The sequence below is a fragment of the Globicephala melas genome, chromosome 14 (assembly GCF_963455315.2).
Source record: "Globicephala melas chromosome 14, mGloMel1.2, whole genome shotgun sequence".
NCBI lineage: Eukaryota > Metazoa > Chordata > Mammalia > Artiodactyla > Delphinidae > Globicephala > Globicephala melas.
In genome coordinates, this window is record NC_083327.1 from 49,415,499 (window position 1) to 49,487,587 (window position 72,089).

The window sequence follows — 72,089 nt, forward strand, 5'->3', positions numbered from 1 at the left end:
TTTCATTATAATGTATTTGCTCATGATCAGAGCATATTCTCCTAATTCCCATGAAGTTACTACAGCACCCATCATTTTGGTGATACCACACAAATGCTCTGAGCATATGATTAGGGAATTGAGGGTGGGGAGTGAGCTCTTCTAAGATTACAGTTTTATTTTGTAATCTGCCTGACTCTGCAAACCTTCAATCCACACAGTTGAGGCCATTTAATTCCTATCTGTAAATTCAACTCAACCTCTCAGACCGATTTCCCTGAAGTAGTAGGGATTTAGAAAAATTTGGCCAATAATAACCTATCAAGTTAGCATAGCTCTTTGTTCTCTGACTTTGTACAACAAATTAAATAGATAATCATTCTTGTGACCAGGTTAGTTCTAAGAACTAGTTCCTCTTATTTTATGACAACTGGTGTTGAACTCTGTTTGTACTCTGTTGTATCTTCGTTCCCCTAAATTTGGGAGGGGTATCTAACTTGGTCATTCAGGTCTTGCCCATTCACTCAGTTTGGTAGCTAAGATGATCTTTTTGACCTCTGTGACCTGACCTTGCCTTCAGGGAAGAGCAACTTGATTAATTGAGAGGGGTCTTTCAAAGTAGCAAAATGTATTTATCCTGTTGGAATCAATCAGTAACTCTCAAGGAAGGCTTTAGAATTGGTCTTGTTGAAATAAGCCAGACATTACCTCTTCACATCTAGGTCTTACATCGGAGAAAGTAATGAAACTGTATTCTTCACATTACTTCTGAGCTTCTAAGTACTGCTACAGAAAATTAAAACAGAACAAAACAAAACAAAACAAAAACACCAGGATGACTAATACTCATTAAACTCAAAGTAACCACTTCTACTGGCCCATGAACACTGATGGGCAAATTTTCCCTATTTCCTGAGCAAATTTGTCCTTCCACTCTTCATTATGGTAATTTCAAACCTAATTAATTCCCCTCAAACATCTGACTCTAGCCACTTTTTTCCTCCACTTCTCACTTCATTTTCTGCAGTGGATCCTAATAGAGAAAATAGATGCCATTAGACAGAGACTCTCTCAATGTTCCAGCATTACATCTACACAGCACTACGCTCCCCCCACCTTTCTTTCCTCCTTCCTACAGTTTTAATGGGAAAGATCTGCCTCTTTCTCCCCTGCACGGGGCCTGAAAATTATCCTCCCTTCTTTTCTGTCTCCAACTTCTTCCATTTTTCTTGCTCTGTTTTGCTCACTGGATTCAAGTGCATGATATTAACCAAAAAAACGAAAAGGTGAACAGGAAAAAGACAAGTACATCAAACTCTCCCTGGATCTCACATCTCTTTAGCTACTGACCTCTCTCATGCTTTTTACAGCCCAAATGCTTGAACAACTTACCCATAGTTTTGTCTCTGCTTCCTAACCTCCTGCTGGTTTCTCAAGAGGCATAATCTGCTTCTTGCTCTACCACAGCCTGAAATTGCTTTCATTAAGATCACAAATGACATTTACATCCTTAGATCTGCCCCTTGTCTTGATCCCTCTAAAGAATTTGACACCTTTGATCACTTCCTCCTTTCAAAAAATACCCTCTCTTACTGGTTTTTAAGAAAACACACTCTTGTGATCTTCTCTAATTTCCGGGGGCACTTTTTTTCAGTCCTCTTTGTTGGCTCTCCTCTATCTATTCACACAGAAAGGGTGGTTTCCCTCACAGCTATGGCTTTGGTCTCCTTCAATGGAGACTTCAGAGTCTATCCATTGTCCCTAAATCATCCCTAGCTGCTATCATTATTGCTATTCTAAAACTAACCCCTCCTCCCCTCCCCCCGAACCCCCACCTCACCAAATCTCTAGTTCCAATCTCTCTCCTGACCTCTGGACCTATAAACCTAACAGAAGACTTTACACATCCATTTTGCTGGTTTGCAAGGCACTACAAATCCAACTTGTCCAAATCTGAATTTATCAAGTTCTGTTCCCAACCTCCACAAAAAAATTCTCTTCCTATGTTTCCTATCACCTTACACACTGACTTGCTCAAAACGATGACATAAAATATCTTTCTTGACTACTTCTACGTATCCCCAGCCTCCATCATGTTAATCTTAAGGAGATATCTAACTTGACCAATCAAGTCTTGTCCCTTCCCCCATTTTGGTAGTTGAGACCTTATTCCTTGGAGCAGAACTTCTGTGACCTGCCTTCCAGGAGAAGTAATGTGATTAAATCCAGATAAGTCTTTAAAAGCAATAAAACTGGGCTTGCCTGGTGGCGCAGTGGTTGAGAGTCCGCCTGCCGATGCAAGGGACACGGGTTCGTGCCCTGGCCCGGGAAGATCCCACATGCCGCGGAGCGGTTGGACCCGTGAGCCATGGCCGCTGAGCCTGCGCATCCCGAGCCTGTACTCCGCAGCGGGAGAGGCCACAACAGTGAGAGGCCCACGTACCGCAAAAAAAAAAAAAAAAAAAAAAAAGCAAGAAAACTGTTTGCATCCTGTTGGAATAATCAGTTATTTATGAGCATGGCTTTAGAATTGGTCTTGTTGAAACAAGCCAGACATTCCCTCTTCACACTGAGGTCTTAGTTCAAAGAAAGTAACAAACCTGCATTTTTCACATTTCTCTCTGAGCTCCAAGCCCTGCTTCAGAAATTTAAAACAATTCTTCTTTTTTTAAAAGATTGAAGTATAGGTGCTTTAAAATATTATATTAGTTTCAGGTGTACAACATAGTGATTCAATATTTTTATAGATTATACTTCACTTAAAGTTATTATAAAACATTGGGTATATTCCCTGTGCTGTACAATTAAACTTAAAACAATTCTTAAACCTCTTAAGACAATGGAAGAGGCAAAATTGCCAGAAGTTTCTTTCTGTGCCATTGCCACCGCCTTCATTCCTGCCACTTCCTCAGTTCCAAAGGTAGTACGTCTCTCTACCTTTTTGCTTTGATTTATAATTTCCAATGTAGGTGTCTGTTTTATTCCACTAGTCTGTGAGCTCCTTTGGTTAGAAAGTGCAATTTATATATTTTTTGTATTTCTAGCTAGTTGTCTATTTCAGTGCCTGAAGCTCAGAAGGGAGTGAATAAACAAACAAGTAAATGACTCCTCTAATAGGTAGCCACCTGCCTGCCCTGAACTGAACCTCCTGCTTGTCATTTGGAAGACCTTGGACTTCCTGTTCTCCTCATCTCTAGGCCCCAGGTGGACTTGTTCTAGGTTATCTGGATGCAAACTAGGAAACTGGGATTGACAGTTATACAGATTATATTAAATCTCATCTCAAGTTTTTCAACAGGTACCTTTTGTACTTCCGAACTTTCAAACTGGGTGCCCATAACCTATGTCACTGTGTATGGGAAGCTACAGGGCATATATCTTCTTGGAATATCAGTTTTGGTCACTTAGTTCTTTGAGACATAATATTTATATTAAAATAGGAACATATTATGCAGCCAGATGCAAAATTTACAGTAACTTAAAAAATAAAATATAAGATTTCAAGACATGAAACTTCAAAGAAATTTTGTGATAGGGTGGACCAGTGTCTCTTAAACTCTCATATCCTGGGGATATGCCTTTTTTTCTTCTCTTTTAGGATACTGAACTTCAAAAGTTAAGTTAGGGGCTTCCCTGGTGGCGCAGTGGTTGAGAGTCCGCCTGCCGATGCAGGGGACACGGGTTCGTGCCCCTGTCCGGGAAGATCCCACATGCCGCGGAGCGGCTGGGCCCGTGAGCCATGGCCACTGAGCCTGCGCGTCTGGAGCCTGTGCTCCGCAACGGGAGAGGTCACAGCAGTGAGAGGCCCGCGTACCGCAAGAAAAAAAAAAAAAGTTAAGTTAGAAGCATTGTAAGCATGTGGTGTGTAAATGTGTGTGTTTGGGGGGGCGGGGGGGGGGAAGAAGCTTTGTCCATGAAGATTCTACAGAAAGAATTTTTGATGCAAAAAAAAAAAAGTCATATTAAACAAAACTTGAAATCTCTTCAAAGTTTAGTATACCAGGGCTAGCATGGAACAGCCTAGTTTACATTTGAATTCCAAGCTTTCTAATACCAAGATCTAGCAGTTTTTTAATAAAGGAAGATGAAGTTCCTTAAATTGTTCTTCCCCGCAGCCAGTGTGCAGTCAAATGCCTCACTGCTTTACTTATTGAATTGCTTGTAACGGGAATATGAGAGTAATCTGTCACACATGGAGCTAGAAATTTCTCTTGGTATGTCTAGATTTAACAATAGGATTTGAATGTTATTGTATTAACAAACAAGTAAAACCATTAGAGCATCACAAAATTAGCATTAGTAATTTGGCTTAAGGAATTTTCATGAGGGTTTAAAAATCCCCTTAGAGTCGCTAAAAGACATGCTTCTGTGTTTTCTGTCATGGCTAACCACAGCAAAGATGGCATGTGTTTCTTAATTTTTACCAAAAGGAGCAGATGGAGATCTGGACTTTGAAGGCTTTGCTTTTTAAGGAGTCTCTACTAGGCAAATGATTTAGATACACATGTATTAAAAGTAATAATTTTTCTTCCATGTAAAACTAACTTACCATGAATTAAGCTGCTCTTTCAATTCTGGGACAGAAAAGTCTTTTAGGTCTATTCAGGTTTTTTTAAGGAAGAGGTCTGTGAGGAGTCAGTAGAGTCCAGAGAACACTGATTCGCTGAGTGATTTTGGAAAACACCTTTGATCTATCTGTGGTTTCTGTGTCCATAAAAGAAGGAGGCTATGTACAAATCTCCAAGCCCTTTCTTCCTTGAATAGGCTGTGATATTATTGTAATAAACAAGAGTCTGGCCTGAAGCTCTCCAAATGCAGGTCAGGGAAACAGGTAACATCTCTTGCTTCTAGATTTGTTAGGCAAAGTTTATAGTATATATTTTACGTAAACCTGTCTGATGAGAACATATCAGTGTAAGACAATTTGGGCCAAGCTCTGCACTTTTTTGGTAGTTTCTCTTTTAAAAAATATTTATTCATAGAATGGAAAGATAGAAGAGAAAATATAAAATGCATATGGTCCTTATATCCTAGATTCCTTCAGTGACACAGAGCAAAATTATTAGGAAAATCTTTCTGCTCACTGTTGGCTAACATGAGATGGTGATTTACTTGAAGTAAGCCTTGTGTTCTTATTTTGTTGTGTCTAGACAGTCAAATTCTTTGCTGCAATTCAAAGAATGTGCAGCCAGTGTTGATGACACAGTAAAGGAAGAAAAACAAATGTAATAAATTTCCAAATTATGCTATTTAAACTCATTGAAAAATGAAGCAAAGAATAATTTTCATTAATAGTACATGCACTCCTTCAGCAATATGTCCAAAGTATTTTAAGGTACAAAAACAATTGTGAGCTACAATCTGAAAGCTTTGAAGGATTTTATTTTACGTAATTTTGAAATGAATGTGTGCACAGAAAATATTTCTGTGATTGAATAATGACATTAAAACAGTGATATTATAGCACTGGCAATGGGCTCAGATGGTTGACTTGAATTTTGTGGATTAAACCAGAGATTCTTGGTAAGAAACATCAGTGTATTATAAATAGCAAGATGGAAATAGAAAACCATTAGCTCAGCAGGACCTGTATATTTGGGAGAGAAGAGAGAAGATTTGAAGCTGCATAAACACAACAGATGTCATTAAAAATCTAGCTTATTTAAGAAGAAAACTGTTACTGAAAAAATGTTATTTGAAAATTTTTATGGTATACATGGGACATTTTTTTGCAATGATCCATTAGGTATATTACCCATCACGTACATCAAATAGAACAAGGCAATTTGAGTGCCCTGCAATGAGAAGACCTTAGTTCAACCTCTGAGAAAGCTGCCCATTAAATTAACTTTTATGTTGATAAAACTCTTTCTGATAAATCAGGGTCTTTACATAGTAGTCTACACAAAGTGACATATGACTTTTTTGCCTCAAGTCATTGTTCACACAGGAAGTCACTAAAGGATGTTCATTCTTCCTTAACCTTAATAAGGGATAAGGACATTTATTTCTTCTGCATATTTTGTAAGGTTCCTTGAGCCCACAGTGGAGAACAGGGTTGAGGTCAGTGATGAGTAGGGCCATGGCAAGTATTAAAATAATGGTAAGGAGGGACTTCTCTGGTGGTGCAGTTATTAAGGCTCCGTGCTCCCAATGCAGAGGGCCTGGGTTCGATCCCTGGTCAGAGAACTAGATCCCACATGCATCCCGCAACTAAGGAGCCCTCTGACGGCAACTGAGACCTGGCACAATCAAATAAATAAATGACAGTTTAAAAAACTAAATAAAATAAAATAGTGGTAGGGAATTCCCTGGCGGTCCAGTGGTAAGGACTCTGCTCTTCCATTGCTGAGGGCGTGGGTTCAATTCCTGGTAGGGGAACTAAGATCCCACAAGCTGAAAAAAACAAAACACAACAAAAAAAACCGTAGCTGTAGTAACCAGCAATCCTTCCCAAATCCTAGAATATCTCCCAATAAATGACAACATTTCAGTAATCCTCATAGTAAAACTTGAAGTATTGTTGAAAATTATTTGTATGGAATGGTTCATTGAATTTTTCTTTTCAGCTACATGTTGAGTCCCAAAGATTAAGAATTTGTGTTTCTACTGAAAATGTCTCCTTCTCCCCCAAAGGGAGCAGCTTGGGGACTAATAGAGGTAGGCACAAGCATAGAGACAAATATAAGAGTAAAGATTATGGTCACATAATTTAAAATATAAACTGACATACACTGATGGTAGCTTTAAGGAACAGATAGCCAGCAAAACTTTGCCTATTTCATTTTAAAAATACTAACAAAACGTCAGCATGCCACATAGAATCTTTTTATAACTTTTTATTATGAAATTTTCAAACCCATACAAACACCAAAAATAGTATAAGGAGGGGCTTCCCTGGTGGCGCAGTGGTTGAGAGTCCGCCTGCCGATGCAGGGGACACGGGTTCGTGCCCCGGTCCGGGAAGATCCCACGTGCCGCGGAGATGCTGGGCCCATGAGCCATGGCCGCTGAGCCTGCGCGTCCGGAGCCTGTGCTCTGCAACAGTGAGAGGCCCGCATACCACACACACACACACACACACACACACACACAGTAGTATAAGGAGTACCCATGTAATCATCCTCCAGCTTCAACCACTACCTCAGACATTTTACCATTTTCTCAGTAAATATTTCAATCTGCAGCTCCAAAATATGACTCTTTAAAAAATAACCCTTGTCGCACTGAAAACTTTAAAAATAATTGAAATGGAAATACATGAAGTGTCTTAACTTTAGGTACTTCATTTGGCATGGAGAAATTATATCTATAATTTAGAGAAAAACATGAACCTGTTCTCTCAGTTCTTTCCAGAGGTTCAGCTCAATTGCACAGAGAAGCAAACCTGGTCATCCCAGCTAAACAGTCATTTTGTTTTCTGTTTTTTTATAGGGCTGCAGGTATATGAGTGCAGAAGTTGAAGAGTCAAAATGCTAGAGTTTATTCATTATTTGGATTTTTCTCAGATCAAGCATGTTGATCCTTCACACTTTTCTGGAGGGGTGAATGTTGGCACACAGCTCCGGAAAGTGAAACTAAGGGGATTGTGGTGAACGGTGAAAGGAAGTCACCTTTAGCAGCAAACTCTACCAAAGCCTTGACCATTTCAAATCGTATTACAAATTCCAATGATCATTTTAGGAAAATAGAACAGAATATGGAATATATTTCTATAGTGAGAAACTTTGTATGTCTATTTGATCAGTGAAAATGATGACATTCCTAGAAAGGACATCTTTAAAGTTGCTGAGTGCAAGCCGGGAGGTGATCTAACACCAATGGGAAGATACCATCATCTGATACTAGTGTCCCTCACTTTAGGGGACAATGAGGATTTTAGTGGCTAATTTTAACTGTCAGCATGGCCTGGCTTCAGTATCCAGAAGTTTGATCAAACACCAGTTTTCGATGTGACTAATATTTAAATCACTAGAATTTGAGTAAACACAGTTATCCTCCATAATGTGAATAGGTCTGATCCAATCGGTTGAAGCCCTTAAGAGAAAAAAAGACTGAGATTGCCTGAGAAAGAAGCGATTCTGCCCCTATATTGCCTTCAGATTCAGTACTGCAACATCACCACCCTCCTGGATCTCCTGCCTGCCAGCCTGGCCTGCAGATTGGGGACTTGCTGGCCAATGTGCATCAATTCCTTGAAATAACTTTATCTCTTTCTCTATCTCTATCATCTGTATCTATACACACACACACACACACACACACACACACACACACATACACATTTTGTTTCTCTGGACAACTCTAACATAGAGATAAAAGAACTCTTTTGTGATGTAGAGAAACAACTGTATTTAAACTATGTTATATATTTCAACTGGCTCTCAGCAAATCTGAAATCGTAAGATCTTAGAATTGGAAAAGAACTCTCAGAGCTAATTTATTCAAAAATTTCACCTATATATTGTTAAAATTATAATAATAAAGGCCAAATGATTCACATGTATTATGTATACTCTTCACAGCATTCCAAGTTAATATCATTTTATTTTTTGCTTTTTGGTTTTTTAAAAAATTAATTAATTAATTTTTGGCTGCGTTGGGTCTTCATTGCTGCACATGGGCTTTCTCTAGTTGCGGTGAGCAGGGGCTACTCTTCATTGCGCTGGCTTCTCTTGTTGCAGAGCACAGGCTCTAGGCGCATGGGCTTCAGCGGTTGTGGCTTGCAGGCTCAGTAGTTGTTGCTCACGGGCTTAGTTGCTCTGCGGCATGTGGGATCTTCCCAGACCAGGGCTCGAACCCATGTCCCCTGCATTGGCAAGCAGATTCTTAACCACCATGCCACCAGGGAAGTCCCAATATCCAGTTTTATACATGAGAAGATGAGGCTCAGAGAAGTAAGAAACTTCTCCAAGATGACCTGGGTGGCAGTGACTAAGCCGGTATTTGAATTCAATACTATTTGAATCCAAAGTCCGTTGTCTTTCTGTTAGGTTTGGTGGCTTTTCTTCAATGTGGCTCCTAAATGCTCGGACATTTTTGGTGATGTATAGAATTTCGGTGATGCAAAGCCCATTATATGGCAACTGTATATATTTTTTAACATCTTTCTTAGAAACGTCTTTCATATTTTGAGTCAGATCTTGCTATGCGTTTTGCCCTCTATGACTACATTTCCACATGTCAGCTTTTCAAATACTTGAAGCTAGCCATTTGATCCAAAGTATTTCCTTTTTACATTTTTTTAAAACTTTAATTTAATTTAATTTAATTTTTGGCTGTGTTGGGTCTTCATTGTTGTGCGGGGTTTTTCTCTAGTTGCCACAAGCGGGGGCTACTCTTCATTGAGGTGCACGGGCTTCTCATTGCAGTGGCTTCTCTTGTTGTGGAGCACGGGTTCTAAGCACATGGGCTTCAGTAGTTGTGGAGCGCAGGCTCAGTAGTTCTGGCTTGTGGACTCTAGAGCGCAGGCTCAGTAGTTGTGGAGCAAAGGCTTAGTTGCTCCGCTGCATGTAGGATCTTCCGGGACCATGGCTCGAACCCGTGTCCCCTGCATTGGCAGGCGGATTCTTAACCACTGCGCCACCAGGGAAGCCCCTCCTTTAAAAAAAATTTTTTTTTTAAACAAACTCTTTTTTAAAAAATAATTTACTTATTTATTTATTTTTGGCTGTGTTGGGTCTTCGCTGCACGCGGGCTTTCTCTAGTTGGGGCGAGAGGGGCTACTCTTCGTTGCGGTGCGCAGGCTTCTCATTGCAGTGGCTTCTCTTGTTGTGGAGCATGGGCTCTAGGCACGCAGGCTTCAGTAGTTGTGACTCGCGAGCTCTAGAGCGCAGGCTCAGTAGTTGTGGCACATGGGCTTAGTCGCTCCGCGGCATGTGGGATCTTCCCAGACCAGGGCTCGAACCCGTGTCCCCTGCCTTGGCAGGCGGATTCTTAACCACTGTGCCACCAGGGAAGTCTCTAAAATTTTAGAAAGTGTTTGTCATAGGAAACAATTTCCAGATTCCCTCCCTCGTGATTGTTTTTACTGATGTTCTTTGGCTAGCTCTCCCTTGGTAGGCTCCAGCAACTATTTCAAAAGTTGGACTCTAGTATTATCTACTCAAAGAACAATGGAATGTTTTTCCCTCTTGTTTTAGATTCTATGCTATCTTAATGCAGTCTAAGATTTACCAGCTTTTTTATAAAACAATTTAAGTATAGTGATTTATGATATTGTGTTAGTTTCAGGTGTAAGATTTACTAGCTCTCTAATGTAGTTTCATGTCTCTTTTTACAGATTCCTTTATAAGAACTGGTCTCTCATCTTTGTATCTGTGTGGTCAATTTTTGCAGGACTTCGAATTTTCCACATTAAAATTCATATTATTAGTTTCAACCTAATGGTCAAGTCTACAAAGGTATTTAATATTGTATATTCTATCTTTTTCAATTGACAATTTTGGCTAACTTGAATAAAGAGTTTAGTTTTAGACATATTGAATATAAAATATTAGGAGTGAATATATTGCTATGAGAAAGATTATAAAGAATGAGATTATCAAAGATTGATCTTTGGGAAGCAATTTAACCTTTAAACGTGGGAAAGCCCACTTCAAGTAGGGAAGGAAAAGAACAAATTCTTGAAAATGTTTGAGATTAGGAATCAGCCTTGTTCTGAAACATGATAGGGGTGAAATAAACATTTTTAGTAGAACCAGTGCAAGAGGCAAAGAAAGATAGGCAAGAGAGCAAGGAAAAGGCAAAAAAAGAAAGAAAGAAATAGTACAGCCTTGAGAAAGAGTGCATTTGACACTGTCAAAACTGCAGACAAATCAAAGAGAATAAGTGAGAAGAGACTTCTAGATTTGGCAGTTGTAAAAATGGTTACCGGAGATAGCAGAAGTGCAGTTCCAGCCAAATGTATGGGATAGAAGTCAGATTGTGAGGTGTGAAGGAGTGGATTGGTGATGAGGATGCAGAGGTTGAAACTTTTCCCAGAAGTTTAGTGCTTTTAGAGAACTACAGGCTGGTGGCTCTACTGAGCAGGTAGAACCAAGTATTTTTGGAGTTAGGGAAGATGCCTTGACAGAGAGATTGATGATGCTAGAGAGAGAGGGGATAGTGAAAGGTATACCATCTTGGGAAAAAGCCTCCAGGATTGGATGAAGAGCTGAGCTGAATTTGTGAGTTTTGTGGTGAAGGATGAACATGTTTTCCGAAGAATGAGTCCCCAGGAAGGCAGGCAAGCTGGGTTATGATTCTGTGTAACCAAGATGAAGACTAGGTGCTTAACAGGTGGAAAGGAACAAAAATAACTCAGCTCTGGTCAGGAGGACTTCAGTAGCTCAATAATGAAGCAACAACGATGAGAAAGTAGTCATGGTTGTCTCAAGATATATTGAAATTGCACGGGGGAGTGTATTAGTTTGCTAGGGCGGCCATAACCAAATACCACAGACTAGATGGCCTAAACAACAAAATTTATTTTCTCATAGCCTGGAAGTCAGATCAAGGAGTTACCAGGGTTGGTTTCTTCTGACGTCTCTCTCCTTGCCTTGTAAATGGCTGTCTTCTCTCTCTGTCTTCACATGGTTTGTATTTTTCCTCTCTATGCATGTCTGTATCCTGGTCTACTTTTCTTGTAAGGACACCAGTCTTATTGGATTAGGACCCTCCCCAACACAGGAAGAATTCAGTCAACAACGGACAAATAAAAGAATTCCACTTCTTTCTTTTTTTGCAGATGAGTATGTTGTAGAGAGTAGAGCTCAACATTTAGTGAGTGTGGCAAGCAGAATAATGGCCCCCAAAGATGTCCACATCCTAACCCCCGAAACTGATGCTATGCTACTTTATATGGCAAAAAGGACCTTCAAATGTGATTTAGTTAAGGAGTTTGAAATGGCAAAATTATCCTAGATAATCTGAGTGAATCCAGTCTAATCGCATTGGTCCTTAAAAGTGGGGAAGTTTTCCCTATGAGTTCAGGGTTAGAGGGAGATGTGATTTGGAAGAATGGCCAGGGGGATGTAACACTGCTAATATAACACTGGAGGAAGGGAACCAGGAGGTAAGGAAAGCAGGCAGCTTCTAGAAGCAAGAAGAGGTAAGGAAATAGATTCTCGCCTAGAGCCTCGGAACTCACCCTTGTCAACATCTTGCTTTTAGCTCAGTGAGAACTGTGTTACACTTCTGACCTGCACAACTGTAACACAATAAATTTAAGTCACTAATTTGTGCTAATCCATTACAGCAGAAATAAAGAAGTAACGTGGTATGCATAGGAATCACCTAGAGATCTATTTAAAATCCTGATTCTGGTTCAGTAGGTGTGGGGTGGAGCCTAAAAGTCTGCATTTCTAACCGGATCCCAGGTGATGCCAGTGCTGCTGAACTGGGTACCACACTTTGAGTAGCAAGGCTGGAGAGACCATGCATGCAAATCTCCTTACATTATAGGTAAAGGACTTACGGATACAGGCAGAGCTGTCTTTGACTCCCTGCTTTTCTCACTGTACATTGCACTACTACTAAAAAAAGAAAAGACAAGACAAGAAAAAAAAAGGAGTCCATTAGAGAATAGCAGGCAAGGAAAGGTGCCAATGTTTGGAACATTTGGCTCCAGAGCCTCTGTGTGTTTATGGTGCCTGCGAGGTGTGCTGGCTGACACTGAGCTGACACCAACTGTTAATTACCCACACTTCAGTAAACTAACAGCTGTTTGCTATGCGCAGCAGGCTGAGGGCCCTCTTGGTTCCCAGGGGTTTCTAACTTCCTAGGTGTCAGCAAGTTCAAGAGAGAAATTTCAGGGCAAAAGAGCCTTTTGTTGTGACAATTTCGTAGGGTAATTTCCAGGAAGAGCCTCAGAAGCTGTAGATCATCTGTAAACTCAGAGCTGTAAACACAGGAGGGAGTGTTTCCGATGACCTGAAGGATATGTTCTATGTTTATCTTGTTGCCCGAGGCACTCTGTAATTATGGGAGAGCAGAATGTCAGCTCATCTCTTTGTGGGTGGCACTGGCCAAAGGGTTTGAGGAAAACTACCGGGTTTATTAAAGAGGATAAAGAGCTCCCACGTTGGATGTAACAAAAATCCAAGGTGAAAATCAGAGAGGAATGGATTCTAAGAATGTGGCAGGGACTTGGGAGGAGAGCTGGTGAGCAAAAGATTATAAAGAGGAATGAGGAGAGACTGCGCAGCCGAGGCTACATGGAAACCTCCCACTCTACAGAACAGTAAGGAAGATTCACAGGCACCAGGATGAGGGTCCTCAAACAATAGTACCCGAGGATCACATGAGGAGCCTGCTAGAATGTGCTTTCCTCAGTTCCTACACCAGATGTTCCTTTTAACTTTTTCTTATGGAAAATTCCAAACATACGAAAGTAGAGAGCATGACATACTGAACTCCCACACACCCATCCCAGACTCAATAACGATCACCTCATAGCCGGTCTTCATTCATCTATTCCACCTGCTTCATGCCTCCCTCTCATCTTTCCTTCTCCACTGGGCTATACAGAAGCACAGCCAAATCATCACTGAAAAAGCATTTCATGCGGAGAGAAAAGTAAGCACACACCCCCCAGGACAGAGCGCATCTAGTGAAGAGGTCTATGGAGGTGGAATGGAGAGAATGAGGGGGAGGTTGGCAGGGGATGAGATCCGAGAGGTCACAGGGCAAATAGGCGTAACAGACACACTGTGTAGGTCTTCGCGGCTTGTTGCAACAGCTTTGGCTTTTACTCCAAGTAAGGACTTTAGAGCAGGAGGGACTATCAGTTGTGGGAAGCTAAAATTGAAAAGGCAAAGGGGGTAAAATATTATTACTGGAGCCCCATAGAAGAGGAGCTGCCTGGTAGGAGCTGTTGTCAGAGTCAAGAATGAAACTATGGCCAAGAACTTTGCTCCAAACTCAGGAGGGAGTAAGAGAATGATCACCTCAATTCCCATGGAAATAGGAATCAGTCTCCTGATGAATGGAGTAAACTCCATCTCTGTCTCTTGGTCCAGGGGTAGGAGAAGTCTGAATTGTCAGAGGGCAGTCTCAGCTTCCAGCTAAATGGAACATGGCTGTGTTCCTCATTGGAAGCATTTCCTCCTTTAGTATCTAGGACTTTCAAATCACCAAGCCTGAGCCTGTGGAGACAGACACTTAAAGTTCAGTGGATGATATAATAGTGAGAGGGATCCTTTCCACCCCTACCTGCTGGTTCCTGGATTTATGTAATTTGGTGATGGAGGAAGTGGTACTACTTAGTCCCAATTTCACCAGTGAGATAAGGCACTCATTCTTCCTTGGTTTCTATTCTATAGGTCTGGGCAGAAATTTGTGTGTGTATGTGTGGGGAAGGAGAATAGAAAATGGTTCTTGATTTTGTTCCCATGACTTTTTGGGCTTATTACTCACCCTGTGTTAACTACACATATGATTGTTTTCCTTGAGAGAGGAGACTAGAAAATTTCAGGGCAATCCTGCTCCCATCTTCATGAGGCTACTCCTTGAAAAGTACCACTTTCCCTGTATACAGTTTACCCTTGAACGGTGTGTGGCTTAGGGATGCTGACCCTCAAGCAACGGAAACTTTCGCAAGTGAAGCCTCAAGCATCCTTCACTAGGTACATAGTTCTTTCAGTACATTAGCTGAAATTAATCACATCAATCCAGCTCACACTTCACATGTGCCCTCTTTGTACAGAATCTAAGAGTTAGTAGAATCCATAAGTCTATCACAGTCCCAGACCCACACCCATAGACATCAGCAACTCTCTAATATCCAACAAATGGTAAAAATAAAGATTCATGTTATTATCACCACCCAAGGACCCCAGGGACACAAGTACTAGTTTCTAAGTGGAAGCAAGTCTATCAGAAACTGAAAATCTTCTCAGTTTCATTCTCAGCAGCATCCTGGTTGGTTTCTGCCTATTGTCCAAAATCTTCAACTGTAACTTGAAATTTGATGGGGAAACATCTCCCATGAAGATGTTAACTATGGCATTATATTTATCTTGGGGAAACAATCCCTGATCCACTGCCTCCTTTTTTTTTAGAATGGCATGTAAGAAAAGTTAGACTCAGTTAGGAAACTGGGTGCTACTGTGATCTACCAGATGATTATCTGAGTTTCCTTCTTCCTCATTTTGCTTATTCAAAAATCATTTCCAGTTTTTCTTTTGAACCCTGTGTGCCTAACCTTCCTGAATTGAAGAGTCAACTGTTTAGTGGCACAATCTCCACACTGTCTTTGGAGGAGGTTGCCGCCCTTCATTTGTAGCACATTTCATAATGTCATTCTCTACCTCACACTCCCTTCTAGTTGCTGTGTGTCTGAGTGCCATCTGCTGCCATCACCACTTCCTCTGGAAATCCTGACTCTTTCGTGCTGCATGCTTTCCCAGAACAGCTTCCTTGCAGCCCAGGCCAACACACGAAGTGTTTGTGTCTCTGAGGTGCCAAACACACCCCTGCATTTTTTTTCTGAGTTTTTTTCCTCTTAAATTTCGACATTTGATATTTTTGCAGAAACTTCATCTTATATTTGTTCTTAATGCATGAATGTTATTAGATTACTTTTTGGAGTATTTCTGATAGCCAAAAAACTTTGGAAACCTTAGCTTATGACTTTTCTAATTTTTTTTTTTTTTGGTCTTTAGCATAGGTGATACATTCTGACAAGCCTTTGATATTGAAATCTTATTTTGCTGGCTTAGAACCTCCATGAAAATTTGCAACTTGTCAAGACTTGAATTTCTCCATTACTGTGTTCTCTCAGCTCTGTCCCCTGAGATACTTGCAGATACACAGTTTAAAGCTACAAGCTAGGAACAAGAAATTGATGTTGGTTGGGGAGAAGTTCTGAATGTCAGATTAAATTTGTAGCAGGAATTTATTGGCATTAACCCTTGCCACGCACTTGTTATAGGAGAGATGCAAATAAGAAAGGGTCAAGAGTGACATTTATTGTAGGAATAATATTTTAGGAACAATATTGTCTTGCTGTTTTGGCATATTTATGTAAATGGAAGAAGGATAGAAGTTAAATTAAGAGAAATAGAGACTTGTATAGTGATTTAAATACCACCCAAGTTATTTTAGCATCATGTTGAAAACTGATGCTTCTGTTTATTCAACAACTTCTTGACTCGTCTAAATATCTATTCTATTTTGGGGAAATGTTTACTGCTAAGATAATAGGCCGTGGGTAATCCACTGAGGATGAGATCGTTTTTTAGTGCATTCTTTAAGGAGTGGACTTGGTCATCTTTATTTGTCCTTCTCTTTTAGTGGAATACATGTTACCATTTGCTTAAAATTCTCACTCCGGTAACTATATATAAAAGCTGCTTCTGCCTTGGTATACTTAGGTATACTGATATGTATTTTAACAAAATAAAAAGGAGAACAGTTTTTGTTGTAGAACTCAAGAGGAGAGAAGATGTTTGCTTGTAGCTCTCAGAGAACAAACACATCTTGTAGCTTTGGTTCTTGGTGTGGCGTGGGGAGGATAAAGGAGAGAAGGACCAATGCTTTCTCAGGTAGGCTGGTTTTGGTTGGAAGTATCTGAGTATCAATCTGACTAAACAGTAAAGGATTTTATTGGCTCACATAACTATAAATCCAGAAGTAGGATTTAAGCACAGTTTAATTAGGATTCTAACAATATTTCTCTGCTTTTCTCTCAGCTTTGCATGGTCAACATCATATTTGTCTGCAGGCTCTCATGCCTCATCCTCTCAAGATGGCTGCCAATTGCCAGTGGAGCCATGTGCTTCAAATTCACATTCTGTAGGAGGAAGAGAGAACAGTTTTCCATTACTGCCTTTAAGAGTAAAGAGGGTTATTTTCCAGAAGTGTCCATCAACCTCCACATATCCAAATGATTAGAATCAGACCATTCTGAACCAGTCACCTGCAAGAGAAATGGGATTATCCTTAGCTGGAGTAAACCCATCTCTCTCTCTCTCTCTTTTTTTAAAAAATAAATTTATTTATTTATTTTTGGCTGTGTTGGGTCTTCGTTACTACTTGCAGGCTTTCTCTAGTTGGGGCGAGTGGGAGCTACCCTTCATTGCAGTGCGCGGGCTTCTCATTGCACTGGCTTCTCTTGTTGCGGAGCACAGGCTCTAGGCACATGGGCTTCAATAGTTGTGGCACACAGGCTTAGTTGTTCCTCGGCATGTGGGATCTTCCTGCACCAGGGTTTGAACCAGTGTCCCCTGCATTGACAGGCAGATTCTTAACCACTGCACCATCAGTGAAGCCCCTTGACCCATCTCTTGAATTAACAACAATTCCCCAAGTGAATGACTGCTACTCAGTGGGGAATTGAGAAATGGATGTTAGGGAGTCAATCGTAATACTTATTAAAAATGTGAATTATGTCACAGAAATCTAAAAGGACTAATTTTTAACCCAGGAAGAATCATCATTGAAAAAAGAAACTTCTTCCTTATGTCAATAGAAGAGAAGTACTGGCTCAGAGTCAATGCACTCCTGTTAGTAATTTCAGTTTTCTGGTCTCCAGGGGAATGGTATTCCATCTTAGATTATATCCACGATGCTTAACATTTTGACTACTATACCCAAAGTTTCTGAAAGCTTTGTCAGCTGATTTAGTTGCGCATTCTAGGTATTAATGATGTATTTTCCCTTTTTATTTAATTATTTAATTATTTTGGCTGCACTGTGCAGCACGTGGGATCTCAGTTCCCCAACAAGGCATCGAACCTGCACCCCCTGCAGTGGAAGAGCAGAATCTTAACCACTGGACCACCAGGGAAGTCCCGTATTTTCCTTTTTTAAAGTAATGAAATGCATGTATAACTTTCAATCAGCATAAGATAAATTGTGCTTTCATAATAAATATTATTCTTGCCAAAGGATGCATTTTTTTTTGCCTAAGCTACTTAATATATTTTACAACTAAATATATTACAACTAAATATATATTTTCTTTTTTTTGAATTTTTGAATTTTATTTTATTTATTTTTTATACAGCAAGTTCTTATTAGTTATCTATTTTATACATATTAGTGTGTAAATATATATTTTCTGAGTCTTAATATATAGAAAATAACTAAACCCCTTAGATCCCCTAATGAAGTCTAAAAATGTCTCTTTTCTAACACATTCTATTTTGTATTATAGTTTCTTTTTCTTTTCCCTAATTTTAAGTACATGATCCGATAAATGGTTTAGTTTAAATGTAAGGACAGTTAAATTGCTACCATTCTAGGATTTAGTTGAGTAGAGACATTTTTAGCTTTATCTAACAAAACAAGGAGAAATTGAATTCTTTCAGGAAAATAGGAAAAGAAACAACACAATTTATAAACTAATTATACCAGAACACACACACACACATACCACTGCACATCCAAAATTTTGTTAATGGGTCTTCCACTGACCTTGTCCTACAGTTATGTTTTGAGACTCTCTTATACAAAAACATCTTTTTTTAAACAATGTTTTTAAAAAAGAATTAAGTGGAGAGAAAAATAGCCTATGAAAACTAATTCTAAATGAGATATGAACTAAGACTTTTGATTAGGGTTTGCTAGAAGCTGCCATACCTGCTCCAACATCAGGCAATGGGAGAGTACCAAAGCCTTGTGGCTGGGCTCTGGAGATTAGAGGAATGACCACCAATGAATATATGATTTATAATTTAAGTAAATTTTAAATATTTTCTTTTTATTATTGAGGCAATTATCAGTATAGATAATTTAAATGCCCTTTTATCATAAGCAAAGGATATTTTACAGAAGGTTCCAACTCATTTTATTTATATATATTTAGATAGTAAAATATTTAAAATGCTGTAGATGCTGATCAAACTCATTATCTCATTTTGTTTTGTCCCAACTACTCTAATACATAAAAATGTGGGTTTGTGTTTGATCTACACATGGCAAGGGTGAAAGACGGGGAATGGTGGAGAAACAGCTATAGGGAAGTAATTCTATTAAATTTTGCTTTAATGAACCGGGCAATATTTCAAAAAATCCTGATAGTAAATATCTTTACCACTGTAAATTTATGTCTCTATTTTTCTTAGTGACATTTTAAGTGTCTAACATCTGTACACTGAGTTTTATTACAAAGAGTAACGTTTAGACAAATTAAACCTAACTAAAATCGACATTTATATGACTATATCCAGTCTCAAAAATAGCAAACAAGTTGGAAGTACTAGTGAGATGATATTCGAGATCTTATTACATCACTATTCATACATGTGGATGTAGAGGAAGTGGCTGAGTCATTTTGATGGTCAAATGTTAGATGTGTTTATACTCAGCTAGATAGTGATTTTCCAATGGGGTACAGATTATAAAAAAACAGCATATAATTATCTAAAGGGGTTCAGCATTTAGTGAAGGCAAGGAGAAGCTAGTCTTGAATGAGAATGAGGGAAACATATGTGTTTTGTTTTTAGTAAAGTCATATATTTTTTAAAATATTTTATTTATTTATTTATTCTTGGCTGTGTTGGGTCTTCGTTGCTATGCGCAGACTTTCTCTAGTTGCGGCGAGCAGGGCCTATGCTTCGTTGCGGTGCGTGGACTTCTCATTGTGGTGGCTTCTCTTGTTGCAGAGCACGGGCTCTAGGCGCGTGGGCTTCAGTAGTTGTGGCACGTGGGCTCAGTAGTTGCTCCACGGCATGTGGGATCTTCCCAGACTAGGGCTTGAACCTGTGTCCCCTGCATTGGCAGGCAGATTCTTCACGGCACCGTCAGGGAAGTCCTAGTAAAGTCATATTAATTAATATTTAGTATGACTATGAATTAACTTCTTACCAAACAGGGCTCGTGGACTAGCAGGGTGCTTGTGGTTCTGGACAGAGACGGGGATTTACAAAGTTTTTGCTGAAAGTGGAGCTAGAGTGGACCCTGAGACTCTGAAGATCTGATTAATATAGTATTTAGGAGGGAATCTGGAGTTGAAAGTCAAGCAATTATTCCAGCTAAAGGATCAATCTGGAGAAACTGGGCACAGACAGAGAAACTGGACGTGAGGCAAATGGAGTGACTCAAAGGCATGTAGACCAAACAAGGGGTTCCTGGCAATATTCCATGAGACTTAAGTGCTGGTGTTTTATAACCTGTGACTCCTCTATAGGTGATGAGGAAGCCAGTTGTTAAGGTGCTGTGATGGCTCATTATAAACCAGAGGATGTGAAATATCATGTTTTGTTTGATGGATATAATACCTACTCACAGAGTGACTTAAAAGAAATTTGCATTGGTTTCCAGCATTTAAAGATAAATTGTATTAGTTGCCAGCATTTAAAGATAAAAGCACTAAAGATATTTTACCTCTCAATTTACAGCTTTTCTGAAAACACCAGAAGATCTGTTATCACTGACCTTGCTGTCATACTTGGTACTGATAGTTTTAGGCTGTCACACTCTGGCCTCTTGCAATGGGCATGCACTCTCTTGTCTGCCACAGTCCCCGCCAATCCCCACCATCCCTGACTCCATGGACAGGAGACAGCTGCCTTTTACCATCATACACATTTTGTTGTTTTGCTTGTGATAGAATTAAGGCAAAACTGAGATATTTCTTAAATCCATTTTTTAAAAAAAAGACTTTTATTATGAAACATTTCAAACATATAGAAAAGTAGATAGAATAGTTAAATAATTCCCCATGACCCTATTTCATGGTTTAACTGTCATTACTCAAGTGTAATCTTGTTTCATCTATACCCACACCCACTTCCTTCCATTATATTATTTAAAAGAAAATCCCTGGCATCCTATCATTTTATCTGTAAATATTTTAGCATGTAACAATAAAAGATGGGGACCCTTTTATAAATCATATAGCTATAATAACACAATCACACCTAAGCATTAGCAATAAGTATTTAATATCATCCAATACCAAATTTCCAATTGTCTCATAAATACAGTTTAAATCTGGATTAAAATAAGGTCTACACAAGGTAATTGATTGATATATCTTTTAAATCTCTTCTCATTTATAGCATCTCTTAGTCTCTTCGTCTCTGTCTCTGTCTCTCCCTCTCCTTCTCTTCTTTTCTCTCTCTCCCTTCACTCTCCCCCACCCTACTCATCTCTTTCTTCTGGCTATTTATTTGTTTAAAAAAACCTGGTTGATTGTTTTGTAGAATTTCTCACAGTCCAAAATTTGCTGATTGCCTGTCCAGGGTAAAATCTAGCATGCCCCTCTATCATCTGTATTTCCTTTAAATTGGCTTGAAGTTTTTGGAAATAGTATTTCATAGGTGATGGTATATTCTGTCTATCAGGAGGCACATAATGTTAGGGTCTCTGTCTTTCTCTCACTAGCAGTTGTTAGTGCTCAATGCCTAGATCCATCAATTCATTAAATGTTGCAAAATGTTGACAGTCTAATAAATAGTCTAATAAATGCTTGATTCTCTCCCTCTGTTTACAAGTTTCTCAAAATAATTAACATCCTCCATCTGAGACTATTTTTTTTTTGTATTACAACTCATGTGTTCAAACATATTTATGATGTTTCAGTCCGTTGCAGTTATTATCCATATTGATGCTCATAGTTTTTGATTTTTGCTTAGTTTGGCTCTTGAGTATTTTTGACATAACCCTAGCAAACTTTGAAAATGTCTTTGTTATCTGCTGGACAAAATGTTCTAAGGTCATATTGTATGTTTTCAGTCCAGATATGGAGCCAGCCATTTCAGGAATCTTGACTCCTTTGAGTGGGAATTGGTATTTCAAGAACATAATCTGAGTGTTGGGAGCAATTCTCTATCAAAGTAAGAAAATGAAAGATAGCTCAGAGGACCTTGTGTTAATTTTCCTTTTTCTTAAACCAGATCTCACCACTTGTAGCTACATCATCTGAAACAGGTGACATGTCAGGAGTCAGCAGAAGGAGAAGAGAGACTGTGAAGAACTCACACACACAATTGCATGTCCAGAATTGGAAATTACACATATCTCTTCAGCTCACAGCCCACTGGCCAGAATTAGTCAAATAGCTCCATCTAACTATAAGGGAGATAAGAAATGTAATTCTCTCATACTTGGACCGGAAAGGCCAAAACAACTGCGTAGGATCTTCTGGGATCAGTTTCCCTGAAAACAAACTCTGAGGTGGAGATTTTTATGCATGAAGTTTATTGGGAAGTGTTCTTAGAAACATCTATAAGAGAGTGAAGGAAGCGAGTTTGGACAGAGGGAAAGTGTGAACTGTGCTACCTTGCAGCAGAGACCAGAGGTGATGTTTTTGGGGGAGCTCTGGAGTTGAGTTGGCCCTTCAGAGTTGTCTGAATTAAGACAAGGTGATTGGGCCTTGGTACCCTAGCATCCAGTCATTGGATGCAAACTGCCTTTAGCTTCAAGTTTAACAGGGATGTGTTTTGTTCCCTGATGGATTACTATCTGTAAAACCCATCAAATAGGTTAAATCATATTAATCTTAATATATCATACTAATCTAATCTATTTCAAGATTGATATTTGTTTTCTCATTTAGTGAGAAATTTGGGGACTCTAATCATAGTTGCTTTAAGTCACTAAGGACTTACAGGACAAAAATTTTTTCATTAAAATTTTACTATTATGTATGTTGCAGAAGAGACTTTTTATTTTTGTGATTATTAAGCTTTCAGTTAATAGTCTCATCCTGTAGGGAAAGATTGATGGTTTATTTCTAATCTTAGAAATTCCATCTTTGCCAGAAAACCACTAGTCTCAAAACAACAGAGAAATTCTGTCATCTGCCTGCAGTGTCAGTATTTGTATTTCTATTTTTATTTCTAGGGTGTGCAGTGATATTAGTAATGAGAAGTATATTATCACACCAGAGGTTTTAAAGAGAAAAATGATGAAAATGCTGGAAAAATGCCACAACCTGGTAAAATATTTCTTAAAGTTTGGAAGAAAGGTTTCTCTTTATATGCACTATTTTGTATATAACTATGGAAAAGTAAAGAAGAGTATGGAGAGGCAAGAATTGTAGTTTTAAAAAAATGTTATTTATAGGTTCTTATTCTATAGTTACCTATCAAATGGATTATTTCCTACCTCCAAGAATAAGCAGAAGAAACTTATTAGAATATAATATATATTTTTTCAATATATATATTGAAATATATACAACTTTAAAAATAAGACAAATACCCAATTTTATTTTATTTTATTAAACAATTTTTTTATTTTAAATTTATTTTAAATTTTTTGTCTGCGTTGGGTCTTAGCTGTGGTACGTGGGATCTTTCGTTGTGGCGTGAGGGCTTAGTTGCCCCGCTGCATGTGGGATCTTAGTTCCCCGACCAGGGATTGAACCCATGTCCCCTGAATTGGAAGGCGGATTCTTAACCACTGGACCACCAGGGAAGTCCCTATATACAACTTTTAAGTAAACATCTTTTTGGCCAAGACCTACTATTAAGTGGTCATAATTTATTACATCATAATTCTCCTATGAAATTACTTTTATCTCTATATTTGCTTTATGCAGCTGCTTAAAATGAGTTTACAAACATGGTAGCAAAGTGTATTCACTAGTAGTGCTAGTAGAGTAGCCAATAGTGACATGTAGCTATTTATCGTGTGAAATGTTGTTAATCTGGATTGAAATGTATTGTAAGTGGGAAATACTAGATTTTAAAGTCTTACTATGAAAAAAAAATCTCATTAATAATTTTTTATTGCTTACATGTTGAAAATAATATTTGAATACATTGGGTTAAATAAATATACTATTAACATTAATTTTACCTGTTTCTTTTATTCTTTTTAATGTGGCTACTAAAAATTTTTAAATTATACATGTGACTCAAAGTTATGTTTCTCATTACATTTCTATTAAACAGCGTGATCTAGATGCTTTAATTTTTTTCTTTCCTATTTTATTGTGAAAGTTTTCAAACAAATAGAAAGTTGAAACAATTATACAGTGAACATCCATATCCTGTACCATCAACATCTTACTATATTGGTTTTGTCATGTGTCTAACCATCTATCCATTTTTTCTATTCATCCACCCATCCATGTCACTTTTTTTTTTTTTTTTTTTTTTGCCTTGCAGCATGGCTTGCAGGGTCCTAGACTAGGGATTGAACCCAGGTCATGACAGTGAAAGACTGAGTCTTAACCACTGGACTGCCAGGGAACTCTCCCATGTCACTTTTTGATGTATTTCAAAGTATGTTGTAGACATCGCTATATGTTCCTCCAGTTTCTTCAGCATGTAGAAGTTTTAGTTTTGGACTCTATTAAAAATTAATAATCCCTTGAGTCATGTTTCTGCTTCTTTAGATTTGATTGTGTTAATGTTCAGAGACATAAACAGACTAAATGTATCAAATTGGATTTACTAAATCTTCTGACTAGAAGGAACATTTAATCTCTGTTGACATTAAAGTACAGATCTAGATTATTCAACAAATATTTTGAAACCTTATAACATTAAATACTGATTAGGAAAAAAATTCTACCGTTTTCTGAGCATAAGGTCCAGTCTGTGTTCCATGTTAATTGTGTGACCACAGATGGTCCTATAACCTCTTCGAGCCTCTGCTCTCAAAGTAGTGCTTATTTCACAAGATTACAGAGATTAAAGGAAATAATATGTGTAATTGATTTGCTGGAGGTTTTGGCATATACTAACTTTTAAAAGAAAGCTTAATGGAAAGAAATGTAAAATATTAGGAGTATTTTGTCCAGCAGATGGATCAAGAGATCCCTTGACAGTTTAGGAAGTGTGGGAATATCTCAAATAGAAAACTGAACGTTCTTATAGACTGTTCATCATTTATAAATATACTCAGAAAGGCAAATGTTATGTAAAACCCTCAAAAGAAATGTATATTAAATTCTTCCTAATTTTACTTATAAATATCTTATAGAAATATTCTAAGACTTCTGTCAACATTTACCAGATTGAACTTCCTAAACAATTTGGACTTGTGCCTGTGTTGGGTTTGGGGACTTGAAGAGAAAATGTGTTTACAAAATTTTTGGTGATTCACTAACAGATGATGTGCTGGTTAAAAGGCTAGCACAGTCAAAAAACTGATAGAAAATAGAAGATTTAGCAGTGCTGTTCTCTACTTTCTGTGTATAGCTAAATGGTCAAACTACATTAAATATCCTTTTAAATTCTAATTATTTTGATTTTTTTTACCTTTATCAAAGTAACACATACACATAATTTTAAAAAGGCTTAACAAACAAATAAAACCAAAGGTTCCTTCTTTTCATAGATTCCTTGACTTTTACTACTCATTAAGGCAACCATTTTCAACTTTTAAACAATTTTGTAGTTTTTACTTACATATTCCTAAACAATGTTAAAGTATTGATAGTTCTTGGTTCATTCAGTTTAGAGATTTCATACTTACTTTCTCAAGGTAGGTAGGGATTTTAGTTCTTTTACATTCTCTTTATTATTTCCACATCTGCTCAATATATTTATAACTCAATTTGTAAAATCCATAGTTACAATTATTGTTATGACTATGCAATTTTTTTCATTGCTTAGCTAAATGGTATGAGTTCTTTTATTACATTTAAAAATTTTTCCTGGAGTTAATCATTGCTTCATATTTTTTCATTTATTTGGTTTCTTTGAACCAGGAGTTAAGTTTTCTACCCCTTCCAACAGTTCTCCAAAACGTTTCTAAGTAGATTTTCGGCAATAAAACTTGTCAAATAATCTTTCATTTACTTTTTTTTTTTTTTTTTTTTTGCGGTACGCGGGCCTCTCACTGTTGTGGCCTCTCCCATTGCAGAGCACAGGCTCCGGACACGCAGGCTCAGTGGCCATGGCTCACGGGCCCAGCCGCTCCGCGGCATGTGGGATCTTCCCGGACTGGGGCACGGACCTGTGTCCCCTGCATCAGCAGGCGGACTCTCAACCACTGCACCACCAGGGAAGCCCCCATTTACTTTTTATAGTGAAAGACTTTTCTCTTGAAACCATCCATCCTTTCACTCTAGTCTGGACCAATAGTTATATAGGCTTCCCTTTGAATTCCCTTTGGAATTTCCTTCATATATATCTAATGTTTGACTTCAATTTCCCAGGACTCATGTTTTCTTCTTCTTTGTTTAATCACACATTTTAGATTTTTGTTTTTGTTTTTTCTTGGACATGCTGTGTGGCATGCAGGATCTTACTTTCTTAGCTCCCCAACCAGGGATTGAACCCATGCCCCCTGCAGTGGGAGCATGGAGTCCTAACTGCCAGGGAATTCGATCATACATTTTAGAACAGAAATTTTTCTAATAGCTTCCTGAAAAAACATAAAAGAGAAATACATTTTTTGAATTTTTGAGTATTTGAAAAAGTCTTTATTTTTACCTTACATTTGATTAATATTTTGGTTGGCTATAGAATTTAGGATTAAATATCATTTTCAAAGAATTCTGAAGGCATAGCTTTGTCTTTTAGCATCTACTGTTATAGAAGAGAAACCCATTCCCAGTCCTTTCATGTAATTTTATTTTTTAAAAAATTTAGAAGCTGTTAAGATCTTCTTTTCAACTTCTTCTTCTTTTTTTCTTTAGATATTATAATAAAATGCACTGTTATAAGTCCCCCTGCTAATCTTTAATTTTATTGAACAGTTTGTCCTTTTTATATAGAGATTATTTTATTTCATTCTGGGAAATAGTTCTCTCTTTGATTTTGGGGGGGAATAATTTTCTCCACACTCTCTTTTTTTTAGTTATTTTCGGGATAGGTACTTGTTGAATGTGGGCATCTTGGATCAATTGTCCAGTTTTCTTCTTTTGCTTTTCTATTTACTATTATGTTTGTTTTTTGTTATTTTTATAAGGATTTTTAAATTATTATTATTATTTTTTATAAAACAGGTTCTTATTAGTCATCGATTTTACACACATCAGTGTGTACATGTCAATCCCAATTGCCCAATTCATCACACCCCCACCCCCACCGCCCCACGGCTTTCCCCCTTTGGTGTCCATACATTTTTCTCTACATCTGTGTCTCAATTTATGCCCTGCAAACCAGTTCATCTGTACCATTTTTCTAGGTTCCACATATATGCATTAACATACGATATTTGTTTTTCTTTTTCTGACTTACTTCACTTTGTATGACAGTCTCAAAATCCATCCACGTCTAACAAATGACCCAATGTCGTTCCTTTTTATGGCTGAGTAATATTCCATTGTATATATGTACCACATCTTCTTTATCCATTCATCTGTAGATGGGCATTTAGGTTGCTTCCATGGCCTGGCTATTGTAAATAGTGCTGCAATGGCCATTGGGGTGTATGTGTCTTTTTGAATTATGGTTTTCTCTGGGTATATGCCCAGTAGTGGGATTGCTGAATCATATGTTAATTCTATTTTTAGTTTTTTAAGAAACTTCCATACTGTTCTCCTTAGTGGCTGTATCAATTTACATTCCCACCAACAGTGCAAGAGGGTTCCCTTTTCTCCACACCGTCTTCAGCATTTATTGTTTGTAAATTTTCTGATGATGCCTATTCTAACTGGTGTGAGGTGATACCTCATTGTAGTTTTGATTTGCATTTCTCTAATAATTAGTGATGGTGAGCAGCTTTCCATGTGCTTCTTGACCACCTGTATGTCTTCTTTGGAGAAATGTCTATTTAGGTCTTCTGCCCATTTTTGGATTGGGTTGTTTGTTTCTTTTAATATTGAGCTGCATGAGCTGTTTATATATTTCGGAGATTAATCCTTTGTCAGTTGATTCATTTGCAAATATTTTCTCCTATTCTGAGGGTTGTCTTTTCATCTTGTTTATGGTTTCCTATGCTGTGCAAAAGCTCTTAGGTTTCATTAGGTCCCATTTGTTTATTTTTGTTTTTATTTCCATAGCCCTAAGAGGTGGATCAAAAAAGATCTTGCTGTGATTTCAAAGAGTGTTCTTCCTATGTTTTCCTCTAAGAGTTTTATAGTGTTTGGTCCTACATTTAGGTGTCGAATCCATTTTGAGTTTATTTTTGTGTATGGTGTTAGGGAGTGTTCTAATTTCATTCTTTTACATGTAGCTGTCCAGTTTTCCCAGCACCACTTATTGAAGAGACTGTCTTTTCTCCATTGTATATCCTTGCCTCCTTTGTCATAGATTAGCTGACCATAGATGCATGGGTTTACCTCTGGGCTTTCTATCTTGTTCCATTGATCTATGTTTCTGTTTTTGTGCCAATAGCATATTGTCTTGATTACTGTAGCTTTGTAGTATAGTCTGAAGTCAGGGAGTCTGATTCCTCCAGCTCCGTTTATTTCCCTCAAGACTGTTTTGGCTATTCAGGGTCTTTTCTGTCTCCATACAACTTTTAAGATATTTTGTTCTAGTTCCATAAAAAAATGTCATTGGTAATTTGATAGGGATTGCATTGATAATGTAGATTGCTTTGGGTAGTATAGTCATTTTCACAATATTGTTTCTTCCAATCCAAGAACATGGTATATCTTTCCATCTGTTGGTATCATCTTTAATTTCTTTCATCAGTGTTTTATAGTTTTCTGCAAGGTTTCTGTAAGGTTAGATAGGTTTCTGCATAGGTTTCTGTAAGGTTAGATTATTTATTTGAGATTTTTGTTGTTTCTTGAGGTACGCTTGTATAGCTATAAACGTCCCTCTTAGAACAGCTTTTGCTGCATCCCATAGGTTTTGGATCATCGTTTTTCCATTGTCATTTGTCTCTAGGTATTTTTTGATTTCTCCAGTGATCTCTTGGTTATTTAGTAATGTATTGTTTAGCCTCCAGGTGTTCGTTTTTTTTACATTTTTTTCCCTGTAATTGATTTCTAATCTCATAGCATTGTGGTCAGAGAAGATGCTTGATATTATTTCAATTTTATTAAATTTACTGAGGCTTGATTTGTAACCCAAGATGTGACCTATCCTGGAGAATATTCCATGTGCACTTGAGAAGAAAGTGTAATCTGCTGTTTTTGGATGGAATGTCCTATAAATATCAACTAAATCTATCTGGTCTATTGTGTCATTTAAAGCTTCTGTTTCCTTATTAGTTTTCTGTTTGGATGATCTGTCCATTGGTGTAAGTGAGGTGTTAAAGTCCTCCATTATTATTGTGTTATTGTCAATTTCCTCTTTTATAGCTGTTAGCATTTGCCTTTGGTATTGAGGTGCTCCTATGTTGGGTGCATATATATTTATAATTGTTATATCTTTTTCTTGGATTGATCCCTTGATCATTATGTAGTGTCCTTCCTTATCTTTTGTGACATTCTTTATTTTAAAGTCTATTTTATCTGATATGAGTATTGCTGCTCCAGCTTTCTTTTGATTACCATTTGCATGGAATATCTTTTTCCATCCCCTCACTTTCAGTCCTATGTGTCCCTAGGTCTGAAGTGGGTCTCTTGTAGAGAGCATATATATGGGTCTTGATTTTGTATCCATTCAGCAAGCCTGTGTCTTTTAGTTGGAGCATTTAACCCATTCACATTTAAGGTAATTATTGATATGTATGTTCCTCTGACGATTTTATCAATTGTTTTGGGTTTGTTTTTGTAGATCCTTTTCTTCTCTTGTGTTTCTCACTTAGAAAACTTCCTTTAGCATTTGTTGTAGAGCTGGTTAGGTGGTGCTGAATTCTTTTAGCTTGTGCTTGTCAGTAAACCTTTTGATTTCTCCATTGAATCTGAATGAGATCCTTACAGGGTAGAGTAATCTTGGTTGTAGGTTCTTCCCTTTTGTCACTTTAAGTATATCATGCCACTCCCTTCTGGCTTGTAGAGTTTCTACTGAGAAATCAGCTGTTAACCTTATGGGAGTTCCTTGTATGTTATTTGTCATTTTTCCCTTGCTGCTTTCAGTAATTTTTCTTTGTCTCTAATTTTTGCCAATTTGATTAGTATGTGTCTCTGCATGTTTCTCCCTGGGTTTATCCTGTATGGTACTCTCTGTGCTTCCTGGACTTGGATGGCTATATCCTTTCCCATGTTAGGGAAGTTTTTGACTATAATCTCCTCAAATATTTTCTCTGGTCTTTTCTCTCTCTCTTCTCCTTCTGGGACCCCTATAATGTGAATGTTGTTGTGTTTAATGTTGTCCCAGACGTCTCTTAGACTGTCTTCATTTCTTTTCATTCTTTTTTCTTTATTCTGTTCCACAGCAGTGAATTCCACCATTCTGTCCTCCAGGTTACTTGTCCGTTCTTCTGCCTCAGTTATTCTGTTATTGATTCCTTCTAGTGTAATTTTCTTTTCAGTTATTGTATTGTTCATCTCTGTTTGTTTGTTCTTTAATTCTTCTATGTCTTTGTTAAACATTTCTTGTATCTTCTCAGTCTTTGCCTCCATTCTTTTTCCAAGGTCCTGGATCATCTTCACTATCATTAATCTGAATTCTCTTTCTGAAAAGTTGCCCATCTCCACTTCATTTAGTTGTTTTTCTGTGGTTTTATCTTGTTCCTTCATCTGGTACATAGTCCTCTGCCTTTTCATCTTGTGTATCTTTCTGTGAATGTGTTTTTGTTCCACAGGCTGCAGGATTGTAGTGCTTCTTGCTTGTGCTGTCTGTCCTCTCGTTTTTGGTTTGTAATTCTATTTTTTCTAGGAGATTTTCTTGACTTTTTGCTCTAACTCATTTATTGACTATTTATTTGGGTATAATTTTTAATGTCCAAGACCACTTTTTTTGTTGTTTTATTATTATTCCTATTTTCATGGAATCCTAATCTTCTTTCACAAAAGTACAATAACTCATCTTTTGAGAATATTAATATAGTTTCTTCAAAATTTTCTCCTTTCATTTCCTAAATCATTTTAACTTTCTCTGTAGTAAACTTCACAGTTAGTTTTGGTATTGTCTTTTGTGTTTCAGATTGTCTTTTAACATTCTCTGATAATCAATAAATATTCAAGAGTGAAGCACCAATTGAGGGCTTATAAGCTCTTTGTGTTGGGACAGATTTGTCGTTTGGACTGATAGACCTATGGGATTTTTTTAGGCTGTGTTTAGTGTTTCCAGGGAAACATTCTCCAGAATCCTTCTCTGAGGTTGTAAATCTGACAGCCAGCATTTGGGGCAGGGTAGGTCCCAGAGCTGTTTAGCTCACAGTAAAGTATGTAGAGTTTTACTAAATTCCATCTTACCTTACTAATTTCTTACTCCAAAATTGCTTTGGGTTTTGTTTTCCAACTTTGAAACAATTCAGATTCAATTTTCCTTAGGGAAAAAAAAAAATTCATTTCCTGCAGTGTGCCTAAGGGGTAATTACCTAATAGCACAGAGAGGAGGTAAATGGAGTCTTATTGGTCTTTTTAAAGTTTCATAGATATTTCTGTCATCTTCAAATCCCTGACATGCCTACCTTTAGAAATACCTGATACCTCTAATTATTGAGACTTTGGGGGTATCTGAATAAAAACTGCATCAGGATTCCATCAGGATTCTTTGTCCTAAGCACTTGGCTTTGAACTCTCTCCCTGCTGCTAAGGCATATTCCATTTCTTTATCTGTGTTCTAAGTTTATAACCTATTGTGGATGGGATTACAGATGTCTCCTGTCTCCTACTTATATGAAAGAGAGAATTTGTGCTTCTGTTTCTTTTCATTTTTTGCGTTTTGGAGGGTATTTTTAAGACAAGAAATAAGAGGAGTTTACTTAACCACCCAATTTTATTTATTTATGTATTTTTTATAAATGTATTTTTTTAGTTTTCATTGCTGTTCATGGTCTTTCTCTAGTTGTGACGAGCAGGGCTACTCTGTTTTGGTGCTCAGGCTTTTTTTTTTTTTTTGTATGGCAGGCACAGAGTTTACTAGAAGACAGTATGTGTGGGAGAGCACACAAAGAAGCAGTTTATTTAGGGTGGAAGTGAAAGTTACTCACTCGGAGAAGAAGAGTGTGGGCGTCTTTGTGAGGAAGGGGTGTCTGCTCGGGCTTCTCATTGCTATGGCTTCTCTTGTTGCTAAGCATGGGCTCTAGGCACGTGGGTTTCAGTAGTTGTGTCATGTGGGCTCAGTAATTGTGGCTTGTGGTCTCTAGAGTGCAGGATCAGTAGTTGTGGTGCACGGGCTTAGTTGCTCCGTGGCATGTGGGATCTTCCCGGACCAGGGATCGTACCCATGTCCCCTGCATTGGAATGTAGATTCTTAACCACTGCACCACCAGGGAAGTCCTAACCACCCAATTTTAAATACTTACTTTCTTCTTCATCTTTGTTTTTTAATTCTCTCTTTATGTCATCTTTTTCTTAGTCTTCTCTTTTTTCTTACCATAAAGGATACATTACTTTTAAGTATTTCACCGGTTTGTTGACTAAATAATTATTGTCTCCATATATGGTTATTGCTCACTGCTAAGTAAATGCTTTTTTCACAGAGAGGTGGTCTTAACTTGATTTTCACTTTCTCCTGGAACCTTTGCTCAAAACTTTAAAACTAGGATAGATTCTATTTTTATGTAACTTTAATACCATCATAACATTTACTATATTATATTGAAATTACCTGTTTCCTTGTCTTTCTGAATCTTCACTAAGTGTAGGGACTGCATCTTGTTCATTACTGTATCCCCAATGCTTAGCTCACTTACCTCAAATATAGTAGGCATTTGGGAGATTTTGTTGAATTAATGAATGTTAAAATGCATAGATAACTTGTATTAGTGTAAGGCAGTTAAACATTTTAGTACATTAGACTTACTATTATTATTATTTAGATCATTATAGGAAACGGTGAAAACTAAAAATTTTAAAGATCATCTCTTGTACTAATAATCTTTTTACTCTTTTACTGTAATTAGTGAAAATGAAACTTCTTGAATATTTCAAGGAATGCTTTTAAACAATTTCATTAATACTTCTTTATAGTTTTCATTGTAGTTTTGTTAGCCCAACTTGTTTTAACTTCTATAACTTTGCTTTTCAGCTCTTAATTCTAGTGTGTGTTTAGAATTTCGATATATTGCATGCTTTTCTCCTCACTGGGAAGAATTTCATGAGAGAAAGGAGGCAGGCATTGTAGTATATACTTCATACTGGGATAAAAAGAACAAAAAAAAACTGTGAGTGGTAAGATTTACATGCATGAAGTATTTATGGTAGAATGAAAAATCCTTCACACTATCACATATAATTATGATTATCTCTCTCAGATTATTTCTTGGCTTACAAAACAAAATGCTTTCCCAGGCTAAACTTCAAAGCAGGTAGTGACTTCAAAGACATAGAAATTTAGCACAGACAAAAAAAAAAAAAAAAAGAGAAAAAAAAAAGCAAAACAAAAAGAGAGGAAGAAATATGGTTCAGAGGTAAGAGAAATAACAAAAATTGTGGTTATCCTAAAACTAGCTTTTACAAGTTTTACTAAGAAAACTTTGAAAGTCAATTAAAATAATGTAACTTAATAATACATTGGAAAGGAGCATCAGATAATAATCACTCATGTTATGTTAATACTTTGTGATTTTCTCAAGAAACACAGCTAGCTTTATGTTCTTTTAATTTAACAGTATGTAGAATTTAATGTTTACTTGGATTCTGAAATGGAGATGAAAGCATAATACAGTGCACCACACTTAATAAACAACTATAAACATGGCCCAGATAAAGTAGTTTTGTATTGTCACTGGTAGAAATACCTTTTGAGATGTCCAAAAGGATTTTTAAATGCATTAATTTAAGCAACTGAAATATTCATTTTTGATGTTAGCACTGTGAGCAGGTTGTCTCTTAAACATACTTGATTAAAAAACAGTTTGGCTTAGCTCAGTGTTTTGCTCTTCAAAGGGATAAAACATTACTGGAGAGTTTCATGAAAAATCTTTTTAAATACCAAGAATACAGTTAGCTATGTCCCTAAAGTAATGTTTCCCAGTTCCCTTTATACTTATGTGCATATACAATAACAGTAAAATAAAAGGAAGCCTGGGATATATTTAGATTTAGAATACAATAAAAGGAAAGGGGACAGGATACATTTTACAAAATTAACCCCTAAAGATTATCTTTATTTTACATGAATACATGCTCATTAAGGAACGTTTATCAAAAATAAACAAACAGGTCTTCCCTGGTGGCACAGTGGTTAAGAATCAGCCTGCCAGTGCAGGGGACACAGGTTCAATCCCTGGTCCAGGAAGATCCCACATGCTACGGAGCAACTAAGCACATGCGCCACAACTACTGAAGCCAGCTCACCTAGAGCCCACGCTCTGCAACAAGAGAACTCACCGCAATAAGAAGCCTGTGCACTGCGACGAAGAGTAACGCCTGCTCACCACAATTAGAGAAATCCCGCGCACAGCAACGAAGACCCAACACAGCCAAAATAAAAATAAATAAATAAATAAATAAAACAAACAAGAAGGAAAAAACCCCAAAATGCTCAGAGTTGCCATTTATATCCGCACAACTACTGTTAACATTTTAGCAGATTTTCTTCAAATCATTCTTTTGTATACATTTATTGTTGATGTTATTTATTTTAAACTTCTGTTGTTGGTTATAAATAACAATCTTTTAAGTAAGATAAAGAAAAACAAGAGAAGAAAAAATAGAGGAAGAAATCATGAAGAAATGGGTCTAGAAAGGGAAGAGAAAAAATTTGCTTCAGGTACTTTCCAAATAATGAACATTGTTTTCTAACAACAGTCTGAAAAATGTACAATCAATATACAGAAGCTGCGAAACTACTGAACAATAAAGTCTGCACAATTTAAATGCAGCACAATGTTATTTGGGCTTCTTTTCCACAGGAATAAAATAAAATAAAACAAAATTAAATTAAATTAAATGTGCCTCTTAAAATAAAATACACATTTGAAAAACAATTGACTGATTCTACCTTATGTACAAGATGTCATACAGACATCATTTCAAAGTCCATAAATATTTATTAATCCACACAACCTGGCCCAAAGTAGACTCTAAAAATATTTTTTTGAGGAAATAAATAATATTTTTAACTGCAATAGATTGTGAAAATAATATAATAGTTGATCTGTATTCAAAAAGACCTTATAATATTGTTGGGAAGATAAATCAACACATGAAAATGTGAAAATGAGAATATAGAGTAGTTCAGAGAAGGTAATGGCCACCAAGGCATGGAGCTGTAAGAAACAAGTTATGGAGAAAGAAGGGTTAAGAAGGATTAAGAGAGACTTAAAGCTAAGTAACATTTATATTTTTTAGCTTCCTGACTTGAAGAGGTAGAGATATCAGTATGGGAACAATAGCAGGAGCAAAATTTGAGAGAAGATATGGGACATGACGTGTCCAGAAAATAGTATGAAATTAGAAGACTAATGTAGAAATGATGCGCTGAATGCTTAGGTCAAGGGATAAAGCTACAAGACAGCTCTCATGAGATAAGCAGACATCAAATAAATACTTATAATGGTGATGAAATTTACAAAGCTGAACTTGTGTGCCAGGTTTCTAGGAGTGCAATTGGCACATTGAGCACACAGGACAAATGCATGTACAGACAATGTACCTTTAGGTTGTCTCCTATTACCCCTTTAATGTGGTGGAAAGTGATCTTCTCCTGTTCATATGAAAACACTGGTAGTGTCATTTTTCTCTTATGGTCACTTTATTTATTTATTTATTTTTCGTTTAATTAATTAATTTATTTATTTTTGGCTGCATTGGGTCTTTGCTGCTGTGTGCAGGCCCTCTCTAGCTGCGGTGAGCGGGGGCCACTCTTCGCTGTGGTGCGCAGGCTTCTCATTGCAGTGGCTTCTTTTGTTGTAGAGCATGGGTTCTAGGAGCGTGGGCCTCAGCAGGTGTGGCATGCGGGCTCAGTAATTGCAGCCCGTGGTCTCTAAAGAGCAGGCTCAGCAGTTGTGGCGCACGGGCTCAATTGCTCTGCGGCATGTGGGATCTTCCCAGACCAGGGATCGAACCCATGACTCCTGCATTGGCAGGCGGACTCTTAACCACTGTGCCACCAGAGAAGCCCTTATGGTCACTTTAAATTGCAAATACTTTCCAAATCAGAGAGTTTGTCCCTTGTAATAATCAAAGTTTCCAAGTCCATTCAATGTACAAGCTATTCCCCTCCCCCATTTAGAATCTCTGCAGGGGGAGCAGCCTCTTTGTTTTCTTTTCTCTTTGTCATTCAACTCCTTATCCTTTTACTCGTTCTTGCTTCTGACTCTTCTGAGGAAGGAAGGAGAGGGCAGCGGAACAGAAAAATCCTTATTTGACTGAGACTATCCTAACCTGACTTCTTGGTTTCTGGGTCTGGCCCATCTCTAAAGCTGATTCCATAGAGGATGTTTTTGTGTGCTCTTAGTAGGGTCTCTCACTGGTGCTTTCCTTGCATGAGATGATATATTCTCCTCTTGCAAGTTGCATACACCTTCCTCATACCCTAAGTATGTCAGGATTCCTTTAGCTTCTCTCCGCTGAGGCCTTCTATCCGACCCCTGCCTCTAGATGACCTTGTGAGGCAAGACCTAAGTCAACTCCACATCTATTTTCTGTTGTGAATGTCTCACAGCTGATATTGAGGACCTTTACACAGGCTTTGCCTTTATAGATTCTGGGAGTGCAGGCTGCCACCAAAGCAGCCTCTTCTCCTTCATCTCATCTCTTAGCATATAGACCATCTCTTATCCCCTTTGTACTTTCTAGACAGCATGTAAGACACCAGTCTTCTATGCCTCCTTAACTGTAGGCAACAAATAGTGAGTCATTTAAAAGGTCTCCTTGAAGCCTCTCACACTAGGTTTGAGATTTATGAAGAGACCTTCCCCATTGATGGACACTGGTCTCACTGCCCAGCTATTCCCAAGAAGTCATCTTCAAAAATTCTTTCTCTTAATATGAGTGAGAGCCTGAAGAGTCACAAAACAGATATTGATATTTTTTTTTCTAAAAGTTTCCATCTTGGCTTGGAACCTCACTTTGGTATATTTTTAGGGATTCGGCTAAAACTTCCATGTTAAATCCTCTTCCAGAAGCATATAACAGGGGACCTAACATAGTCTGTGGGACCAGGCAGAATCCTCCTGAGGAAATGAAAACAGCAATTTCATAGAATTCAATAAAAGAGCATTTCAAGAACAGAAGATTGCTCCACAGTGCTAGAGGCTTCCAGGAAGGTAAACGAAAGAAGCACTGAAAAGTACCCATTTTCTCTAGTAGCAAAAATGTTCCTGTGAAGAAATGGAGGGAAAAATCTAATTCTATGAGGTTGAAGAAAGAGGAGGGGTAAGGAAATGGAGACCCCAAGTGTAAGGAAATGGAGACCACAAAATTTGAAACTTCAGAAATCTTGAAGTGAAGAGAGGAAAGAGCTGGGAATTCTTTGCAAATGGGAGAAGCAGAAGACATTTAAGGAGTCAGTAAATAAAAGATACCAGAGAGAGAAGTGATCATCTAAAGAAAGACGGCTGAATGGGCTAAAATCTAGAGTTGAGGTAATGATTAGCCTTGGGGAGAAGAAATGCCTCTTAAGCAAGTACCAGGAGGAAAGACTCAATGCAGATTTAGGGCAAATTTGAAGGTTTGGCATTTGAAAGCTGAAGGATTTATTGCATGATTGCTTCTACTTTCTCTGCTTAATAGCCAAGTCATGGAATAGAGGACTTTTGGGGGGAATTGAGAAAAATAAAGAGAACTTGAATAACAGAAGATCTTAAATATATTTTTATATCTGGATTTCACATTGTAGGAGAGACGCAATTCAGAGGAAAATGATAAAACATAGAAATATGAGGTTATTTTGATTAATAATTTTAATTAGTGCGTACTCTGCACAAGAATCTGTGCTAAGCACTTTACCAACATACATCCAATTTCCATCGCTACTCCTAGACTACAGCTGGCTTGCCATCCACTTTTGCTCCTATAAATTATTCTCTATACAACAGCCAAGATGGGGCTTTTCAAAATACAAACCATGTCATGCCCCACTTAGGACCTAGCATGGCTTCTACGTGCCTAAAGAAAAGTCCTGCATTTTCTAGATCCTTCCCCACCTTCAACCTCACCTTTTCCTTTGTTGTGTGTGACATTGATTTGAAATTACTGTCAATAGATCTATTTTCATTTCATTTAAGTTTTCTAACAGGTTTTTTACAGGAATATGAAAAAGCTATTGATTTTTATTTTAGACAGTCTACAAATAAGTAATATTTCAAAACATCACTTAGGTTAAAAATTTTTTTGCAATACGCATATAGAAGGAATGAACCAAAACAAACCAACTCTGCCTCAAACCCTGAATTCCTTTGTCATATAGCTTGAAATTTTATTTTGGTTTCAGTAAGAAAAAGAAACTTTATAGAGTGCAATATTCTCCCTTCTACATAGGAATAGAAGAAACCAATACAGGGCAATGAGAATTATGGGAAAATGCCAACATCTAGTTTTCCATTTTCCTAATCATTCAAATTTCTCCTTAAGGTTCTACTTTGCTTTTATGCAGCTCTCAACCTGAGTGAATAAATATTGGTCATAACATCAAGATACATTTTCTGTTATTTGTCTAGTGGTGCTTTTTGTACCACTATATTTAACCTTACTCCATATTTAAATGAACCCATAAATTTGGGGTAACTTTACTAAGCCATTAACATTTTCTGTGGGGATAAAGCATGGCTCCTGAGGTTTTAGCATGGAAAAAATTTTTTCCTTTCCTTTCTTTCTTTTTCTTTAAACTCAGTTAAAAATAATTTGTCTGGACATTTTAAAGTCTTAAGATTACCAAAAACAAATAAAGAAGATAATAGAGACATTGGTTTGATTTCAGTGGTTACTTGTATTCTAGCAATTCAAAAATAAGTAAGTAAAACTGAAAATAATTCCTACTTAAAAGTTCTGGAAGAAGACTATTAGAAGATGTTTATTAATTTAGTGTGATCTGTATGAACTGACACCTTTGGCTATTTTGAAAGTTTTGCGATGGGTCAAAAGAGTTTCAATTCACATGTCTTAAAGGGAGTATTAGAAAATATAAGGATATTTCAGTGACAAAAGTATCTCAAATTAATCTGTTTGAGACACTCTATGTACATTTTTTATGATTTGTGAGCTGCTACTTATTTTTATGAGTTTTTAAGAACTTTCTCTCACTAGCACTCCCTTAAAATATCCCAATAGTTTGTATAACTTTAGCAAATAATACTTCTGTAGTAATTGGCCAGGAAATAAATATCACTTGCAAGGGCCAGAAAATAAATCTTAATTCAACACAGTTAATAGCTTTCTTCTTTTAGTATATATACAGAGATCGATTTTGGCTTTGTTATGGGACATCTGCATCCAAGCATATAATTTATTCTAACCAATCATTTTCTTACTCTATCTTAATAGCTTTCATGACCTCTACTCACTCAGTAGACTATAAGAGCAGTTACACTTGTCTTACTGATTTTATATTTGCTTTAGGGGAGACATAAAGGAATAGGAAGAACCAATAAAGATGGTTTAACCAAATGCTAACAGAGCAAATCTAATACATGATAGAAGTAGGGCTACTAGTTTAGACAATCATTCATCTTCAGGAAGCTACTCTATGGTTTACTCAGAATGCCAGAAGAGATAGGCACCTTTACGCCCCTCTCATACTCTCCAGGTATGATTCCACGGTTTAGAACAGTGGTTCTTAAAGTGTAGATGGGGACCAGCAGCATCAGCATCACCTGGGAACTTGTTAAAAGTGCAAATTCATGGGTACCCTCCCAGATTTGCTGATTCAAAACCCTGAAGGGTAGGTCCCCATAACTTGTATTTTAACAGGGCTTCCAGGCACTTCTGTCCAGTATGCTGCACACAGCTCTGGCACAGTTACTAACAGAGAGATTACAGCTCCATGTAGAAAGACATGATGGATTAATTACATGTGGATGTATTCTGCCTCTTTCTTAGTGAGCCATGCTCTTCCTCTGGGTAGCATATGTGGAGGACATATGCATACAGCCTTAGATGGGAGAAAAGAGAATAGCCCTCCATCTTCTCTATGTGATCTATACAGTTAAGGATTTTTTGTTACATGAGACAGAAATTCCAACACAAACTGGCTCAAGTGAAAAAGAATATTTATTCACTCAATCACTGACGATCTAGGGATTAATGATAGTCATAGGTAGCATTTATTGAACACTGAGTATGTGTCAGGCACTGGTCTAATTGTTTTGCATGAATTAGTTCATTAATACTCACAAAGACTCTTTGAAGATAGTAGCATATCTCCATTTTAGAGATGCAGAAACTGAAGCACAGTGAAGGACTGAGATTCAAACCAAGACGGTGGAGCTGGCTTAGGGCTGGCTTGATCAGAGGTCAAGTCATGACCCTGGAAATCTTTCTGCTCCCAAAGTTGAACAGAAGTCCTGAGTCTGACTCACATCTGCTAAGAGTCATAGGCTTCTCTCTGAGCCAATCTTAAATATGGCCAAAGGAATGAGAAGTACTGATTAGCTAGGAACAATCAGGGCCCACCCCCAGAGCTGAGAGTGGAGTGAGAAAATCAACTCTCATCACAGGGTACTGTTTTAAGTGAAGAGGGGAAATGGGTACTACAAAGGAGCAGAGAAGATCACCAGAGGCACTGCTTTGTTACTCAAGACCTCTTTGAGTTCAAGTGGCATTAGCCTCAGGCAAACTAGCTTTGACAAAGAAGCATTTATTGTGTCATATTGTTGAACCATGGGAAGGGGAGAGTTGCATGAGGACTTGAGGGACAACCACCGATGAGTTGTTGCCAAGACTCCCCCTCTTCACCTTCCCAGTTGGATTTTTTTTTTATGGACACTATAATATCAAGCAATTTCATTCTCTGGTTCTGAGTTCAAAGATCCTAGAGAGGAGCTCATATTATCTAAGCTTCGATGAAGGATCCAGCCTTGAGTGACTTAGCAGTGGCTGGACAGCTGAAATAAAAAGAAAAAAGGCTATCTTAAGGTGAGGCCATTGGATGCCTGCTCAACAGCCATTCTCTTTTTTTCTCCTTTCAAGTCAAACTCTAATTTTGTTTAGATATCTACTTTCCTTTGCATAGTCCTGTCCTTGAGGAGTGGTGACTCCAAGCTCCAGCTCCAAATGTTGAATCACGATTGATAGAAGATAATCCATTGCAGATATTGTTTTAGGAATGAACATATAATCCAGTTCTGGCCAAAGAGATGCAAGGGGACTCTGCTGAAGGGTTTCTTAGATTGGTTTTCCTCACTGATAAAAAGAAATTTATGGGGTCTTAAAAATAAAACACACACACACACAAACTTCTCTAGTTAGCATAAAAGACAACAGCTAAAAACAGAATAAAGGTACTTCTTGAAGTGACCTTGTTCACACCAGAGCTGGCTTTTGCTTTTAATTTGATGACAATTTGTTTATGGCTCTGTTTCATAAATGGTTAGTCATTCCTTCGCCTTTATCTTGAAGTACCCACACATCACATGTGTTTCATTTTAAATTCGTATGAGAAAAATGAAATGACAGCTCTGTATGGTTGGCATTATTCATGTCTCCCTGACTCCACCCTCAACCTTCATTTTAGTAGAGTCTGGTACTGGTTGTGTGTTTCCCATAGGCAAATGCTGGATAGTTTCATTTTTGGTTTTTATAGAACGTTGTGACCTATGAATAGCTGTCTTCTAAGAATTAATAATTTGGACAAATTGATTCAAGTGATCATTATAGCTGGGCCATTCTAATGTGTCCCTATTTCACTTTTGCATAAAATAGCTTCACTGTGTTTCTTTCTTCATGATTGATATAAAGGAAGCTAATTGAGAATGAGTGTGATGATATCAAAGAATACTTTTTCAAGAACATGGGTATTATACAAATAAAGAGTAAATATGTGTCAAAGATTTATTTATTTCCTCAATTAAGAAAGCAGGATGGTCAACTGCTACAAAAGGCATTTGAGAAACTGAGCATTGCTATGCACTGAATAAAAAATGTTGGATTTCTTGGTTAAATACAAACTTGGATAACATCTTAAAGAGCAATAAAACCATATCCTTTGGTTATAATTTCAACCAGACATAAATTATTTGCATCTCGCAGACAAAATCCAAGGTAAAATGTAACATTATAGAGTTTGGACTCTGATTGATAATAAAGAGTATGTGAAAGAAAAGTTCATTGCTCTAGAGATTTCAATAAGTCTTAGGTGACTCTATTAAACAATGCTCCAGTGTGACATTGAAAGCACATGTAATCATCCTTCTACCTTATTTCCAAGATGAAAGCACATGTAATCATCCTTCTACCTTATTTCCAAGATTTTCATATAGTTTAACAGCAATGATGCTACAATGTTGTTATGAAGATTAAATAAAATAATATACATGAAAATGCTTTATACCATAGAGTCTTATAAAATGTAAAGTGAGTTTTTTGTAGGTTATTACTATAGCTATACAATATTCCAAAGGCAAGCTTGACACTTGACATAAAGGAGTCAAGTTAGAGTTCGACTGTCAGGGTTTTTTTGGTTTTTTGGTTTTTTTTTTTTAGATCCTAAAACAGAGACATCATTGGTGTCTCCAATGGCAGGATGAGAATGAATTTATGTCAACATGGACATGATATGCAGAAAAGATTAGAGGAATCACACATGTTTTTACTATCCCAAGGAGAAACATTGCAAAATAAAATTGTGTTCATTTTGTTGCCCCAACTTGAAGATAATGTTCAGAAAAAACTACAAATGTCCTGCTTTATTAATTCAAGTACTGTGTTGAGCACTAACAAGGTGTTAGTGTGTCTTACTGTGGGGAGACTAAAGGGAGTAAGATATTCCTTCTCCACAAGAATCCAGATTTAGCAGCAGAAACTACACAAAAATAACCAGTTGGAACCAAGAGGGAGGGATAATTATTTTGTTTTGAATAATGGCAACATGAAGCTTTGATTAACTTAACTATTGTTTATTTAATCATTTGTAAGTGGGAAGCAAGATTTCTTGTCTTTTACTGGTTACTATTCACACTGAACTGCATATGAAACTCTTTATTTCTCTGTCTTCATATTTTATATTTCATTTCATTTTTTTCTCTTTGTTCTCATAGCTTCAAATATAAAGTAACTGAAGAAAAACAGTAATTGAAAGAGATTCTCTGTAAAATTTTTGATTTTTTAAAATGAGTTTAATAAGTCTAATAAAAATGTTAATTTATCTAATGCCCAATATTAAAAAGAAGAATACAGACCTGTGTTTGAAGAACCAAATGGAAATAATTTTATATCTCTAGATTTTTCCAGTGACTCTATAAAATTTCATGAGTTTAATAGTAAAAATTTTAGAAAAATAGTAATTTTCTTTTACTACCAACCAGTAAGTTATTATTAACCTAGTTAAGCTAAACCAGAGATATAGCCTATAAAAAAAAAGCAGGACTATTTCACTGGAAACAATAAGAAGAAAGGAGAAGACTACTTCTGAACTGCAGTGATTACTAAAATTAAAAACTTACCCTATCTGTTTCCTTCGTGTTTGTAAAATCCCCCTAAATATGCCTTTCCAATTTTTTGTAGAAAATTATTTAGACTAATAATTACTTGATATTTCATCATAATTCATTCCAGTTTTTCAAGTACAATTTTGGAAAGGCCAAGAGCTGCCTGGAGGATGGAATGCATCTGTGATATTACTAAACTCCATAAGCTTAATGAAAGGAGAATTCAAATACTGTATATAGTTTGCTACTGTTTGTTCCAGACAGATGTTTGTGTATTATCCCTTTTTATACAGAAACATCGTTATAGCAAACATGTGGTTTTATCTTTAGAATTAGGTTCAATCTAATAGCATTCCAAATAGTTCTGTTAAAAGACCTAGATGCTATCTGGGCTGGAATGGTAAAACCTAGAATTCTCATTCATCAATACAATAATTTAGTTCCATATGCTAACCAGAGATGGTTGCCAAGAAATATTATCAAGTGAGCAAATAAACTGTGGCAGTCATATATATAGCCTGGTTCCATTCATAGCCAAACTGTAACAGAAGAGCTTACATGTATGTACTGGTGTGGAATGGAAACGAATGTATTCTTTTCTCATTACGCATCTGAGTAGAAGCATATTTTTCTCTTTTCAGTGTTTGAATTCACAGCACTGGAAACAAACAAACAAATAATAATATAATATATATAAATTCATATTATTTTTCATGTGTGTATGTAAATGGATAAAAGGATAAGGGGTTGATAGATGAAAGGGGATTTTGACTTTGCTTTATATACATTTGTGTGTTGTTTGATTTTTTATAGTGAACATATATAATCACTTTTAAAATAAAGTAGAAAATCAAGGCAAATAATTTAAAAAAGAAGAGATGAGTTATAAGTACTGACATGGAAATACATATATATTATATACATTAAAAATATATTTTACACGATAAAAGCAAGTTACAGAATAAAACGGTATTATCCTACTTATGTTAGAAAAAGAAAAGCAAACTGTTGAGAGTGATGTTGAAGAGAGACTTTCACTTTTTCCTCTACATACTTCTGTGTTGAACTTAATTTAGTAAGTATATATTTATACATTATTTGTGTTATTTATGAAAAAACAATTTTCTTTTGCTGAGAATCATCTGTTTGTTTTCTTTCTGCTAAAGAATGAGTCCTAAAGAAAGGCTTGAGGAACTTTTTAATATGTAGTCAATGATCAAATCGGAAAAAATCTCTTTCTTTTTGTTTAAGAGTCTCATTAATAAAAAGAGTCACTTGCAAACTTTTCAGAAATAATTTTTGGTATTTTTTCTCAATCTCCCTAAGAAATTAAGTCCTTTATTTCAATATTAATTTTTTCCTGCTTAATAGCTCTAGTGAAATCTTTTAAACTGTTTGACGTTTAAAATATTCTCTTTATTCTTGATAGGGATATTTTGTGTATTTTAATCTGGTCCAGTAATTTTGCTTTCTCGTAGATAGGTGGACTCCTTCATAGAGCTTGCACTTGTACCCCTCAGATGTCTGTTTATTTTTTCCTTTGTGCTCATATTAGTGGAACTGCCATCTTTCTGGCTGGTCATGTGTACCTGAAGGGAGAGATGACAACTCAGATCCGAGCTGATACACCTCTTGGTAAAGATAATGTGTGCTGGAGGGTGACCACAAAAGGAGAAGAGGGTCTGGTATTGCATTTTGTAACCTGCCCACCCTCAACCTGTGCCAAACACTGCTTTTTTCTGGGGGCTGTCTCTCCTTGTACTTACCCAGTAGGGGCTTGGTGATGGAAAGCCACTCACTCCTTCTGCACTAGGCAGTTAGTCTATTCTTCCTCCCTAACTTGGGGCCAGTGGTGTCCAGATGAACTACCACCTGTTGCAGGTGCTTGACTGGAACTTAGGTTTTCTGTCCACTCCCATGAACCCAGTAGGGCAGAGGCGGCACTGAGCCGGCCAGTAAAAGGTGAAGAGAGGAAAGTGTAGAACTAGAAAGATTTCCTCTAGGTTCTGTGGGACCTGACCCACCTTCTGGTCTCCAAGGACTTTTCACAGTCTTTGATGTAGATGCTGGGATCCCTCAAAATTCTTTTTTACCTTTGTGGCATCTCCAGGTTTGGGTTCAGGGGAAAGATTGAAAACTCATGATTGAAAACTCATGATCCGATCCTGACCACTGTACCAAGCTCCAGCCTGGAATGTACCTGCCTCCCAAATCTCCTCCCTTACATCTAGCTTAATGCTTCTTGTACTTTAGTTCCTTTCCCCAGGGAAGCATGATGCACAGATTAATATATATTTCCTTACACTTGTCTATATAGTGCTGACCACTGGGACTGTATAAGGATTTCTTCAGTAACTGGCCATCTCCCTAGATGTAAGGTCCGTGAGAGCAAGAAATATGTCTGTTTTGCTTGTTTACAGCTCTATCTATGACATCTATCACAGCGCCTGGACAAGAGCTGAGACTCCATGAATATTTTTCAGAGGAAAAGTAAAGGGAAGAAGGAACAAAGATCTATTTTTGTTAAAATGGAACATAATATATGCCTATTCAAGAACAATCTACTTCTGAATTAGTCATGTCTGTAATATATAAAAAGTGTGGAACCACAGACTGGCTTTATCCTGGATGCTAAATAACACTTGGCCTTCTCATTTTATTAATATCTTGTTATAGACCAAAAGTAGATGAGTTTTTTTTGAAAAGAAACATAATATGTTACAACATCAAATAAAAATTAATTTTGTATTACCCATTGAGAATGAGTAATAAAGTGTTAAACATGTTTAAAACTATTATGAATGAGTCTGCAAAATTCCTAGGATGTAAAGAATTCTTTACTTAAAAGTCTGAAAATCCATGTGAAAAATTAGCAAAAAATTAAGCTTTCTTTGCTGAAAAAATGACCACAGTAAATTCGTGAAGTTTAAATAGTAGAGCAAAAAAGAGAAGAAAAATGTTAGGTACACTTTCAAGATTCTCCTTCTAAACACTTTGACAGCTAAATAAGTTCTCCTATCTGTTCTAACATATAAATGAATTACTCAGACCATTGTCTATGTGTTTCCTGACCAGATAGTTCAGTCGCAGGCACATTTCTCAGGTTCTCAGATGCTATTAGTTCATAAGGCTTTTTAAATAACAGACAATGTCAGGATATAAAATGAAGTCACAAGTTCAGACTATTTTTCTTCTGGGGCATCAGGCTATGATAGAAATACTTGGTGCTTGCATGTTACTCTCTTATTTAATCCACTCTTCCCTTTCTGGTACAATAATTTAATCTCGGATACATGAATGGACAAGACGTCTCCCTCTCATCTCCCCCTCCCATATCTATCAAATTCTCCAGGGTTGTCATCTTCCTTTGTGACCTACAGTTAGAGAGTGAAGTCAATTGGTTTACAATGAAGCAAACAAGAAACTTTATCTACAAAATCTCTGCTTTCCTCAGTATTAATGTCTTTCACAACACAGTTTCTATTCACTGCCAATTTGCTTTATTCTTCTTGCCTGTCATTGAGCCAACTTTCACTCCTTCATGTAAAATGCATACTTGTGGAAGTTATCAACTACCAATTGAGGGAGTTCCAAGTGCTAGGAAGGAAAACAAAACAAAGTCCTCCGGGACACAAGGCTTACACTGATAAGTGGAAAGAACCAAATTAAGGCTAACTCACCTAACTTCAGAGCATGACTCAGAGACACAGATCATGAGTCATGGGCTTTCATTGAGATAAGCCTGGCAATACACATAGAAAAGATCAGTGTACACAAAAACAGGCTGAAAAAAACATATAAATCCATCATGAACAGACCAGCTTGTTGCAAAGATGTATATCATGACTAGGACTGTCATATTAATAAAGGTTAGTAGCACCTGTGAAGAAATCAGTGTCTCCAGTGACCCAGAACAGAGTGCATCGTAGAATAGAGGTTCTGTTTATACTGAGCTTGTCACTATGACTATGAATATTTCCAGTGTAAGGAGGAGTTTTGGTAATACTTAGTAGAACAAATAAGGCACTTGAAGACGGGCCATGAGGAGAGAAGTAAAAGCAGGGCACTTCATGCCAAGTCATCTGTGCTCCTGGGCTCATTCTCACTATCTTCCCTGCCATCTGACTGGCCCAAGCCTATGGTTATGACTCCCTCCCTCGCCCACTTCGTGTGTTCTGCCAGCTTTTTGGTATGAAACTCTATTTTCCAATTCCTCTCTTTGTCATGCTATGGACCATATTGCTTTTTTCCACCCTTGGATTCGTTTTCTGCCAACACTGCTAGGGATGTTACTAGAAATTTAGGTTACTCTGGAGTTTTATCTCCAGTTTTGTTTGTTCCTTGTCTGCCACTTCCTCCACCCTCAACCATATACCAATACATGAACACAAAGATTCTTCACTCTATTTTCTGACTCTATGAGGCATGTTAACCTCTCAGTCAGAATCAGTAGTGGATTTATTATAGATCTTACAGACAGAATCTACTGGGAGATGAAATGGACTGAAGGACATTGATTCCTAGGTAAATGGGAAATAACATATAGATTCAGAGATCTGGAAAGAGTTGAATGTGATAATTGGACATAAAGGTGAACAAGAGAAGTGTTTTTTTGTTTTTTTAAGAGAAGAGTGTCAGATGAGTGAGGATAATGCTTACACAAGTGAGGTAACAACAAGACCACACAGAGGAAGGAACTAGAAAATGAGAGGGGATTTTATGCTGTGGAAGACCGTAAGAACACTAGTCTGAATTTTTGGTAGAAGACGAGAAATCAATGGTTATTTTTAGTTCATGTTTCTCCGTTCACTAAATTATTGTATCTGTGAACAGGGCAGATCCCAGACTGTATAGGATAGATTCTGAATTCAGGCAAATCTGCTTTTAGGTCCCAGCTGTACTGGATACTGGTATGTGCACTTGGGCAAGTACAAACCCTCTTGGAGCCTTTGTAAAACAGATGTAATACTTGTATCTGCTTCTTTGGAATAGTTGTTGCTCACTGTCTGTTTCTACCTCCTAAACTCCTTCCCATCAAGATTTTGCCCCCATCATGCCATCCATCCTTGCTCTGGTCACCAGTAACATTCATGCTGCTAAATGCATGTATGGTCAGTTCTCAGGACACATTTTTCTTAACATGTCAGCTGCATTTGGCAGAGTTAAGACCTCCTTCCTTCTCGATACACTTTTTTCTCTTGGCTTGGAGGACACCACGCTCTCCTGGTTTTCCTCCCATGCCACTGGTTGCTGCTTCTTGGTCTCCTCTTGCTGGTTTGCCCTTTTCTGCCTGAACTTTCAATGTTGAAGTGCCACAGAGTTTAGTTCTTTTTCTTCTTCTCCATATGCATTCCCTCCCTTAGTGATCTCAACCAGTCTTGTGGATTTAAACTCTATGTATATGCCATAAGTCTCCCAAGTTTATGTCTTTAGCCCAGACCTCTCTTCTTAACTTTAGAGTTGCGCACCAAATTGCCTACTGAAAACCTCCATTTGGGTGGCTAATGGGGATCTCAAACGTCACAGGTCCAAAAAGGAACTTCTGGTCTTTTCTCCTTCAGCTCCTTCACTTGCAGTCTTCCCCCTATCACTTGATGATGATCCCAGGCCTACATTTTTGGAGTCAACATTTTTCTTGCTCTTTCTCTCATATCCCACATCTGATCCATCAGCCAACCCTGTTGGCTCTACTTTCAAAATATATTTGATCATTTCTTCCTATTTCCTGTGGTCTTCCCGCAGTCCCAAACGCAACATCTTCACCTAGATTATTGCCATAGTTTTCTAACTGGACTCCCTGCTACTAACTTTGCCTCCCTACAGTTTTTTCTTAATACAGAGTTAGAATTGTCTATGAGTCAGATCATGTCGTCCTCTGCTTAATGCCTTCCAACGGCTTCACATCTCACTCAGAGTAAAAGCCATCTCCTATAAGGCCACCTCTTTCGTCCCTCACCCCAGTATCTCTCGGACCTCACTGCTTTCTCTCCTTTCCTTCTTGCTCTCTCATTTCCAAGCACACTAACCTCTCTGTTCTACTTGAACATGCCAAACATGTCCCCATCTTAGTGCCTTGGAACTGGTTGTTCACTTCACTAGGAATAGTCTTTTCTTCAGATATTCTCATGGCCAACAACCTTTACCCTCAAACCTTTGAGGATTGTTGTATTACAGACTCAGTGTGGCTTACCCTGATCATCTCATTTAAAATTGCAACCTGCCTCACCTCTGGCACTCTTAATCCTCCCCTTAAGCTGCTCTATTTTCCCATAGTAACCATCACTCTAAAAAAAACTATATAATTTGCTTACTTATTATGATTATTTTTTATTACTTAACTTCTCCTGGTAGAAGATAAGCTTAAATAGGGCAGGGGGTTTTACCTGTTTGCTTCACTGCTGTATCCCAAGCACCTGGGAAAGGTGCACCTACTGACACACAGTAGGGATTTAATAAATATTTGTTAACTTAAATAAAACTATCTATTGGTTTTAGAGGGTTTTGAGGGTTAAACAACATGCTCTGGACCTTACATCAATACAGTACTTGGCCAGTAGGGCTACAAAGAATGACAGCTATGAGCAAATATGTAGGATAAGAAAATTCTTCTGTCTTCAGTCTTCCCTTTCCCAATCCCTTTCACTCAATATGGTCTTTAATTTTTCTTTCTTAAGACCCTAATAACCAGAAAATCCATTGAAAGAGCCCAGCAAATTTAATCTTCAAAGCATTTGTATAGAGTAGATCTGTAAATTTGTTGATTATTTGATAACTTATGTCATGTTCCAAAAGATTTCCATTTTGAAAGATGAAAGTAATCTTTAGTCAAAGGAATACATCTCAGATTGGATTTGGGGCCTTCAGTGAACTGAATGAAAAAGGTATTCTAGGGATAGGGAAATTTTTATGACACATCTAAATCATATTACATAGTGGGGCGGTTGTTTCATTAAAGGTTAAGGGTGACCTATAATATATTAAAAAATCTTTAAAGAAAATTAGTCCAAAAAAAGCCCATGATTATAAATACTTCATTTGTCGGAAAATAGTTTTTGTTTTTTTGTTTGTTTGTTTGTTTTTTCGGTACGCGGGCCTCACTGCTGTGGCCTCACCCGCTGCGGAGCACAGGCTCCGGACGCGCAGGCTCAGCAGCTATGGCTCACGGGCCCAGCCGCTCCGCTGCATGTGGGATCCTCCCGGACCGGGGCACGAACCCATGTCCCTTGCATCGGCAGGCGGACTCTCAACCACTGCGCCACCAGGGAAGCCCCGGAAAATAGTTTGATGAAATTCAGTCCACTTTGATTAAGCGGGTTGATGGTTTGACATCTTTCCTTACAATACAGAACAAATTCAGTTTCATTTTTTCAAAAGTAAGACAATATATTTGGAAGTAACGGATCAATTTTCAAAGAATTTCTCCCCTGTGAATAATTATATTCACTGTCTTCACTGGCTCTAATAATTATCTTCACTGGCTCTAATTCATTTTACTTAACTTTACAGTATATAAATAAAGATTTTAAACGCAGCTTAAAATGATGGATACAAAAGATAAGCATTGTATATGCCCATTGAGATCACTATATTATTGATTCATTATTGAACATTCCTTGAGTTCTATTATATTATAAGTAGTGTATTAGAGAAGTAATATACAGCCCCGGGCCTCAGGTAGACATAGAGAAAATTAAGATAAAATGTAAAGATGCCACCAAGGGTCCTTGTGCCACCGGAAGCTCCCGCGGGGCTGCTGGGAGGCGGCGGCAACGCCAAGATGGGGTAACCGAGACCTGCCGTGCGAAAGTGACTTTTACCTAAGATACTCTGGGCAGAACTAATATGCATGGGACTTGCATTTTTGGACCTGACCAGAACCCTGGGGATTTCCACTGGGGCGGTGAACACCCACACCGAGAATCCTAGGCTGCTCCGAGGTTGCAGGGAACATAGACAAGTCACCCACTGGGGGTCTTTCTGCCCCTGTACCCCGGGCAGGAGGTGGAGGAAGCCAGCGTCAGCCTGAGGTCCTCCGACAGGGGAAACTCTAACTGTGGCTCCTGAAAGTCCGTGACACGGTTCCTTTTTCTCTCTGACTTGCTCTCCTCCTCCCTCTTGCTCAAAAGAATGACTGGCCACTCCTAGAGCCGGCAGTCACCATCCATGGGATTTTTTTCACCACAGAGGGTAATTCCTGTCTCATCCCTGCTGTGACGTTGAACCACACAAGCCAGCTAGAAGGTAAAATCATCAGATTCCTGCTCATCAGGGAGGGTGGCCCGGCCAGAACTCACCTCTTCTCCCAGCACAGACTCCGTGCGGCTGGTCCCCTCCCCAGAGGAGCTTGAACAGGGGCCCCCGATGAGAACGAGTTCCCCTTTGGGTGCCCCCCACCGTCTGCCAAGACCCACCAGAGCCCAGGCCCCTCTGCTGTGCCGTCTGTCTCTCCGAGAACGTGAGGAATGGCGAGGATCGGATCTGTCTCAAATGCAAAGGGGGCGACTCCCCATCCAAGAGGCCAGGAAGCCTTCTGTCTCAGAAGCAGGATCAGCCCGAGGTGGCCGAGGCTGGAGTGGGTGCCCCTTTGCCGGAGTTGGCTGCTCATTCAAGGGGAGCCCAAAGTTCATGCAGGAGCGTGAGGTCACCGCCCAGGCCACACACCTGAACCTCCTGTTGGGGCTCGTGAAACCCAGCTGGGCTCTGGCCTGGGCTCTGGGCTCATGGCCCTGGAGCGGAATCTGTCAGACCTGCAGCTGCAGGGGCCTGTGGAGGCGGCTGGGGACCTAGAGGTGGACTGCTACCGGGTTCCCTGCTTCCAGAGCCAGGAGGAGCTGGCCCTGCAGCACTTCACGAAGGAGAAGCTCCTGACTGAGCTGGAGGGGAAGCTGTGCATGTTTGAGAACATTGTCACCGTCCTCAACAAGGAGGTGGAGGCCTCCCACCTGGCCCTGGCCGCCTCCGTCCACCAGAGCCGGCTGGACCGTGACTACATGCTGAGCTTGGAACGGAGGGTGGTGGAGCTGCAGCAGACACTGGCCCAGAAAGATCAGACCCTGGGCAAGCTGGGGCAGAGCTCCCGCCTCACGGAAGAGGCCTCCTACAATGGCACCTTCCTACGGAAGGTCACCAGTGCCACCAGGCAGCGCCATGAGTCAGCCTGCGTCAGGACCGCCAGCCTCTTCTCCCTGGCTGTCTACACTGCCAAGTACCGCCCCAGAGTGAAACCAATGTGGCCAGCAGCTGCCCACTCTTCTTTCCCCTCAACAAGCTGCAGTCACCCAAGCATGCCTACGTGAAGGACGACACCACGTTCCTCAAGTGCATCGTGGAGACAAATGCTTAGGGCAGGAGGGGCCGAGCAAGCTGCATGTGGGTCCCGAGGGAGCCCCCTCTCAGATGGGGGTTCAGCAAGATGACTGAGGTCTTGTCCTTGGTGCCCAAGATCCCAAGGCACAGTGATGGGCCAGGGCTGGCATGGTGTGAGCCGAGCGGACAGATTGACAGTGGCTAGCCATCTGCTTAGTGTGGCAGGACCTTGGACTGGACCTGCAAAGGCACAGGGTCCCTAAGCCGGTGGTGCAGGACTGACCCCCCTGCACTGACCATGCAGCACTGGAGTCCTGAGAGCCACCCCGGCCCTGAATGTTGAGATGGGCTCTGGCCAAGATGGGGAGGGTGTGGGGAAAGAAGCTCTAGGGATGGGAAGACCTCTGCAGGCCGCCATGGAGAGTGAGCTTGCTCTCGTCCTGCTTGGGATCAGAACCAGGACCAGGGGGTGGAAGTGACAGGGTGCCAGTGCGAATTCAATCTGTCCCAGCCTGGACCGAGTTCCCCAGCCCTGGAGGTGAACAAGCAAAGCCAGGGGGCTATGCAGGGCTCAGAATAGTGTGAACAATATATGCACCATTTTCATTAAAAAATATGCACATATATTTTATATTTATTTCATATAATATATATCCCTATACTTGTTTCATAAATACACTTCGTATTTATACTGAGAATATTTCGAAAAAGACATACAGGAAACTGGGAACCTTAGTGTTGTCAGGGTAGGGAATAAATTGTTGAGGGTCAGGATGGGGTGAGACGTTTCACTTATATCTTTATGTTTTGAATTTTGACAGTATGAATCACAAAACAAAGTATGAAAAGAGTTCTACTTCCAACAGTTTATAAACTACTCATTCTAATTTAGCTTCTTAATTTAATTTAATTTATTAATTTTTTTAAAAATAAATTATTTATTTATGGCTGCCTTGGGTCTTCATTGCTGCACGCAGGCTTTCTCTAGTTGCAGCTAGCGGGGGCTACTCTTCGTTGCAGTGCGCAGGCTTCTCATTGCGGTGGCTTCTCTTGTTGTGGAGCACAGGATCTAGGTGCGAGGGCTTCAGTAGTTGTGGCACAAGGGCTTAGTTGCCCTGCGGCATGTGGGATCTTCCCAGACCAGGGCTCGAACCCGTGTCTCTTGCATTGGCAGGAGGATTCTTAACCACTGTGCCACCAGGGAAGTCCCTATTTTATTTTATTTTATTTTATTTATGTAAGTTTTTTGGCCATGCCGTGTAGCATGCGGGATCTTATTTCCCCAACCAGAGATCGAACCTGCACCTCCTGCAGTGGAAGCGCAGAGTCCTAACCAATGGACTGCAAGGGGAGTCCAGCCTTCTTTATTTTAAAGAAGAAGAAAACAAGACCCAGACAGTGGTGACAGAAGGTTACTCAGCTTTCTGCAGACAGGACCAGAGCTAGAGTCTAGATTTCTTGCCTCCGAGTTCAGGGCAAAGTCTATAATAGCAGACAGAAAACCAAACATGTAACTGAATATTATGAAGAAATCCATTAAGGAAACAAAACCAAAATTGACAGTATATTTTAATTTCATGTTATGCTTTTATGGTCTGATACAAAATATTCCAAAAGTGTTGCCATCTCTCATCTACTGAAGGTGATAGTTATTTCTTCATCTTATGGCATGGTCTTGAGTAGATTTCTTCAACAGTGGTGACAGAAATTGAGCCTTCTTTATCTCTCACAGGTTTTCCTTTGTGATCAAGATCTTATGTTTGTGAGATAACTCCCTAAGGTCAGAAAAAATTATCTGTATGTGAGGAAAAGAGATTTCTTCTGTGCCATGCTGAGAGACACCATTTCCTTTAAGACTTGGATCCAAACTCTCTTCTTCAAACACATTAGCTTTGTTTGTTTTTCCTGAATTATTTTCTCTCTTGATTGTGCCTTAATTCTATGTCACTTCAAGTCTCAAAGCTAAAATTTATGCAATGTGCCCTTCTTTTCAATTAAATTGTACAAACACTTAATGAAGCTCCAACCATGCTCCAGGTACCATGTTAGGGACTTAGGATTAAAAAAGGTGAATAATACAAAGCTTCTGGCTTCACACACCTCAGTTTAATCAGGGATACAAATATATCCATTTAAAAATTATTAATTAAGGGTTTACTATATGCCAGTCATTATTTGAGCTGTTGGAGATACAGCAGTGAAGAAAACATACAGAAATTCTCCTGCTCAATATTCTGTAATAACCTAATTGGGAAAAGAATAGATACATATATATGTATAACTGAATCACTTTGCTGTACACCTGAAACTAACACAACATTGTTAATCAACTATACTCCGATATAAAATAAAAAGTTAAAAAAATACACAAATCCTAACTACTAAAAATCAAGGAAATTTTATAATGGATTAGATATTAGCCAATATGAGGGGATTATTATTAATTTTCTAGGTGTGATAATTACTATGGTTATATAAAATACTTTATCTTAAGATATGTTTGCTGACATATTTAGAAGAGAAGTGTCAGGATGTATACAACTTGCTATCACACAATTCAGGAATATTTTCAAATTGATCCTATTAAAATCTTTCAAGAGTTCTCCTTTGTGATCAAGTGGTATATTTGTGAGATAATTGCCTATAATTAGAGGGTACTATCTGTATTTATTTTATAAAAATTTTAAGTACTTATTTGCATCTTTTTCCAGATAGGTAAAGCAAATAATTAAAGTATGTTAACAATCATCAACTCTAAGTGATGAGTAGAAGAGGGTTCATTGTATAATTCTTTAGACTTTTTTTTGTATAAGAGGTACAAACTACTATGTATAAAATAAATAAGCTACAAGGATATAGTGTACAGCACAGGGAATTTTAAACCACCATGCTGTACACCTGAAACTAATATAATATTATAAATCAACTATACCTCAATTTAAAAAAAACCAATTTTTTTGTTTGATATTTTTCTTTTATTAGAGAGTTGGAAAAATATCTGTGCAATGGAGCATACACACTAGAGGGTGGAAACAGGCATAAAGAAATAAATAAGTAAAATACATAATATGTTAGATGATGATAAATACTGTGGGGAATCATAAGACAGGAAGGGAGATGAGGGATATAGTTTTAACACAAATAATTTATAAATCTATGTACTTGAATAATATTTAAAGTCTTATGGGCACAATGACTAAGGAGTGACTTCTTTTCTGTGTGGTGGACAGGAAAGATATTGAGTAAAAATTACTGGAGCAAGATCTTAAAGGATAAGTGGAAATTTTGCTAAAAGAACAAGAAGGGTAGGGGCTAACCCCCAAGAGGGTATTCCAGGACAGATTAATAGTGAGAATGAATGATTCCCAAGCTCTGCTAAAAAGATTTTGGTTCAGGAGTTCTGCAATTTGCATGTTATAAAGCTCCACAGATAATTCTAATGTGCTCCAAAAATTGAGATACTGTAGCAGAAACAGGTATAGTTTGTGGGAAAAGAGAAAACGGGGAAGTGGTTGGAAGTACAAACTGTTGCTAAGTAAGAGGCTTTATAACAAGATAAAGATTTTGAAATTTGTCCTGCAGGCACATGGGAGCCATAAAAGGCTTTTAATCGTGGGAGTTACATGAGTGATCATATCTGAATTTTAGAAAAATAACTCAGATGCTGTGTTTAGGTAAGAGGAAGAAGGGAGATACTAGAGGCAGGGAGACCAGCTACGCTACCCCAGTAATCTAAATGCAAGTTGATGAAATCTGCCATAGGTCCCTGGACCTTGAAATAAGAAGGGAGGGAGACTAGATAGATCTTAGTCATGTGATATGAGTGAGAAGGACTCCAGATTTCCTGGTTTTGTGAGCCACTAACAAACTTAAGGCAAGTAGAAGAAACAGGTTGGCATGTGTAGAGAGGATACATCAACTTTCATCTCTTCAAGAGCTTGGGGGACACAAACATGGATTTATTCAGAAGGCAAAGGGAAACACAACCCTGAAGGTTGAATAAATTTGGGGTACAAGAAATAAAGATTTTGGACACATTACCTTATGTGTGGTATGTTGGAGCCCTGGGTCTTAGACTTGCTGGGAAAAGTTACTGATACCTGTGGAAGATACAGAGCAAAAGAGAAGAAAATGTGAGCTGCATTTAAGAAATCGTCAGAGGAAGAAGAGGCAATGAAAACTACTCATTCTTTTATGCCAAAGAGTTTAGAAATTCTTCCAAGACAGAGCAGTGTCTTTTACTTCCTTTGTACCCAATTTCCAAGGCATTCGTGCAGCACATACAACAGGTATTTAATAATTGCTTTCTGCATTGATGACCTACTGGTATGTGTAAGAATGTGCTTTTTGCCTATTAGTAATATTTCTGAAGTCTAGATGAAGGCCTTAGAGCCTAGTATCAAATGCCAACATTATGATTAATGAATCAAAGAAAACAGAGCATATTAAAACTGAGCTTCCTGAGCTGTTTTTTTAGCCCAAAAAACAGTTAGTTAGTTGTTTATAACTCAATTTAAATCTAGTTAACTAAAAAAAAAAAAGAGTTCAGACATAGACTACTCACATGAATTTTCCAAGTGGTTTAAGAATTATGTGTAGATCAACTCTACTTCAATAAAAAATAGATTAAAAATTATACGTTAACATTTCTATAGATATTTTATTCTTTTTTGTCTAACATTTTGGGTTCTTTTTCTCACAGTAAAACATTAGTCCTAATAAATTTTAAACATTTAAAAATGTATATGATATCATTTATATTGCTCTTGCCAACTATTAACGACACTTCAAAAGTCATACCATGAACTATTTAATACCTTTCTAAGAAAAAGATAGTCTTCTGACTACAGTGACTCTTGCAGCTACTTGTAGCTTATTTTAACAGTTAGGCTAATTGAATGAAAGGCAACACTCAAATTGTAAGTTGTATGAGCATTGTCTCATCAGATCATACAGTAAACCAGAATAAACAAAAGACCAAAATTCTGCATGAATTATTAAGTGAAAAGAAGAAAACTAAAATCAATTATAAGAAAACTAAAATCATAACAAATCAATCAATTATTATAGGATTAGCAATGCTTACCCATATGTCAGCTGGATGACCTTCAAACCACGAAGACGTGCAGATGTGTTGAAAGAGATGAGGAAGAAAAGCATAATATTTATTGGACCTGGTGGCATGTTATAGGATTCAGGCTCATAATTTCCTAAATGACTCAGTGGCATTGCACAATTGATGTTTTGAAAAAATCAGTTACTTAAAGTAACTCCAAAGAACTAAATGGTGCTTTACTGACCTACATTATTAAAATCCTTCTCCAGTTTACCAAAACACACTCTAGAATGGTGTTTACCCGCTGGATCGGCTAATCTCTATTTCATTAAAAATATCTTAAGATCCCTTACCACACACATCGATCTATTTAATTTGCTTTATAAGTCTAAATAACTGTAGGAGTCAGAGCCATTACCCCTTCAGTATTCCCTTTGTTATTTTGAGCTTCTTCAAAAGATGTTTTACTCATGTGCTGAATATAAACTTCAGCAGAATAATTATTCTTTATTCAGGAAGAGGCAGAAAGTATGGGGAACTTAAAATAAAATTAGAGCAATGGCAAAAACTTCAACCCAGAAAAATGCATTTCTTTTCAATTTACAGCATAAAAACAATCCTGAAAAAATAAATACCATGGCTTACACAAGTTTCCATCACTAAAAGTTGTTCTTCAGTAGAAAACCAAACCACAAGTATGTGTAAGAAGTGATAGGGGACAGGGCTCTGATATTTATTTGTTTGATCAAATTCACTCGTTCTTGTTCACTGCTATATAAATAATTTCATCAGGAACTAGAAAAAAGGGCAGTTAGTAACTTTATGCGCACGATTGGAAGGTTAATGTTTTTCAATTCCAAGAATTTAGCACTAGGTAAATCTTTGTTGTAGCTGATAATTAATAATTTACAATAAAAAGCATAAATTGTATTCTGGCATAAGTTTTGCTTTCCTGGGGTATACGTATACTGACTAGCATCATGTCTGTTCACTCACTTATCTTAGCTATGTTAATAAAATTATGAAGTTGTAACTTGAAGCAAGTGTTTAGTTTGTTAACATTCCTTTAGGAAATATACTATGTTTAGACAGACTTGTAAAACAATCAGCTTCCGGACCAAACATCTGATAAACTGTAAAGCAGGAATAGGTACTTTAATTTTAGACAGAGTAATGATGACTTATTTCCTCTCATTGCAGGTTGGTGGCTTCTTTTATCTAGGACCAGTGTTGAGCGGGAAGGCATTGCAACCAGGCTTTGTTCAGACTAGGGGAATATGTTCCGTAACACTTCTAATAGGAGTTGTGTCACAGCCTCACTTAGTGTCCGGACTTATGAAGCCCAAAAACTTTTTTCTATAATAATTAGGTTGTAATTTACTGAAGGAGTTAATTGCTTTTTTTGTATGCCAAAAGCATGCTTTGGGAATAACCGATCCTAACATTTAAGTCAGTGTAGGGAATCTGAGAAAGTCTGTGCCTCTGTAAGCTAGCGTTTGGAAATATTTCTGAAATTTGTATTAGAAAAACATTTTCAAAGAGATATTCATCTCCTTTTCTCTTGTTCTCCCCCTAAATGAACAGAGGGATTTCTGCAATTTGGCTTGAAGAAAATGAAGAACAATAAAATTAGATCATTGCCCTTTTTTTTTTCATTTTCTTCAAATCTCCACCAAAGGCTCTTAAATGACATAAATGTTAATTTATGACAAAACAGCTATTGTGTTTGTTCACTTCTAACAGCCAAAATGATTGTGTGAAAACTCTAGTCTCTATTGTTCCTTTATTGGGAAAGTCTTTGAAAAACAAAAAGATTTTGATGAACTTCAAAAAGGTGTGATGGCCAATTGTTTGAACTCCTGTGAGAGAATTCTCCCACTTATTCATAGAACACAGTGTGGTAATGTTGGAAACTCAAATCTACACAGGATGTTAGTGCCTGCACACGTGTCTGCCGCTGTGATGTGGCAAGTACAATACCTCCAGGTTTATAAGGAGATCAGCTGTAAACAGGATGCTCAGTAACAGCTACGGACACAGTGCCTCTCTCCTTGGAGAGAGAAGAGGTTTGAAGGTTATTAATGGAAACATTCTACCGGAGTAAATATGAAAAACACATTCAAATCCTCTTCCAAAGAACTTTTATTTATTCTTTATTTATTCTTTATTATGTCCCAAATACAAAATCCTATTTTAAGCTATAGATGTTAATAAAAGTATAGAATATTCCTCAAATATTCCAACCACAGTACATATATACGTTCTTTTTTTTTAAAGAAGCACTTCATTTTATAATATATAAAAAATAAAGCACAAAGAGAGATTTGATCTGGTTATTTCTGAGTTCTCTTCAGATCAAAGATAATAAGAGTTTGTAATTCTATGCAGTATATAGAAATGGCTTTTTGATTGACTTAAAAGTAAATTTTTCTGTACGTTAATTTTACAGGAGTTAAACTATATCATTATGTTAAGGTATAGAACTTATTTAGTAGGGTTTATATTGCTGTAAATATTGAGCTTATAACTGTTGGCCTTGCTATCACTTTTGGAAAGATACAAGCTAAGCAACATATTAATAATTGTCTTTGGTTGGGGCTAGCTGCTCGGGAAAGCCAATGGAAGACCTTTTAGGCAGTACATTTATTTTCTATGAGCTGTCTCTATGATATCCTTATTAATAATCAATAATCAGTTGTGGTCAGTTTCAGTTCTTTTATTTTTAAAATTTTTTAAAAATAAATTTATTTATTTATTTTTGGTTGCATTGGGTCTTCATTGTATTGCGTGGGCTTCTCATAGTGGTGGCTTCTCTTGTTGAGGAGCACGGGCTCTAGGGGCACGGGCTTCAGTAGTTGTGGCTCTCGGACTCTAGAGCACAGGCTCAATAGTTGTGGCACACGGGCTTAGTTGCTCTGCGGCTTGTGGGATCTTCCCGGACCAGGGCTTGAACCTGTGTCCCGTGCATTGGCAGGTGATTCTTAACCACTGTGCCACCAGGGAAGTCCCAATTTCAGTTCTTTTAAAGGGCAGAATCAGTGTGATGAATCAAAAGACGGTAGAAAGGAATCCAACTTTCCAAAGAAGTGCTTTGTCATATCCAATTCCCCAAATCATTATTACTATTTTTAGGCTTTCTCTTTCCCTTCTCCACATTTTTCCCTCAGCCTTGCCACCTTACACACACCCACCGCTCCTTGCCTCCTTGCAGTGAAACTGAAGTCAGAAAGAACCCAAAACTTCACCCCAGCCCATTTTTACCTCTATATTTGATTGCTTCTCCCTCCTGTCCTCTTGACCCATCTTCTTTCTGCTCTCAGTTCTTGCTTCATGCATTAGCTTCTCATTCAAATGCATCTCACTTGAGATGACTCTGCAGTGAGGGGTTCATTTTTTTTTCCAGCTTTATTGAGGCATAATTGACAAATAAAATTTCATATATTTAAGTTGCATAAGATGATTTGATATACATGTACATTGTAAAATGATTACCATAATCAAGTTAATTAACGCATCCATTATCTTAGTTATCACTTTTTGTCTGTGTGTGTGGTGAGAACACTTAAGATCTACTCTGTTAGCAACTTTCAAGTATACAATACGGCATTATAAACTGTAGTTCCCTTGCTGAACATTAGCTCCTCAGAACGTATTCCTCTTATAACTGAAAGTTTGTACTTTATTTATCTATTTATTTATTTATTGAAGTATAGTTGATTTACAACATTGTGTTAGTTTTAGGTGTACGGCTAAGTGATTCAGTTTTTTATATATATATATATATATATATATATATATATATATATATATATATTCTTTCTCAGATTCTTTTGCTTATAAGTTTTAAAAAAAATTTTATCTATTTTTTTATACAGCAGGTCCTTATAAGTTATCCATTTTATACATATTAATGTATACATGTCAATCCCAATTGCCCAGTTCATCCCACCCCCAACTCCCGCCACTTTCCCCCCTTGGTGTCCTTAACGTTTGTTCTCTACATGTGTGTCTCTATTTCTGCCCTGAAAACCGGTTCATCTTTCCCATTTTTCTAGGTTCCACATATATGTGTTAATATAGGGTATTTGTTTTTCTCTTTCTGACTTACTTCACTCTGTATGACAGTCTCTAGATCCATCCACGTCTCTACAAATGACTCAGTTTCGTTCCTTTTTCTGGCTGAGTAATATTCCATTGTATATATGTACCACATCTTCTTTATCCATTCGTCTGTTGATGGGCATTTAGGTTGCTTCCATGTCCTGGCTATTGTAAATAGTGCTGCAATGAATATTGGGGTGCATGTGTCTTTTTAAATTATGGTTTTCTCTGGGTATATGCCCAGTAGTGGGATTGCTGGGTCATATGGTAATTCTATTTTTAGTTTTTTAAGAAACCTCCATACTGTTCTCCATAGTGGCTGTATCAATTTACATTCCCACCAACAGTGCAACAGGGTTCCCTTTACCCTACACTCTCTACAGCACCCTCTTAGAACTGCTTTTGCTGCATCCCATATGCTTTGGATCATTGTGTTTTCATTGTCACTTGTCTCTAAGTGTTTTTTGATTTCCTCTTTCATTTCTTCAGTGATCTCTTGGTTATTTAGTAACATAGTGTTTAGCCTCTGTGTGTTTTTTATGCTTTTCCCCCTGTAACTGACTTCTAATCTCATAGTGTTGTTGTCAGAAAAGATGCTCGATATGATTTCAGTTTTCTTAAATTTACTGAGGCTTGATTTGTGATCCATGATGTGATCTATCCTGGAGAATGTTCCATGTGCACTTGAGAAGAAAGTGTAATCTACTGTGTTTGGATGGAATGTCCTATAAATATCAATTAAATCTCTCTGGTCTACTGTGTCATTTAAAGCTTCTGTTCCCTTATTAATTTTCTGTTTGGATAATCTGTCCATTGGTGTAAGTGAGGTTTAAAGTCCCCCACTATTATTGTGTTACTGTCAGTTTCTTCTTTTATAGCTGTTAGTCATTGCCTTATGTTTTGTGCTCCTATGTTGGGTGCATATATATTTATAATTGTTATATCTTCTTCCTTTATTGGTCCCTTGATCATTATGTAGTGTCCTTCCTTGTCTCTTGTAACATTCTTTATTTCAAGACTATTTTATCTGATATGAATATTGCTACTCCAGCTTTCTTTTGGTTTCCATTTGCATGGAATATCTTTTTCCATCCGCTTACTTTCAGTCTGTATGTGTCCCTAGGTCTGAAGTAGGTCTCTTGTAGACAGCATATATATGGGTCTTCTTTTTGTATCCATTCAACAAGCCTGTGTCTTTTGGTTGGAGCGTTTAATCCATTCATGTTTAAGGTAATTATCGATATGTATGTTCCTATGACCACTTTCTTACTTGTTTTGCATTTGTTTTTGTAGGTCCTTTCTTCTCCTGTGTTTCCCACTTAGAGAAGTTCCTTTAGCATTTGTTGTAGAGCTGGTTAGGTGGTGCTGAATTCTCTTAGCTTGTGCTTGTCAGTAAACCTTTTGATTTCTCCATTGAATCTGAATGAGATCCTTGCAGGATAGAGCAACATTGGTTGTAGGTTCTTCCCTTTCATCACTTTAAGTGTATCATGCCACTCCCTTCTGGCTTTTAGAGCTTCGGCTGAGAAATCAGCTGTTAACCTTATGGGAGTTCCCTTGTATGTTATTTGTCATTTTTCCCTTGCTGATTTCAGTAATTTTTCTTTGTCTTTAATTTTTACCAGTATGATTACTATGTGTCTCGGCATGTTTCTCCTTGGGTTTATCCTGTATGGTACTCTCTGTGCTTCCTGGACTTGGGTGGCTATTTCTTTGCCCATGTTAGGGAAGTTTTTGATATAATCTCTCAAATGTTTTCTCTGATCCTTTCTCTCTCTGTTCTTCTTCTGGGACCCCTATAATTCAAATGTTGTTGCATTTAATATTGTCCCAGAGGTCTCTTAGGCTGTCTTCTTTTCTTTTCATTCTTTTTTCTTCATTCTGTTCCACAGCAGTGAATTCCACCTTTCTGTCTATCTTTCAGGTCACTTAGCCGTTCTTCTGCCTCAGTTATTCTGCTATTGATTCTGTCTAGTGTTTTTTTCATTTCAGTTATTTTATTTTTCATCTCTGTTTTTTTGTTCATTAATTCTTCTAAGTGTTTGTTAAACATTTCTTGCATCTTCTCGATCTTTGCCTCCATTCTTTTTCCGAGGTCCTGGATCATCTTCACTATCATTATTCTGAATTCTTTTTCTGGGAGGTTGCAAATCTCCATTTCATTTAATTTTTTTTCTGGGGTTATATCTTGTTTTGTTCATCTGGTACATAGCCCTCTGCCTTTATCTTGTCTATCTTTCTTTGAATGTTGTTTTATGTCCACAGGTTGCAGGATTGTCATTTTTCTTGCTTTTGCTGTCTGCCCTCTGGTGGATGAGGCTATCTAAGAGGCTTGTGCAAGTTTCCTGGTGGGAGGGACTGGTGGTGGGTAAAGCTGGCTGTTGCTCTGGTGGGCAGAGCTCAGGAAAACTTTAATCCACTTGTCTGCTAATGGGTGGAGCTGGGTTCCCTCCCTGTTGGTTGTTTGGCCTGAGGTGACCCAACACCAGATCCTACTGCGCTCTTTGGTGGACTCTGGGAGGGGTCACGCCTAGGAGTACTTCCCAGAACTTCTGCTGCCAGTATCCTTGTCCTCACTGTGAGACCCAGCCACCCCCACCTCTGCAGGAGACCCTCCAACTAGCAGCTAGGTCTGATTCAGTCTCCTACAGGGTCACTGCTCCTTCCCCTGGGTCCTAATGCTCACACTACTTTGTGTGTACCCTACAGGATTATAGTCTCTTTTCCCCCCAGTCCTGTCAAAGTCCTGCAATCTAATCCTTTTAGCTTTCAAAGTCTGATTATCTAGGAATTCCTCCTCCTGTTGCTGGACCCCCAGGTTTGGAAGCCTGATGTGGGACTCAGAACCTTCACTCCTTTGGGTGGACTTCTGTGGTATAAGTGTTCTCCAGTTTGTGAGTCACTCACCTAGCAGTTATGGGATTTGATTTTATTGTGATTGCGCCCCTTCTACTGTCTCATTGTGGCTTCTCCTTTGTCTTTGGATGTGGGGTATCTTTTTTGGTGAGTTCCAATGTCTTCCTGTCAATGATTGTTCAGCAGTTAGCTGTGAATCTGGTGCTCTCGCAAGAGGGAGTGAGAGCACGTCCTTCTACTCTGCCATCTTCTTCCTTATAATTTATTACAAAATATTGAGTAGAGTTCTCTGTGCTATATGGTAGGTCCTTGTTGGTTATCTATTTTATATGAAAGTTTGTACTCTTTTGACCAATTCTTTCCATTTCCCCCATCCCCCAGACCCTGGCAACCACCATTCTACTCTCTGTTTCTAGGAATTTGACTTTTTTAGATTTCACATATAAGTGAGATCATACAGTATTTGTCTTTCTCTGTCTGGCTTATTTCACTTGGCATAATGGCGTTCTTGGGTAGGTGGTCAGCTACTCCTCTTGGATTATGCATGCTTGATTAGAGATGAGCAGAACCTGGCTCATAACCTAAGTGTCCTATGTAGAATATCACATTGTATATGTGGAAGTGTTTTAAAGTCAATTATAAACACCAAAGCAACTCCATAGCAACTCTAATCTCAGGTATTTGTCTTCATTTCTGAACCTTAACCCCAATTCCAGGCTCATATGCAAATGATTACAATGAAAACTTAACCTGCCCAAACTGAACTCATATTTACTCCTTCTCCAATCCCCAAATGTTCCTTATTCATGTTTCCCACTCCTTTGTAGTAGTGCATGATCAGTGACCCCCTTTTCCAGACTCTTACACACCTATAATCACTCAACAAATCCTGTCAGAGTTGAAGCCAAATTCTTCAAATCCCAACTCTATCATTTACTAGCTATGTGACCTTGTGGAAGTATCTTAACCTCTCTGAACCTCAATTCCCTCCTCTTTAAAATAATAACATCTGCTTCACAGGTTTAATATAATGGTGAAATAACATAAAGTCAAGTACCTAGCATAAGGCTTGGAACACAATAAAGGCTCAAGAAATGTTAGTTTTCTTCCTTTACTCTTTCTTCCACACCATCGCCATCCTTTGGTGACTGAGTCTGTGCCTTTAAACTAATTCATAATTAATTCATTCCATAAATATTCATTTATTCCCTCATGTACTTAAAAGGTACTCAGTCAAAGTACTGGGAACACAGTTGAGAGAGAGAGAGAGAATACAGGTATGGGTTACATCTTATACTCTGTCCAACAGGTATAGTATGTTGTCTTGCACATATAGGTGCTTAATACTTGTTGTTGATGGCAGTGCTGTGATAAGTCTAATAATTCCTCTTTCACTGATTCTCCTTCTCTGTCTCACTCTTTACACACAGAGTCATTACAGTTTTATTAAGGCTCATATTATTTTTGTTGGGGAAGAAGCTTTGGGAGCTTCAGTTATTGACTCAGCAAACCACAGGATGTCTGTGCAGACAGCAGACCATAGTGGTGTTGTGGTGAGCTTGCATGGACATATATACCCTGGGACCCTCCGGATCTTCCAGTTACTCCATGTGACCTTTCACCAACTCAGTGGTAACAAAGAATCTTCCTTTTTACTAATTTTTGAGCCCTTAAGAGAAATGCAGTAGAGCCCCCCTCCCCAAATCCCTCATATTTAACAATTACTGTTTCATAAAGAGAGACCTTCAATTTAAAATGGAAACAACAACAAGAAAAGTGGGTACTAAATGTTTGCAGTATGAATCTTGCCTCTGAACTCAAGACCAAGTGAACCTTCTATTTTCCAAAATCAGAGTTCACAATTCTTGCAGTAATGTAACTATTTCAGAGAAGGCCATTTGAATGCACATATTCACTACTTTTTCTGGAACTTAACGATTGTATTTCTTTCTCTCCTAGAAAGTATCTTATGCTTGAAAGAAAACTGCTGAGTTTCTTTTCAACAAAGTGAAATATCTACCCTCAAATATAAAAGATCAAACAATTCATCAGTCTAGAAAATATTAGATTTAGGATTAAAGATACAAACTTCAATGATGTAGTGTTTAAAATGGCAATTTTAAAGAAATTTGGAAATAGCCTGGTATTTTTTGGTGGTGTGGGGTGCTCAGAAGGAGACATTCAGGAGTCGTGCCTAGTGATTGGTTTGGGGTTCATTTAATTTCAGAAAAAATCTACTCCCAGGGTTGATTTTCAACATTTTTCACATTCCTGTGATCACTCTTGTATATGTTGAGTTCATGAGGGCAAGGCAGTTTGCAAGAAGAAAACTTTCAGGCAGAGACATGGAAGAAGGAGATAGGCATTGAGTTGCAAAAGCTTTTCAGTCAAACCCAAACCAGGTTCCTTAATTTTTCAAACCTATGCATTTTAAGGAAATGTAATCCACATGTGTTTTATTCACTTACAATGAAATCATGGAATCTTTAAAAACAGCTGTTTAATGTAAAAAAAAAAAAGTCATTTCTGTATTTTAGCTTCCTCCAGTCAAAACCAGAGCTGCGCTTCTCCATCAGAAATCGATTTGTGGATCGAAGGCTGAGATTCAATTTGAAACTCTAAACCTATTCTTCTGAGGTGAATGTTTAAAATCCATCAAAAGAGTTGTCCCTCTTAGAGAACTCATAAACTGGGGAGAGATTTTTCTCTCTTAAGTCTGTTTGACAATAGGATTTGGGGCAATTTTTATTTAGGGATATTTGAAATGTCAAAAATCTTTTGTTTTTCAAAAAGCAATAAGGCAAAGGCAAAACCAAAGTGTTGTTATGCTTCTCCATTCTGAGAGATCAGATCAGTTCACCAAATATTAGTTAAGCAGTTTAATATTGCATTAGTCAGGGTTTTCCAGAGAAACAAAACCAATAGGATACGTGTGTTTATATATAAAGAGATTTATTGTAAGGAACTGGCTCACGTGACTGTAGAAGCTAAGTCCCAAGGTGTGCAGTCTGCAAGGTGGAGACCCAGATTATAGCTTCGGTATGAGTTCGACAGCCTGAGAACTATGTGAGCCGATGGTGAAAGTTCCGGGCTGAAAGCCTGCAGGCCAGGGATCCAAGATGGGCTGATGTTTCAGTCCACTTCTGAAGGCTGAGAAAGACCAGTGGTCCAGCTTAAATGGTCAGGCAAGGTGAATTTCCTCTTACTCAACCTTTTTTCTTGTCAGCTCTTTCACTGATGGGGTGGGGCCTACCTACATTAGGGAGGGCAAACTGCTTTACTCAGTCAGTGGATTCAAATATTAAGGTCATCTGGAAAGACTCCCACAAACACATATGGAATAATGTTTGTCAAAATGGCCCAGTCAAGTTGAGACATAAAATTAATCACCATAAATAAGTTCTAGAACAGCTTTGATCACTGAAAATGCGATGCTAACAATATGTGCCCTCTTCTTGAAAAGCTCATAGTCTAGAAAAGGCAGCCAAGCAGGTAAATACAAAATTTCAATGCAAGGTGATAAATCCAGTAATGTACAAGTAAGTGTAAGAGTGATTAACTCTACTGAGCTTCAAGGAGAAGAGTTAGGTACCTGGTGGAAAAATGTTGAAAAATAAAAATTTGTTTTTTTTCACTTTACATGACTGCTATGTGGATCAAATAACTTAATAATAATAGTTTGTATTTATTAAGGCACTACTCTGTGCTTGGTAGAGTGCTAGGCAGTTCATCCTGAATCCTCACAACCTGGTAAGAGTGTTGTTATTGTATCATTGAACAAAATGAGATCAGGAAGTTTAAATGGCTTTCCTAGTTTTCCTAGTGGGATTCAAATTCGAGAGTTGATGCTCTTTTCACTATGCCACACAGCCTTTCATTCGAGGGTGTTTACTATAAGATTTGTAAGTTTACCCTTATTTCAACATGGTACAATATCATTATGATTCTACTTTTCCATTTCGATTGAGTTTGAAAAATACTATGTTAATAGAAAGTGTTCTGAAGTCTGAAAGTATAAGGGACAATCTGATCAAGTATCAGCTCTGTTGGGGGAGACAGTGATTCCTGCTCTAATATTATCAGAGGTATCATGGCAGATTCCTTCAAGGTAAGATTAAAGGTAGTAAGGAGTGGCAATGGAAGCAGCAGGATTCTCCCCTAGAAAATGCATGTGTGAACATCAACAACTGGTTAGAAGACTGCTTCTTAAGTGAAATAGCAGCAGCAAACACTGAAGGGAATTTTAAAAGAGGAGTCAAGTCATACTGAAAACGAGTGGTGACATCAAACACAAATTGGTGCTCACAGAAAATCTGATTCCACTTTCATCCTTTTCCACTCTGAACTTTTCAAGTCTCCCCTCTTCAAACCTTTACCCCTGCCTACTGCGCAGTTTCTCTCCCTCATTGTCATTCAGTCACTGCTTGCATTCCTCTTAAGACCCTCTCCCATCATCTAGAGCAGGAGAGGCAACCAACTTTGGAGTTTATTTATTTATTTAAAAACTATTTTACTTGGGACGCCGCAGTCGACCTCAGGCCCTCAGACATATCTTTGGGGTGGCCCTTCTCCACGGGGACCGCACCTCTCCCTGGCCACCTTCCTGTGCACCTGTTCCTGGGGTAGAGGGCGGCCCCCGACAGGTCCACTGGAGATGCGGGGCTCACAGGGCCACAGCCCTAGCCTGGCCGTGCCTTCGACAGCCTGGGACCATGTCCTGGAGTTTTATCTTTGAAAACAAACAAAATAAAAATAACTTTTGTCACACCCTCTCAAACGCAATCTACACTCACGTTCACTCATTCATGAATATACGTGAATATAAACATATGTGCATACAGAAGTCCATTTTATGACAGGAGAAAAAAAGATAAAGGGGAATCAACACTTGGAGGAAAATGAGTAGACAATACATGAAAATATAGGCCAATGAGGGTATGAGGAAAATAGGGTGGGAGAAAAAGTGTGCTGGGTAATAAGGCTGGATGCATGAAAACTGGGTTGGTGTAAGCTGCACAATCTATATCCAGTCACTGCTTCAGGGAAGACTTCCAACCAATCTACCCTTGATACAACTTTCAAGGTTTGTTTTTCTGGTTTGTTTGTTTTGGTTTGTTTGTTTTTTAAATTCTCAGCATGTGAAATAGTGATACTAAAGAAGTCTTCTATTCTGTCAGTTATAGGAGATTTCTCAATGCAGATAGGAAATCATAAACTTTTGAATCCTGGGCTCAAATCCTGGCTTTCTCCGCTACTGGAGATCTCTCCACGTTTCAGCTACGTTATTAGTTATTGCCAAGGTGAGAGTAGGTGGATAATACTACCCACTGCATAAGACTTGTGTGAGGAGCAGAGCAGCTTAAAACAAACAAACAAAAACCTGGCTCACAGAATGTAGTCAACAAAGGTACCTGGGAGTAATTATTATTTTTAAGGTGATCAATACCAGGATATGAGAGAACACTATGAAATGACTCAGCAGGCCTTGAATTTACTTTTTTACTTAGAAAATAAATAAATAAGCACAGAAAGAACAAGGAGCAAGTGCTTCCTTGATAGATGGCCTCAAACACTATGCTCTGGTCTGTGAAGAATATTTGTTTTTTCTTTCAGAAACATCCCTTAAATGCTAACAGTGTTCTTCTTTTCTTATGCACAGATATCAATGGGAAATACATATTTAGAAAAACTGTCTCCTTTGTGAGACCAAGAGTCAAACTTTTGACTCCAATAAATCAGTGCTTGGAGAATGACCTTAAATTCACCACAGGCAGAGGAAGATAATTGAGAAATGTAAGTATAGAAATAATGTATTCTCAGGTTCTACATGCCTTAGCATAATACACATAAGTTACTTTCTAGAATATATCATGTTAACAATATCACTTTTATGGAATTTATTCCTATGTGATCTATCAGTCCTATTTGAATGTTATTGTGAAATATTGGATAATCACTTAACATCTCTGAGCTTTAGTTTTGTATCTGAAACTTGGGAATAATAATATCTATCTTACAGTGTTATTGTGGATATTAAATAAGATAATTGTTAAAATATTATGCATATTGTTTGAGATGTAGTAGGCAATGTCCATAGTGTTAGAAAATGAGACTTAGAAGCCTAATGTACTGTTGGCTTGTCTTGCTTCTAATTCAGTAGATTGTCAAACATATAATTTAACGAACTTCCCTGGTGGTGCAGTGGTTAAGAATCTGCCTGCCAATGCAGGGGACACGGGTTCGAGCCCTGGTCTGGGAGGATCCCACATGCCGCAGAGCAACTAAGCCCGTGCGCCACAACTACTGAGCCTGAGCTCTAGAGCCCGTGCTCTGCAATAAAAGAAGCCACTGCAATGAGAATCCCACGCACCGCAACAAAGAGTAGCCCCTGTTCACCGTAACTAGAGAAAGCCCACACACAGCAACGAAGACCCAATGTAGCCATACATAGAATATATATATATATACATATATATAATTTAACAGACATTTAATATTTTATCTCCATGAAAATAAAATCAAATAATCAAATGTCTCTAATAACTTTCCATAAGGTGTCTTTCCTTACTTTTTCTGGGAAATAACCTAGATCCTGCTTTTAATCTAGGGGTCCTTACAATCTAAAATAGCAAAATAATTTTGTGGGGATATCACAATTAAAGAAAAATTAACAGGAAAAAGAAAATAAGGGATTTTATTTATAAAGTAAATTTAGGAGTAAATATGGATAATTTTAGACCTGTTATAGAGATAGGATGAGTGTTTGTAAGCAAGAAACACTTCGACAGTGTATAAAGGAGAGAGGAGTTTCTTTTCCATCACTTAAGAAATATCAAGGTTCTTGCAACAGTCTTCTGATGACTAGAATCATAGTACAAACCTGGACTGAAACCAAAGACACATCCTACCCTGGGAATTAGACTTTATCTTTATCCTTCCTTTCCCTGATTGTTGCAATGAGGTGCTGAGTTCCAGCTTACCATGTAAAGGAGGTTGGGAGGTGGGGGAAAGGAGAAAGAATTTATTTAAAAAGACGAGATAGGGCTTCCCTGGTGGCGCAGTGGTTGAGAGTCCACCTGCCGATGCAGGGGACACGGGTTCGTGCCCCGGTCCGGGAGGAGCCCACATGCCGCGGAGGGGCTGGGCCCGTGAGCCATGGCCGCTGGGCCTGCGCGTCCGGAGCCTGTGCTCCGCAATGGGAGAGGCCACGGCAGTGAGAGGCCCGCGTACCGCAAAAAAAAAAAAAAAAAGACGAGCTATTTGCAACCATATGAATGGACTTTGAGGGCATTAAGCTAAATGAAGTAATCCAGACAGAGAAAGACAAGTGCTATATGATCTCACTTATAAGTGGAACCTTAAAAAAACAAAACTAAACTAAATGAAAATCAAACTCATAGTGAATAGATCGGTGGTTGCCGGG

At 38.0% G+C, this 72,089-nt stretch overlaps 1 pseudogene; it reads left to right on the top strand.

Annotated features, from left to right (window-relative positions):
- Positions 1 to 51,055: 51,055 nt before the first annotated feature.
- LOC115851554 (TNF receptor-associated factor 1 pseudogene) lies at positions 51,056 to 52,643 on the top strand (annotated as a pseudogene).
- Positions 52,644 to 72,089: the final 19,446 nt, after the last annotated feature.